We start from the raw sequence: 72,089 nt of genomic DNA on the forward strand, positions 1-72,089 counted from the left end.
TTGAGCTTTCGTTGATAGTTATCCCAATGCAATCTGAATCAATACCACATATCTTTATTTTCATAGGTACATATAAATGTAAAAAACGAAATACAGAAAAAGAGTTGAAATAAATAACATTCCGCTTTACACAAACATTACACTGTTCAATATGTATAATTTTCTAACTTTAAAAAGAGTTTAGATATTTAAAAATGTTATAACAATATTTTTGTATAGGGTACCTGCAGTAACATTGTTACCCCTATATATCTGAATCCGACAAATTTTGGTTCACACATATATATATATATAAAAAAATGGAATCTCTTAATTTGAACACACTCACATGTGTATCTGTTGGATTTCCTCAAACACAAGAATGATTTAGCATTACAATTAGAAAGATCATATCATAGGAAACATGTTTACTAAGTTTCAAGTTGATTGGACTTTAACCTGAAGCGGTACCTACGAACTAACGTACGAACGAACGAACGCACAGACAAGAAAACATAATGCCCATGAATGAGGCATCAAAATGATATGCAGACTGAATCAAAGTATATAGATACTGTTCAAATGGGGTTTTAAAAACTTTCAAGAGAAACGGAAATCTAGGTTAAATTGGGAATGGAAATTCGGAAGGTGTCAAAGAGCCAATAACACGAACAGAGAGCAGACAACAGCCGATTGCAGCCAATGGGTTTTCAATGCAGCGATAAACTCATGCACCCGGAGACGTCATTCAGCTGGTCCCTAAACAAGTATGTATACTGTTAGCTACTGATCGATAAACAAGAATTAAATGAGGTAAAGATAAAACGAAAAGCATTGCATATTGTAAAATACACACTTCAAGCTTTCTTAACAATATGAAGAGGTTCTGACAAAAAAGTCCCACATAAAAATTCGACAAATATTTCGACATTACAAAGTATATGTGAATTTAAGTTCAACAGGCAACACGCTGACATGAAGTCTGTTTCCAGTTTACACAAGCTCTCATTTGAAGTTCACAGGCAGAAAGTCTCGATACACTGACTGACTGACAGATATATGGCAGGACAGAGTTAAACCGTTGCAGTTTTTCGATCAGCTGTACATAAATTATCACTCACATGATCCTGATTACCTCCCGAAGTCTTACTTCTCTAACATCTCCTGAAATTGCATAGGACGGAATATAGATAATTCACCTAAATAATAAGTTAAAATTAATAAAAAAAAACCAATCAGGAACATTCAATCAAATGTTGAATTTCAATTGTATAAAGAAAAGAAAAAACTAGGGGAAAACATGTTAAGTTGTTTTTATCAACAGAATTAATATATTTCTAAATAAACTGAATATATATACATTGGCTAAAAATCTCAAATAATGCTTAATTGTTCTTACCATAAACATAATTGGAAAACGGCAGTTCAAAGTCGAATTTTTCTATAGCACCTTTAATGATAAATTCACATGTATCTACAGAAATATGAAAGTTAAGCGTTAAATTCAGTAAATTCAAGTCCATACAACAGTCAACAGCTGTGCAAGATGCTGATACGGAACACGATAAATACTTCGGTAATTCAACAAGGCCTGAACTTGAAAGATAGGTACAATCTGAAAATACAGTAAACATTTAAAAGAAAAACATAAAGGCATGATTAGTCATTACAAAAATAAATACAATGTTTTTACCATATAACGAATTCTTTTTTACATCTTTACTATGATATCAGTTAATACATTTGTTGTGATTATATAAATTTGTTCTCTAAAGGCATAAAGAAAGACAAGATAGTTTGCAGTAGAAAAATGTATATTCATCGGGAACTTGCCAATACTAATATTTCAGTTCGACCTATAATTGCTGGTCAGGTCAACAAAAAATATTGTCTCTAAGATTACTGTGAATTCGTATAGCTTCACATTTCGGTGATTGAAGAATATTGTAGCCTTACATCATAGATAAGTATGGAAAGTATTGTTAATTCATCCTCTTCCAGACGGCGAAATGGGCGTAACAAATGGAGAACACATTATATTTATAAACTGGATTATGTTGTTGAAAACTACTTTGCAAAATTTACATGTGGGTGGCTCCCATGAGACTGGCATCTTAAAGGTATGAACATTTGCCGCTGGAAGAGAGATGTTGTTTTAATTGATTTAGTACTAATGAAGATGAATATCATGTTCTTTAATTTTGTCCTGTTTATAATGAAGTTCTTTTTATCGAGTCTTTTAAAATTGATGAACATTTTATTAGTTTTACAGATTGTCAGAAAATTGTATTTTTAATTTCGAATTATGATATTATAAGATTATGTGCCCAAACTTGTACTTCTATTCTGAAAAGACGCCGATAAGTTTTATATTGTAAAAATTAATTGGCAATGCATAATTATGTTGTATTACTTTATCATTCATGTTTAATAATTATTATGTACATACCTATTGTTTGAGTGGATTATCGTCTCTGATAGATCTGTACAGATTAACTTGTGTATACAAAATATATCTTTTATAAATGTATTGTGTTATTTTATACATAAGGTGAGACGTAATAAAATTGAATTGAATTATTATATATTACCTGATTTCCATCCTTTGACAGCTGGTAAATATTTTGAATCAGTACGTTTACATCCAGGAGAGCTGATATATTTGTCTAGTCCAAGCTGCTGTAGAAGAAGTCGTACTTGTGATGTACTCAACTTTCCCGACTCGTCACTACTGCCAATCTGATGGATCCAGTTATTCAGAGAAAAATCTTTAAAAAATATAATTAAAGTTAATATATAAATTACGATCTATGCATTAATGGAACAGTTTTCGTTGCAATGAAATTTAAACATATATCCAATTTACAAAAAAATCGTAAGTAACAATTAATAATGCATTGATACTATAAATGTATCAGCATTATTGTCGTAGTTTAGACTAAACCTAATCTACTGATTCATACGAAGGACCTCCAAAGACTAACAACATGCATTTTACCAGATAAACAGATAAACATTAAAATAGATATAAAAAAAACGGCAAATCGTATTATGACGATTTTTCTAGGTCTGCTTGATAAATGTATCATGCTATATCTTCATGTTTTCCTTATGTCTCCATCTTTCAATTTTTAATGTTGACAATATGTTTGTTTCTTAACTGAACAAAATTTTTCACATGATTGCAAGCCAATATTACATCGGCTTGCATTGTTGAAACTGTCAGAACCAAACTAAGAGATAATAGCGTAATAGTATTTCTTTATCAAGCATTTATCAAGATATGAGACAAAACACAATATGTTTTGTCTAGTTGTTAAAGCATGCCCTTTCAAAAACGCATACATTTGTGTAATGACATTTTTCATACAGTTATATTCAAAATGAAATTATTTCAAATGTTTTATCTGAAAAAAAAGTTTCAACTAAAATTGCAATGTATTGCACAAAACGCTCAGTAATCATGTACATGTAAGTTGAATGATTAGTTAGAATTCTAATGAGACAAAACTACAGGTATCTGCTTACTTTTCAAATTAAATGTAACATCAAGATCACAAACAATCTGTCGAAACTGTGTCGAGTCCAATATTTTAATATCGGGTACACATTTTTCACCATCAATTAAACATGCCATGATTGACAGGTCAATTATATACATTTTCTGTCCTGGTGGTTTTCGAATTGAAAATCTGAAATCAAAAAATTTAAATAATATTTTTATTTTTTTCATGTGAACGAAGAAATTTTACATTTAATATTTAATGTAAAAAATTTCTATGGAATAGGTATTGTGATAAATTTCCTAAAATGTAGATTTATAGTTACAAAGTATAAATATATGGTACTTCTTATTTCAAACTGTTTGTAATTTTACATCTTTACCTGAACATCATGTTATAAGTTTTATGCAAAATCTGACAAAAGTCTGTTTTAAGGACTATAACCTTTAATTAACATGGTGGATATAAATTTGAAGTATTCACCTTTTGTTAAAACAAACCTAGTGTCAGGTGAAATGTACATATATCTTCATGTATCGATTTGTTTTAGCTGTACAACAGCTTATGTAAATATATGCAACTAAGCTAACATGTAAAATACATTTCATGTGAAAAACAGGCGGAAACCTGGTTGAAATTGAACAAAAGAAATCTAACTCTTTGTTAGAGAAGTTTAAAAGCAAAATCTGTATATTTGATTGTTTACACTGATTTATATTGACTTAAGTAGACAAGTTCTATAAATTGAATAATTTATGAATTATGCATCTGATATAAGTGTGTTCACCTGAATCATAGTATTGAGCTTCGAGATATGTTTAAAATTTTTAAATTAAAGATAAATTTTCATAAAACAGTAGATTGTTGCATGTTCAAAATAATTTGGATCTCGTTTGAAGATAAGCATACATTTCGTCGAAATAACATTCACAGAGAGAAAAAAGATTGCTCATTCTAATTTATTAATTTGCATCTCTGCCCCCGGCATTAGTTTTAAAAACAAAATCGGCAACATTTGCATCCAAAAGAGAAAGTCGAGTGCACCTTTTCATGTTCGGGCGTGTTTGAGTTGAAGTTTCTGTTTTAAAAATGTATAAAACAAAAACATGTTATGTGTCATCTCACATCAGCTTAAATTAGTTAAGGCTACATGTTGAATTTTCTGTTATAACAAATAAAATATAGGGGTCAAGGGTATTATCTTTCTAATGAGTCATAAAAACAGTGTAGGTGTGTTCAAATTTCATTTTTTTGATAAAAATGACTTGACAACGGACCTTTCAATTATATCTTTGAAATGTATAACTTAAAAAAAAAATAGTTTTTTGTGAGTGTTTTTATGTTTATAAGTCTATAACCACAGAAAAATTTTAGTCTGCCCTTCCACAAAATTCTTTATTCAATTTTTGTTATTAATATTTTTAAGTTTTTCAAAATTCCACCTGATAACTGGTTTGACAACAGGTTTAAAATGATTGGATGCAGAAAAGAACATAAAATTATGCTCAATAGCTAGTAGATAAACATGTCTTTTAGAATACAAATGGCATATAAGGATCGCAATAGTACTATTTGGATAAATTTATCTGTTTAACGAGCTAATTTTCAAGCAGTCCAGCCAAATAATAAGAATGTTAAAATTGTAAAATTTGACTAGCGTCATGGAGAAATAATTTTGACGAAGAATAATCCTGTCTAAAAAGGTAATTGTGCATCAATGAACAGGATTTTTTTATCATTTTTTTTTTAATTTAAAATATTTTTATAATACTCACTCTATCTTTATGACATTATTAGCTAATGATAGTTGAATCTTCTTTCCTGGAAAATGTAACTCAATTTTAGAAAGATTGTCTTTTCCTTTCGTATTAAGATACTGTTAATATACTCAAGTAGAAAACTCACTGACTTTTCATTACATTCAACGGTTTCTTTAACCAATATATGTTTTTAGTAGAATATAAAAGAATGGGAAATAACAAATATATGAAAGTATTCGTCGACAAGCAGTTGAATGTGTTGTGATTTTCTTGTAAATCAAATTATCTCAAAATAGTTGTTTGAGGAATTTGCAAATCGATTTTGATTACAAGTTATTACAGTCACGCTGCCAACGAACTATGAAGTAATTACTATTTATCTAAAGTCATTATGTTGGGAACTTCTAGTGACATATATGACTAACATTAGGTTCATGCAACTCAAAAAGACACATTTAGAGTCCTTATTTCTATAACGTTTGTGTCATCTAACAAATCCAAATAGGGTTTATATGTCACTTCGTCACTTTTTAAGAGAAGCAAAAGATATCAAACTCAAAATGAAGCTCATAACTCAAAATAACCAAACAATAGACACACAACAGTATGCCAAAAAAAAAACATAGAAAACTAAAGACTGTTCAATATGAACCCAACCAAACACCAGGAATGATGTCAGGGGTTGGAGTTATAAAACTTAGCTCAGTGCTCGAAGCACAAAAATCATGCTCGAAACATAAAATTTGTATCAGTACAAAAAACTGTTTCGATAGTTTTATGATCGGAAGGTCAGGTGCTCTACATGTCTCACTTGATATGATGCTTATGTATGTACAAACCAAGTGATAAGCCTAATAAATTAGGTCACATTCGGGGTAAAGAAGACATGATTATGTTTGGATGTATCGGTCATGATCTTCGAATGAGATACTCCATTATGGTCTGTCAACATATGATTGCATTTTCAATTGTTCTAAAGAGGATTTAAATTTAATTTATAACAATGTTTGGTCAAAACATCTTTGTAATATTCAGTATAAGGTAATCCCTGCACAAAGTCAGAGATAAGACAACTGTTATCCATTCGTATGATGTTTTGGAGGATTTTAAGCCACCATTTGACTTCGGACTTTCCGTTTTGAATTTTTCTCTGAGTTCGGTATTTTTTGTTCTATTACTATTTCAACTAGGAGAAATCAATACATCATATGCAAACGCTGCTAAAATGTCACAACATAGAAATGGTAAGTTCTGAATTTTGAAGCTAAAATCATCCACCACATATTGAAGTTTTGTTCTTAACTGATCCTATTTTTAAAATTTTAAGTAATTATAAATGTGAGGTATACTGTTTGTATTTGTTATATTCTTTGTGTCAAATGCAATTTGGTAGATATTTCAACAAAATCATCAAGCGTTTTAAGCTACTGTTCGTATGAAATGATAACGTAAAGTGTGAGTGCTAATTTGTTTAAAATATAGACCGATGAAAGAGCAAACGGACACACAATAAAATTGTAACATTTCAATTAAAAACTTGTTACTTCTTAATAAGGCAGGGGCATTTTATACTATATTTGAATCATTCTGGTATGTATAATAACTTGCTACAATTTAAATGATATGTTCATGCATTTTTACAAATGTGAAGTAAAGATGACAAGAAACCCAAGTTTAGTCCCCTCTTTTCTACAAAGGAAAATGTATATTGTAAGATACATGACAGTTCTCTCCGGTTTTTTCTATGTCAGAGGTTTTGCTTTTATTTTTTTGAAATTTGATATAGGACTCAAAGTTTAGAATTTTCATGAATATTCAGTGGTATATTTTCTTTTTTACTTTCTCAATAATTATAATTAAAAAAGCTAGATCAAGAAATTAATCTGATGATAAAATAACATATTGACCTACAATTGATAAATGTGTTTGTAGGCATTGAAACCGACATACACATTATTTGTTTGGAGGAATGAAATTTTAACATATTATTCATATTACATGATTCAAGTTTGAATATCTATATCTAAAGGTCTATTAGCTTTTGTTTCTTTTTGGTTGGTGTCATATTGATATGAACCCCATATCTTATCTAAATCTCTAGTTAAAAACTATAAGGATTGTTTTATATATGTATTATGTTGTCTGTCGATGTCTCACCGAAATAAAGCCATAAAAGTTTTCTACGAATATGGGTAGTAATGATTTATTAAATTGAACATAAAGAAAACGGAAATTCTTTATTGCTGACTCTTCACGAAAGTGCTTTACAAAAAAATTTGTCATTATAACTAATAGTTAGGTGATGCAATAGCTTGCATTCCAAAACCGAAATCATAGAATAGGATCTAACAAGAAAAATGTACTTACCCCATTCGTAGTCAAATAGAGATAAACTTTTATTAATTGTATTTATGCCATAAAATATGACATATTCACACGGATCAATGATAAGAAATGGTTCTAACGTCAATCCAAAAATTGGTATAACTCCACAGCACTTTATCCCTGTGCAAAACTCTGTTATATGACATGACATCATATTTTCAACGTCGGGTAACCTGAATACCCCGAATTTACATTCTAAAAATAAAATAATATATTTGACAAAACCTTAATGAAGAACAGAGTCTTTTTTTTACATTTTTACAAGCTATTTATAATTCTTAACCTTTATCTTTATCCTTTAAATGAGAGCTTATATTTTCTAACATACCATTTTGACTATATCAAATGTAATATGATTAACTTGAGAACACTACAAATAAACTAAATGACTAATGCTTATTTAATATTACAATTTTGCTATAGGCACTCCTGGTTATGACTTAGATAATCACCAATCATATGTTTTATATAAAGAGGTTTATTTGACAAAATCATTTGATGATGACCTTTAAAGCAAATCATTAAGTTTGTGAGCTGTGATTTACATATTTTTACCATTATGCCATCCTTGGACACTTGGAATATAAGGTTTCCTCTTACGATCACACATTGGACCCTCAAATAAGTGTTGTATGTCAAGCTTTTCTAATACATAATGTACGGCAGCTTCTTTCATCCCATCATGTAAACCTACGGATGTCTCCTTCATCCAATTTGATACTGAAAATTCTATAATAAGAGATTAAGACTTCTTTAAGAAAATGTAAAATCGCTAAATGAAATAGATTAACACTAATACACACGAATATCACATGAAATTATAACTTTATTTGAGCACACGGAAATTGATCAACAAAATATTTTGCTAACCAATAAAAGTAGCTGAGTAAAAAGTGTAATCAATCTTTTTTCACTTTAATCACAGCAAAATTGTCATATGCATACATATGTAAGCAGTCTTTTGCAAAGGTATGGCATAAATTAAAACTGTTGTCATTAAAATATACACCAATATACTTTAGTTTCTGGTCTTCATATGCATGTCCCAAGCTAGAATTCTACAATCTAATGGCTGTTATTCGTTTGTTTCCTGATCTTCTGACATAAATCAGCTTATTGTTTTATTCACCGTTTGTCATTATTGGAAATTTAACTCCTTATCACCTTTGGTTTAAAGTTGTCCCGCTGGCATTCATAAAGAACCTCTATTTGTATGTTTCCACTACACCATTGAGTTGTACTCACTTGTAATGTCTGTAAAATTTCTTGAACAAGACGGAATAATCTGGTTATTCAAAAGATAAAATCCATTTTCTGGAATGCAGAACGTTTCTTCACCAATATTGAAACATATTGTGATCTGAACATTCACAATAATGTCATTGTTGTAATCTTTGTTCACAGAATATCTGGGATTAATAAAAATGTCAATTAAAGTAAGGAAAAAATCATCAGATGTAATTATGGTTATCATTTCACTCTGAATTTATAGATAAAATTAAAAATGGAAATGGGGAATGTGTCAAAGAGACAACAACCCGGCCATAAAAAAAAAACCAGTCGAAGGTAACCAACAGGTCTTCAATGTTGCGAGAAATTCCCGCACCCGGAGGCGTCCTTCAGCTTCAGTGATAATGAACGCCATACTAATTCCAAATAGTACACAAGAAACTAAAATAAAATAACACAAGACTAATAAAGGCCAGAGGCTATATATAGAAATAAACTGTACAGGTCCCAGACCTGGGCGGGGAGGAAGTTACGAATCAAATCTACTCTACAATCTCCGTTTCCTTTTAGTAAAACCATAAAGAAGTCTAGTTTCGAACCATCGCACTTCAGCGACATAAAATCGAAGTAAAGCTTCAACCCATCCCACTTTAGAGTGACCAGCATGATTCGGATTACCATCATTTTCATGCAGGGGAAAAGGTACAACAAATCAGAAAAAAACATTACTTCCTGACCAATCCAGTATTTTGGATAAAAAAAATAGAAACGTTCACTCACCTTCTAAAAAGTAAAAACACAAAAATACTGAACTCCGAAGAAAATTCAAAAGGGAAAGTCCAAAATCAAAAGTCCAAACACATCAAACGAATGGATTACAACTGTCATATTCCTGACTTGGTACAGGCATTTTCTAATGTAGAAAATGGATGATTGAACCTGTTTTTTTAGCTAGCTCACTTGTATGACAGTCGCATCAAATTCCATTACATTGTTAACGATGCGTGAACAAAAAAAACATACTCAAAGAGTAAAAATGTCAAAAATAGGGGTACTGCAGTCAATAGTGTGTTATCATCTAAATCCCTATAAAAACAACAAATGTAACGAAGAAGCACAAAAAGGTATACATCAAATTTAACATACTCATTTTGCCTATCTTATACGACTATATTTATCAATGTAAAGTCTACCCGTAAAGGATGGGAGGTTTAATTTTCAGTACAGGTGTTAAATTGCTCGTTTGAAATTTGCACAAGTAGACATAAAATAATTTTGTCGTCCAAAGTATGACGGCATACATACATGCAGAGTCACGTAAAGTAGATATAACAAAAAAACAGACTAAACAGTTAACGAAATAATAAAAGATAAAATAATTGTGTGGTTCAAAGTATGACGGGATACATAAGTACAGTTGCACGTCAAATGTATATCATAAAAAGCAGACTTAAGGTGTAATACCACCATTGATTTTCCCCTATTAGTCTTTATTAAATTTGCACTTTTCAAAAAAATGTGCAGAACTTATCGTTGTTTCAAATAAAGAAATCATTGGCATGAGTAAAGTTTTATCCTGTCCAGTACTATAGAAAAAAATTCACATAACATTTCATTGCATATAAGAAAATAACCATCATTGGAAGTTAACCAATCAAATGTCTCCCCTTATTTTATCTGTGTACAAGGTTTAGTCACCATATGTAGCCTCAAGATTACAAAATTTTCTATAGAAATCCCAAATAAAAAATAATTGTGTTTTGAAATACCCAAGACATATGTTTATGACACAGAAATGTTTTTACTGCAATTAAATGTAGGAACAATTACCTACAACTTTCAAATTCAAGGGAATATTTTTTTAGACCTACAACCGGATGTGACGTACCATGATTTGGTGGTATTACACCTTAACAGAAAAAGTAGTATTATTGAATAAAATAGTTTTGTCATTCAAAGTATGTCAAGATCCAACAGTAAAAGTAATATTAATAAATGCAAATTTTTGTCGTTCAAAGAAAGATGTTTTACATAAGCACAGAGTCACGTCAAACGAATTTCTAAAAAAATCTGACTTAACAGTAAAAGTAATATTAATAAAGACAAATAAAAGAATACTATAACACGTTATTTAGATGATAACCAACGTCAGTACGCAAAAACTATATTTCAAGACCATCTTGTATTATTTGTGAAGTTGATACGGTATATTTATCAACAAGTTCTTGGTATCTTCCGATGAACTTTTTTAGTACGCATATAGTCAATTTCTGTTGATTAATATGTGTGAAGTTTAGCTGGACTTTAACAAAGCGAGACAATTGGTCCTGTCTCAAATATTTTTAAAATCTGTTATCTGTTGATTAACATGTGTGAAGTTTAGCTGGACCTTAAAACTTCTTTTAACTAGATGTGTCAAAGCGACAGAATTGGTCCCGTCTCAAAAATGATTTAAATCAGCTATTCAATAACACATGTGGACACAAACATTATAGTAGTCTCACATATCAATATTCAGCTCAAAATCTGGAGGCGTATAGAAAAATACTCCGTATACTGTGATTTTTAACAATTTTTTAAATTGTAAACCCTTAATATTGGCAAACATTAGCAGAGCGGAACGAAATTTAAATTTGATCTGTAACTCAGCATGGTCAGCACACATACCAAACATGTGCCCAATATCTCAAAGTTTTAAAAAAGGGTCGTATAACTGTGATTTTCAAATATTTATAAAAGTCCAGAGCCCCAAATTACATCAAAAATCAGCCCAGCGGAACGAAACTAAAGCCTGATCTGTAACTCATCACGGATCACTTACATACCAAATATCAGCCCAATATCTGAAAGTGTTTATAAAAAAAATCCGTAAAACTGTGATTTTCACAATTTGTCAAAGTCCATAATCGTAATTCGACAAAAAAAAAGCCGACCAGAAAAAAACTTTAACTTGCTCTGTAACTTATCTTGGTTAACACATTTGCCAAAAATCATCCCAATATCTGAAAGCGTTAAGAAAAAAACTCCGTATAACTGTGATTTTTAACAATTTATCACAAAAATCCGTAAAACTGTGATTTTCACAATTTGTCAAAGTCCATAATCGTAATTCGACAAAAAAAAAGCCGACCAGAAAAAAACTTTAACTTGCTCTGTAACTTATCTTGGTTAACACATTTGCCAAAAATCATCCCAATATCTGAAAGCGTTTAGAAAAAAACTCCGTATAACTGTGATTTTTAACAATTTATCAAAGTCCAAAGCCGGTAATTTTAGTAAAAGTAAGTGGAGCGCAACGAAACTTAAACTTGATCTGTAACTCATCATAGTTAACTCACATACCAAAAATTAGCCCAATATTTGTAGGCGTTTAGAGAAAAAAAAACGTATAACGGTTTGTTGAGGAATGTCGGATTTGCGGACCAAGGTAAAACAATATGGCACCGACAACTTCGCCATTAAATTTAATCTGCGTTACTTTGAAAGCATTGCATTGGATATAAACTTCCCATCAACGCATAGATGGTCGCAGCCTTTATCTGTACAGTAAGTATATTCCGTGAGGGTATCACCAGGCTAGTAGTCAGCACTTTTGTGTTGACATGAATTATCTCTGATGTGATCATATTTATATATTACATGTTACTGTTTACAAAACTTTTGAATTTTTGAAATTTGTAGGCTTCTCTACCTCACGAATAGATTACCTTATCTGTATTTGGAAAAACTTTTAGGAATAATGTTCCTCAATGCTCTTCAAATTCGTACTTTATTAATTTATTTTTGTTTGAACTTTTTTGGATTCGAACGTCACTGTAGACAAAACACTCGTCTGTTGTAAATTAAAATTAAATCCTTGTATTTATGATGAGTTTTTTTAGCTGTCATTTGGTAAAGATCAATCTGCAAAAATGGTAAGACCACTAAACCGGTCCTTCGAAGATAACTACGTTAAATTAAAAAGCATATTTAATCCTTGGACTGCATTTACGACTTTTGAGAAAAGTTAAAATCAGAAGATTCAGCTACTGCAAGATCAAAATCAGTCCTATAGAATGCTGTATTATGATTATAAACGACATACAAACACTTCACAAGTTTGTCGTCATTAAATCATGTTGCCAACATTTTCTTATTATATTCCAAATAGAAAAAAAAATGTCACAAACATCAATCCTTTTCATATATCAAGTTGACTTATATGATAAAAATATTTGGAAGTAAATTGTTGAAGTCAAACTGTTATTTACGCAAGCGTTTACATACCTTATAATAATTGGAGCTGGTTCCCCACTTCCAATTTTCAAACTTTGTTCATTACCTGAAGTGTAACATTAAAATATGCTATAAAACAAATGAAATAATTGAATAACAAATAGCACGACATATCCAACTAACCTATTATAGAAACTTTGAATAAAGCTGACAATTTTGTTTTTCTAGTATGTTTATGGAAATTAAAATTAAAATGCTTTACAATCTTCATAGTCCATACCATCAATTTTTCTGTATGTATCAATTGAATAAATAGAAGTCAAATACATATATTCGTTATTTTACCTAGTTATCCAAAATGCATTTTTTAACTTGATTTTCATCTACCGGGAATATTTATACGGTATGTACTATGAAATACATAAACTTTTTTTTATCGTCGTCTGCTTTGTAATTTTACTGTCCTGTCAATAATGAGGTTGTTAGTTTGAAGCCAGCACGTGACAGGTGTGTTGAAGTCGATTCTTTATTGACCAGGATTTTCAGCTTTCCTACCGAAGCTCTTTTGCTCTCTCCAGGCTGTTAGGTTTTCTACACCAATAAAAACTGACCGCCTCGAAATAGTGAAATATTTTTTTAATTAACTTGGAGTTCGTAATATTTTTAATTCTTTTTTATTAGATTTAATATACAAAGTGAAATGTAAAAGGAACAGTATAAATGGCTTGAAGTATTTCTTACCCCAGTCATAATTCAAAATGCTAGATTTGTATTTAAAGGTTCCAAATTTAGCTTCTACCTCAAAATTACAGCTGTCCATTTTAAATAACATAGGAACACTCAGTTCAATTATGTCAACACGAACTGTGAATTTCAAATCAAGACAACAGTGTAAGCCGAAGCAGTCGTTCGTCATATTGCACCGAACTATTCCATGCAAATTTGATGGCAGATATTTCTTAGGATCGATGGCTAAAGGACAATCTGAAAAACAAATTTTCAGTGACGGCAAACTCAATAATACTATTTGGGAAGCTACAATATATTTTTATAGACACTTATAAAATGAGGCATCCAAATAACAAAAATATTTAGTTTGCAAAATAAAACCTTTAAACATAATTCTTTAACGATTGAATGTTTTACCTGTGGTAAAATATAATCCAGATAATTGACTATTTGTTAAAATTAGAGTCACAGGTCTAACATCATGATACACATTTGTAATGTGCTTTATTAAAATGAATTTGTGACAGTGTTCAGACAAAACATTGCACTACAACTCGACATAAAATATAATTTGTATGTTTTCTTAGCTTACTGACAAATGTTAAGTCTTTTGTAGAGAACAGGTATACACTACTAGTACAGTTTTGGTTGTAATTGATTAACAATTAAAACAAATAATCTGTGAATTGAGTCCTTTTTCTTTATTAAAACATTTGCAGGGGACATTACTTTAACCCCGAGCAAACTCACTCGACAAGCCTGACTTCCAAGAAAATTTAATAAATCATTTAATATATCTGTTATGCCAACCTTTTACATCAAATTAGTTTAATCATATTTGTACGTGTAACACTGCTGACAATGTTGAACAATATCAGTATTTCAATATAAATGTATTAGTAAAATTTGAAGCACATATAACTGCCTTGAAATTCTTACCTGCTGTGAAATCTGGGACCGTACATGGACTACTCGGAAGTATTTTCTGAAATCAAATTATAAATTTTGTTTAATTTTGCAATTATGAAGTTCTCTTACGTTGTTCAAAAACACATCTATATGTTTAGGGGGGAATATTTCGTTGATATCAAACTTGGGTTAAAGAGAGAAAAAACATGTTATTGCAAGAGTACTTTATTTGTGTTATGATTTTATCGTTTGCAACTATCCAATAAATTGAAAGAGTTTCATTGAATATCACAATACATGGATTTTACCCTTGCACACAAAATCAATAAACACATTGAGTACACTAACACAATGTTGACTGCTGGACCCCATTTTTCACCATTTTACTGTTATGTCTTTTTGATTTGTTCACGCTTTGAAGGCGATAACCCAGCATCCAAATAAGGAAATGCAAGTACCAAGTTGGAAATATGACTGCTGTTTTCCATTCCTTTGATGTAAACGAGCCATTTGACATTTGATAAAAGAGGGACAAAAGATGTCAGAGGGACAGTCATACTCATAATACGAAAATAAACTGACAAGGCCATGGCTAAAAATTAAAAAAAAAACAATAGTACAATTGACACAACATAAAAAACTAAAGAATAAGCAACATGAACCCAACCAAATACTAAGGGTGATCTCAGGTGCTCCGGAAGGGTAAGCAGATCCTGCTCCCCATGTGGCACCCGTCGTGTTGCTTATGTGATACCAAATCCGGTAAATAGTATAATTCGGTAGGTCACACTCATGATAAGTGTCTTTTCGTTGAGAATATTTCTTGGAGTTCGGAATGTTTGTCATATTACTTTTTTTTAACTTTCGTTTATAAGAATTGTTTATGTTCGTGAAAAAGATTGTTTTGAAAATAATTTTATCAAGATGGATATTATTCTTCGGTACTTGAATTTCTTGTGAACATAATATATTTGAATTTATAATGGTGGCGTGTATAACTTAAAGTGTTTTTGTTAGAAATGTTATGGTATAATGTGCATAAAATTATTAAGTTCACTCCAGGAAATTTATTGTTTATTACCTTTGATTAAAAAAACACACTAGAAGGTAAACAAAAAAATCTTAAATCAATGATGTTAGGAAAAATTAGTTCCTCGGATATTATACAAAATGGACTGTAAGAGACTTATATCTTACTTTAAACACTGTTTAACACGTTAATAAAGGTGAAAAAAATGCAAAAAAAATATACACTTTTGTCAAGAATAATTTTCATCAAGTGTAAAAATTGTTTTATTAATAAACTTTCTTTACATGCAAATTTATCCTACATGTTGGACCCTTTAACTAGTAGGCCAACTTAAACAAAAAGTGTGGATTGCAAAGAAGATATAGGTTTATCAGCATATAATGGCAATTTTTATATATTATATTTCAAATTTTAGTCCTCTCCTATTAATTTCTTTTACCTCGGGTTTCATTTCATACTAAGTGAATGAGATAAAAAAAAACACACGTGTAAAGACAAATTCAAGTCGAATCAAATCGAGTGCATCGAGTGCATCATAGTCGATTTTATTTCAATGATATAATTCATGTGAGCAAATGAACTGATAACAACGTGCGTTTGTTGTTGTTCTGAATTTTCAAGAGACAGTTATTGTTCACCAAACAGTACCACTTGATTACCCTCCTTCCCTCTTGTTCTGTTTTATTTCTTTTCTGCGAGTTCGTGTCGCTCTTTTTCGTTTATTGATGTATTGGTGTCTCTTGTCGGTTTTTTTTTAAGTTGTCGAAACATAATTTTGTTTTTCGATTTCCTTTTTCAAAACAACTCTTCCTATTTTTTTCTCATTATATCTGAAAATGATGATAGGAAGAATGAGAGCAACACCAGAGGTCACTCCTTATAACCAAAAGACGGACAAGGAATATTTTTAAAAAGAAATACGTAAAAGCAACAAAAACAAGATTGGTAACAAGCATTATCGACCATTTGTATTAGTGCTAAAGGAGACATTCCCACACATGAGAAAAATGGCTGTGATATAAATATTGGTTGTGTTAAAATCAATCTAGTAGTTATTTTTTTTCTCAAGAAACTGTTTTGATAAGTGACAAAATTTTTGGATTGGAAGGTGACTTTAATTAAATGTGTTTTTTGTAATGGTAATTTATTCTTTTATCACATGATCAAGGATTTGTATAGTGAAAAATCCTTGACATGTTGAAAACAGTTGGCGTATTTTTTAATTTTTTTTCATTGATTGAACTATAATTCAAGAATTAGTTATGCTACCTTGAGCAATCCAACATTTTTAAGGAAGAGGAGGGCTTTTCTTAAAAACATTTGACAGTTATAATAAAACGTATTGAATCGTACAGATGAATGATAATCCAATCACTGAAATGAAGAACGGGTAAAAAATTACGTAACAACAATGTTTTAAGTTTGTTTTATTAATATTGGTAATAATTATTATAAATTCGGGATCAAATATGGAGATATTGTACCTGATTAAATCGGATATTATTACGAAATTAGAATAAAACGAGAATGCATAGTTCAACCTAGTTATGAGGAGAAAATAATAGAACAATACATCAGAAAATAATGTACTTAATAGTTATTTTGAATAAAATTAACAGAATGCCAAGGATATAGATAGATCTAGTTATAAGGAAACAATACAAGAACGTATTGCAAATACATCCTATGTTTATGAGACTATTTTGTCCTTATTTTGAATAGCAAAACTTGATTATTTGATGAGATACAAATTACACTTTAGATAAAAAAAAAATCGAACAGTTCATTCATAACTATTATTTTGATAGAACACTTCGCGTACAGTTTTTACGAGCTTAAAGCTCATGCATATACGTTATGAGAAAACTTTAAATTAGGTTGTTGATACAGATATTTTAACATATGTATCTTGAAAAATATAGGAAAATTAAGATTTCGAGGATGAGTAGAGTTATCTCCATGAGCTAAAACCATAAAAGTGGTATTTACAACATTCGAAAAAAAAAATCGTTCGTGTACTAGTAAAATACTTCGAGAAATACATTCCTTTAAATGAAATAGGCTGTATTTACATTTTGTATTACTTTAACTTGTTTTAGTATTCTGCAATGAAACTCACGCTTAAGGGGAATGAAATGTAATTCAACATTTCTCTGCAAATATCAGGACAGGAAAATCTCTTTAGTATGAACAAGTTTACATCGTGTGGCCATATTCTAGCTTTAGAATATGTTAGCTGGTATTTCTGATGCGACATCTAGTTTGGTGTTTGGAGTGTCGAAAACCTTTCTTGTTTTATGCTTTTGTGACTTAGGTTTAAGTTCACCTATTTTGTTGATTTAATCTTTCGATGCCCTGTTGTCTGGATTTAGATTTTTTATATAGTTATTAAACATAAAGGGTTGTGAATCTTGTATCTGATATTGTTGCGTTTTGTCATTTATTGACGAAGGAAACATAGAAGTGGATATCAAATTATTTTGACATTAACATAGGCCAGCGGTGTTACTCTGGTAAAACAAATATTGAACCAAACGTGAAAGATTTAGTTTTGAAAAAATAACATGCCACCCACTCTAAAAATAAACAACGAAATTTGTAATTTGGTTTAATTTGAATTGATACATTGTACTTACATCTAGTCCAAATTGTTTCAAAACAAGTTTAAATCCTTCAGATGTCATTTTGTTACCCAACGATTCAACCAGTCCTTTTAACGACCCATCTCCTGTCAATAAATCAATATGAATTAGTTTTTTTTAAAGCTAGATTTTTAAACCTATATCTGAGTGAAATCTTATCATAAAATCTTTCATCTCTTTCATGAATTAAGATAGTATATTAAGATATAAAAGGAAGCAAATTAAAACCATAGAAACCAAGGTGCCTGTGTCGCACACCTGATATTTTTATTTAAAATTGATGCTTTAAAAATGCAGCCATTGTACGTGGTAACTTATTATAGATATAAGTAAAAAAAAATGCATTTTTCCGTATGTTCTTTTTTTAGCCATCTCTGCCATGTTAGTTGGCAGTCAAGACTCGGTCATTGGACACATTTTTTAAACTCTATACCCTTATGGTGATTGTGACCAAGTTGGTTAAACTTGTCTCAGTTGTTTAATAAATAGACTTTAGTTAAAGATTACATGTACAAAAAATGCACAAATAATTGTTAAATTGAACTTTAAAGGGCAGTAACTCAAATACTTAAAAACGTATAGGGTCAACTGACCGTCGATGTTGCCTTATTTGAAATTCTTACTTTGCTAAACAGTATTGGTGTTAACAGTTTATCTCTATCTATAATAATATTCAAGATAATAACCAAAAACTGCAAAATTTTCTTAAAATAACCAATTCAGGGGCAGCAATCAAACAATGAGTTGTCCGATTCGTATGAAAATTTCAGGGCGGATATATCTATACAGATAAACAGATTACTTTAATGTTAGATTGCTTCAAATGGTGTCAGAAATATATTCAAAATCTTCATTTCACCCTTTTGTTTCTATTTTTAGCAATGGTGGCCGTTTTGGTTGGTTTACTTGGTCAATGAACACATTTTATAAACAAGATACTCCAATGATTATATTGGCCACGTTTAGTTAAATTTGTCCATTTCAGAAGAGAAGATTTTTGTAAAAGTTAATGACGACGGACAAATGACGACGGACGACAGACGCCAAGGAATGAGAAAAGTAATTTGGCGTTAACTAACTGAACTTCTTCTAATACTTTGATAAATACCAGTGAGGTTTTTTTTGAGGGGGGGGGGGTAAATTTTGTTTTGTTGAAAAAAAACCATTTAGGAATTAAGTAATTTTGTTTTTAATGTTATTCGTTTTTTCAAAACTTGTACTAACCAGGCAACTTGAAACTAGAGTCACAAAATGGAATTGGTACATGCATATCTTGAATAAACATTTCATCAATCAATACTGATCCCTGAATAGACAGCTTCATTCCAAGATTTACGGAAAACTGATTTTTGTCCTCATTTCGACTGATGGAAAACCTATTAAAAAATTGAGAAATTAAATGTAATTAAAAGGTCATTTTCATCACACTAAATCAACAAAAGATGAGGTAAATTGATTTGGTAACAAGAAAATCGCTTTTAAAATGTTGAATTTCATAAAACAGAGTTTCTGAGCAATAATATTTTTTCATATATGATCATTATGTGTAGAAATATATAAATTTTCTTGGAATAAGAAGTTGATGAATGTAGGAAAAAATCACCGGTTAAGCTTGCACATGTACTTTAAGGTAACATACAGTTCTTTAAAAGCATACAAACAACACATAACTTGTTTATCCTATATCATTTGGAGTCGATAGTTGTTGCTGGAGAAGAATATTTCTCATGTATACCAATTAGCTAAAAATTGATTCATTTTAAGCAATGTCGTTGTCAGTTTACTTTCGATTGAAGAGTTTGGCTGTCCCTCTGGTATCTTTCGTCCCTTTTTTGACATATCTGTTGTGTTGGTTTTTTTTTTACATAACAATGTGCAAAAGATCTTCTTTAAGCTTTAACAATATATAACACAGTTCTTTACTTAAGATTCATGACTGTAGCTCTTTGCTGTTTTTTTATTTTTTTTATTTTGTGGTGCTTATATAAATGAAGTGACATATAGCACAATTTGATTGAATTTTTAAATGAGTTAACTTAAAATATTTGTTATACTGTTATTTAACTATTAATAATATGACAGAATCGTCATGGATTGCTAAAATATTTTAAAAAGTTTCAATGATATGTGATCAATTTTTTTTAAGGACTCGGTAACAAAATTTTGGTTCTATACTTTGAGGACATTATTTTCAAGACTATCGGCATTCCAATGGGAACGAATTGTGCCCCTCTTCTTGTCGACTTGTTTTTTTATTATAATGAGGCTGACTTCATACAGGAACTTCTTAGGCAAAAAGATAAGAAGTTAGCAATATCCTTTAACTCTACTTTCAGCTATATAGATGATGTTCTTTCACTACATAATTCAAAATTTGGTGACTATGTCAAACGCATCTATCCCATTGAACTAGAGATAAAGGATACAACAGTTACAGTTAAGTCTTGAAATACATCTAGAAATTGACAATGAGGGTCGATTAAAAAAAAAAACACTTTACGACAAAAGAGAGATGATTTCTTCTTTACAATTGTGAACTTTTCATTTCTAAGTAGCAACATTCCAGCAGCACCCGCATACGGTGTATATATCTCTCAAATGGTTCGTGTTGTTTATTCTTTAGTTTTCTATGTTGTGTCATGTGTACTATTGTTTGTTTTCTTCAGTTTTCGAAACGTACAATATATTCCTCATGTGATGTTTGACATTCACTTAGGTTTAGAATATAGCTTGACAACAGACCATCTGACATTAACATTTATGCAGATCATCTTCTAAATTTTTACTTCCAAATATAATAGTCATGTTACAGTCTAATGACTGATAAGCCTTGCAACATGTCACTTACGGATCCATCAGACAGTTGTTAAGAGTAACGTGCATATACTCCGGTACTATCTCTCTACAAAATCTAAATTCGAGACTTCTTTCAGTCCACATAATAAACAAAAATTGACTAAAAGAACACAAATACTAAAAGCAAAAAGCTAACGTATTAAATGATTTCTTTGCAGGTAAAACTAGAGTGTATGTTGCATCTACTGGCAAAAAGGAATAATATAACTGCAATATTATAGATAAATGCCGATCAGGAGATCTTGCAGATAATTTATGTTTGATTATATCTATTATAATGAACTACATGGAGTAGAGCAATCATAACAATATCAACTCAAAGGGACATATTTGATGAATAAGTCTTTGAAAAAAATGCACATTACATACACCTGAAATATGTGTAATGAAACATGAAATAGGTGCAGATATTAAACAAATTGCCATTTACAAATTGTGATATATATTTAGTAGGAATCGTGTTATTTTTAAGACTTACATTTTTTAGTTGCCTTGGCAAAAAGTAAAAAATAATTTCTGGAAGTTCTTCTTGTTGGAACATCAGAGCATTTGAATGCCTAAAGGTTTACTGCTTCCAATATTCTGACTTTAAATGCTATTTTCTTCGTAATAAAATGATGGAAAGTTCTTTTAGTCAATGCCTTATTATAATTCTATTCGATAAATTACTTACATTACTTTTATTTCATCTGTTATATGTAGTTCTTCTTTCTTTCCTTGATATAAAGATATAGACTATTACATATTAAAATTGACAATAATAAAACTTTTCTATTCTAATACTGCATTTATTTTTTATGTTATTTTTTCAAAATCTCTAGAAACAAGATTATAAAGTGTCTGGACCTGTGACATCATACTGTTTTTAAAATACAGCCTTAAGTGCAATGAAGATTTAAATTTGAAAACTGAAAAGTTATTCTTTAATCTTAAATATTAACCATTCAAAACGCATTGACTATTGTGGTTCACATAGTTGTAAAAATAATTCAAATTCATACAATGATTCAATATTAGTTGCGAAAATTACATATACTAAAAATAGATTATTTTGATAAAGCATTGTCATTTCAAGTATCCTATTCAAACGTCTTTGGGAATTGCAAAAAATGATTGACCGAAAAGCTGAAATGTATAGAAATGTTATTAAAACTAATAACACACTACGTGTTAACTACAATATATTACATGAAAACCTGGGGAAATTTATTCGAACAAACCTCAAATCAAACAAAAAGCAAAGGACAAAATGGAAAAGTGTCGGATAAAAGCAAAACAGACCTAAATAACCAGACAAAAAACAAAAGTGTCGGACTGAGAGCAAAATAATCGAACAAAATGCAAAAAGTGTCATACCACCAAATCATAGTAGGTCCTATCCGGTTGCATACAAAAAAAGTAGAAAAAAATAATCCCCTTGAATTGTACAGTTGTAGGTAATTAATCCTACATTTCATTGCAGTACAAAAATTCAAGATCATAAACATACATCTTGAATATTTCAAAGCACCATTACATTTTTAGTTGGGGTTTCTATAGAATATTTTGGAAACTTGAGGTTACATAGTTTCTCAAGCTTGTACACATGTAGAAAAGAAGTAAATATGAAATTTGTTAAATGTTATGTGAAATTTTGTTTATAGTCCTGTACAGAATTAAACTTTATTCATGCCAAATATTTATTTATTTGGAACAAAGATTAATTCTGCACAAATTTTTGAAAGTGCAAATTTAACAAAGACTAATGGGGAGAATCAATCGGGGTATTACACCAAAAGTCGGAACGAAAACAACGGACAAAAAGCAAAATTGTGTAACAAAAAAATATTAACGGGCATACTGCAAAAGCGAACATAAAGCAAATCCCTGACCAAAAGCACAGTCTTATTCACAAAACATTTAATCCGTAACTGTTTTTGTTTTTATTTTCAAATCAATGTTTTGACTCGTAGTAAAGGTATGCCATTTTTGAAAACCTCAATTCGTAGTAGACTTTGTAGGATGCAAAGGATCTTAAATTGTAACGGTTGTACTGATAAACCATTTTTTACTCTTTTCCTCTTGTCGTTTGATAATTCATGAATTCGTGGGTTTTTGTTGAGTAAGATTTAAAAAAAAATCTATTTGTACTGCCTTTTATGATTAGCACGTTACCTTGTATGTTAATTAAACTACTGTTATATTAACTTTTATTTGACCTACCCCAATCATAACTGATTAAAATTAAACTTTTTCTCCATCCTTCAAATCCTAGTGTCACAATAAAGTGACAGTTATCAACATTTACAAACGCTTTAAATGATTTCTTTATCGTCTTCCTGCCAATTGTAATAGTTGGACTAAAGCAAGCATCCAATCGTAAACAAGTAGGAGACACAGAATAATACAGAAGATCTCTGAGCCTCTTATTTCTGATGTCCGGTAAAGTCAGATATTTGCACTCTGAAAAATGTTGAAAACCATGTTTATTTTGAAATCATGCTGGCAAAAAAAAACCACGACGTTCTAGAAATAACACTGTAGGGGAAAACATGAAATTCAAAAGTATGTTTTTTGTGTTAAAGACACAATCGCTAACACAATCAAATTATCCCATTTCAAACGTCCTTTTGTAAATCTATCTATCTTGAATATTTATGGTCTTTTCTCCGAATAATTTGAGTACAGATGTTGTTTGAATGTGTTTTCTGTCAGTTCATTTAAAAGACTACTTTAGATTCGTGTAACCTCAGAGAATTTCTAAAGCATATGTTACATTAAACACTTCTTTACGCAATAACAAGGTTAACATATTTGACGTTGGTTTATGATTATTTATGACTATTTTCGTTAGATAAACGGAATAAAATATAACAGCTTTTTTCTACATTTTTTTATTCCTACTTTTATCATCTTTTTCTAATGTAGATTGTCGTTGTTCTAAACTGCCATCCAAACTCAAGCCTCGTGATTGCAGCTCGTTATTCAACTGTGTCTTTGTCATTAAATCTGGTCGTTTACAAGGTCCTTTTGTGGTTAAAAGCTTCTACAAAGGATAAAATTGAGATTCAAAAAAGGGAATGTGTCAAAGAAATCTCAACTCGACCAAAAAGTAGAAAACAGCCGAAGATCATATTACTTGCATATTTCATTCATTAGTGGACAACTTACGATGTTTATCTTAATCCTTGTTGCTAGATCCGACATTTTTGTTTACCTTCTGATTTAATAATGAGATTACCTGCGCATACGATCATACACCGGGCGCAAAACTTAAAACAATCGGGAAAATCCGACATTTTCTTTTCTTTCTACAAATTATGGGGCTCTGTTAAATAAAAGATGCAGAATATTGCACATGATGCGCAAAATTGACTTGCGCGAGCTTCAATTTCATTAGATAAAACTGTAACGTGATTAATTTCCAATATTAGTTCAAGGTCTTCAAGCTTTCAAACATTTCATTCATATTACAAATTGTATATACCATGTGTCTTATTCATTAACAGATTTAAACAAAATCATCCTTCGGATTCGTTTGTTTAAATATGTTAACTCGTAAGAACCTTTGTATATATACACTAGTAACCCGAATTTAACTTGATCGGACAAAAACGTGTTAACGCTGTTTAAATGAAATTAATCGTCATTTGATAAAGATTGACAAAAATTAAAAATCATTTTTAATTTATTTCAATGTATATCAAATCATTTTAATGCCAGTCAAATAGCTTCGCTTGCAGTCGTTCAATTTAAATCAAGTTGGTGGTAAGTTACGTCAAACAAATAGGTCACGCCCCCGTTAAACTATTTCAAACTGGTATCAATTCGTTTTAAACCGTGTTTTAACAGGTAAATCACTCAAGCAAAACAACATCGATGTATCTTTCGTTTATTTGTTTCAAACTTTATCGACTTATAATTATATATATAAATGCGTGTATTCTTATTAAAGTAATATACTTCACAATTTAAACAAATGAATGACCAATACACGTAACATATAAGGAATGTAAATAAAAAAAATATAAAATATTGATGCACGGTTTAAAAAAATCAAAACTTATGAATCTGTTAAAAATAAAATAGTTAGATGTTTAACATATTTTTGATTTGCCCAAATGCAGTAGATCTTTATCTCACATATTCGTTTCAAAACTCGCTGAGTGCTATGAAAACTTGTGACATGTAAGTAACGTATGGTCCATTGCAATGTCTTACGAAACTTTAGGTATTCCTGTATATTTCCTTTTCTCATTTTCTGTCTTACTATAGTGTACTCGTTAATTAAATATAGACACGGAAATTAAAGTAACTTACAAAAATTATTTATTTTTCACATAGTTTAAATCGATGTATCTTATAGTTTCGGTCAACAACAAATATTCCCTAGCTGCATATTGATAGATGTAATAAAAACAATGATGTGTTAAATAATAAAATTAATGAACATAATGTTGACATTTGTTGAGTCTTGTTCACAACATTGTAAATGAAGGAACAGCTCAATAAACTTTTAAAACTGTGTCAAATTGTAATATCGGTCGCTGACGCGAAACGGGCGTTAATTGTGGAAAAGTACACACTACGAAAATTGTGAATTGTGGTTCCGATCTGTAAAGGGATTATTGTGCTGTCATGCACCGTGACTTACAACAAGTCTTGCTATAAATGAACATATATTCTGTTTATTTGAGATCAATTTTAGTCTGCGATAACGATGGGTTGGTTGATTTAAGTTTTACGACCTTGACTTGCTCTAAGTCGACATTCTCTTACGTCTAATGCATTTAAAAAAAACCCGTATATTTACGTTCAGGGCATATAATATAAGTCTACCTACAAAATTAAAATCAACATCAGCATTATTAAAATAAACAAGAATGGAAAAGAAACAATCATGCACTGTTGCCTTGATATATTTTTTATTAACTATATTTAAGGGGTAATGTCTAAAAAAAACTAATTGTCGTACAAATAAAATATTTCATTTAGGTGCTTTCGTTGAAGTTCGCGTTACATATCAAAATGAATGTCATTGGTCGGAACTTTTGCAAACTTTCAATCCTAGTGTTCTCATCGAGGTCCGCGTTCATTTTTCAATTCAATACACAATATTTCATCTAGGTGCTTTCGTTGAGGTTCGCGTTACATAGTAAAATGAATTTCATTGGTCGGAACATTTGAACACTTTCAATCCAGGTGTTTTCATCGAGGTCCGCGTTCGTGATTCAATTCAATACACAATATGAAGTCCGATATGGTAAAAAAAATAATTTTAAACTCTACGAAGTCCGAGTGAATAAATAGAATTTAGAAAATAAAACACTTTTACGATTCTTCAAACACAATACAAATACTATCCTTTTCGCTGATGAATAATTATTACTATGATTTGTATACTATTCAATTTGGGAACAGTATACCTTACAATATATATGTTCATGATTTGATTTATTCCTCGAGAAAATAAATTTGATTTATTCACTTAAATCAATAATTGATCAACTTGAACTTTGAAAAAGTTACACTTATATACCTTTTCACATCCTTTAATTTAAAAATTAAAAGATTATCAGAAATTACTAGTGACAATTTCTTATACACACTGCTTTCAAAATCAGACGAGTACATGTCCTGTTTTCTGCTTGGCAATCACGAAGCTCTATTGGACTTTTTATCACCAGAGCATTGTTTAGACGTCCTGAACGAAGGCTTTTCCTTTCTTAAATACTGTAGACTGTAAATACTTTTGATTTCAAAATATTTAGTGACATTAATTCTATTATCTAATTTCAAAACTTTGTAATTGTACATAATTCATATGCATTTTGTCAATCTCCTTTAGGAGGAAATAAAGTATGATTATAAAACCAAGTTAACGGTAAAAAGAAAGATATTTTTACATATAATATTAACATACAGATTTTGCGTATGACAATTTGCACAACTTGAAACGAGCAACAAGAATGAGCGATTGGTGATCAGATTTGAGAACATACTTTTATTTATATATGATTCAAATTAATTTACACAAAATTTTCAAAACACAATATTTTTTAAAATAAATAAAGTGCCCAATTTCGAAACATTTACTCTGCTTACATAGTTAGGTTTAAGAAAAGGTCTTCTACTTTCTGTTAGAGTTGTGCAGTTTAGAATAAAGTGAAATATATCAACCAATCTCTTGAGAGTTACAAAGTATATAGTACCTTTCCTGTCTCATAATTCTACGCCATCTACCGGTTTCTATAGGTAACCGATGATTTTCAGTTCTAAACCTTCATAACGTTATCTTATCTTTATAACGTAATACGTCTAAATATTCTTCAAATTCAAAGTTTTCTTTAAACAGTTTTAAACATAATACTTTTGGAGAATATTCCATTTCTGATTTCCAAGTCTGCTGAAAATGATAAAACAATCTGTTTAATAGTTTGGATTAAAACTATAGTTACTCTGATTTAACCAAATATTTTAAAATCCATATTTTTTTAAGATATTTTTTATACAAATCAACCAATCGAAAGTATATATCTTTATTACCAAAGTCTATATACACTATAGCTATACAATTATATCAACAGCAATAATACATATAATACATACATAAACACAGACTATGTGACAGCAGAAGGTGTTGTAGAATAAACAAACATTATTCTAACATTTCGGATCTAAGCTCAAAAGATCTAAATGTAAATTTACCTAAATTACACAATTCTTTTACATTATTAGTACTCATCAGTTTAATAAATTTGTACATCGACGGTTTTTTTCCAATAAAATGGCTTCATATAAATTGTTCTAAAACCTTGAAAACGTGGACATTTGAGGATGAAATGAAACTCATCCTCTATATCATTTTTACAAAAAGTACATATTCTATTATTTCTTGCTATACCATAAACTCTTCCACTTTCTATAGCTAAGTAAATCCACCATCTACGTTGAGTTTATAAATATATCTATATAGTTTACTATCAGAACTGTTTACAATGTTATACCAAAAAATATACCATACGGTGTTCCACATATACTGACATAGGATAAGCGCCTAGCTCTCAATAAAGCTAGGGTTGATTTTTTTCAAGTTTAGCTTTCTAATGCATCAATAAAACTAAATCTCCAAATTTCACAGCCAAATAGCAATATATAGTCTTACATCTTATCAGAAGATCGTACTGACATTTAATTACTGGTAGATTAACTAAAATATTAGCATCGTTTTTTTTATTAATCAATCGATAAATTGAAGATCTGAATGGAATAAAAACATAAATAAAGAAATTATTTGTTTAACGCCATTATCTTTGACTATCCTACAGGTATACTAGCCAGGAGACTGTACAATGGCGGATCCAGGTTTTGTTCTGTAGATAAGAACTCCCGTTTGTTTGACGAAATTATTTTTCGATTGGGACACATGGTTTGAATCCCCAGTGACCAGTGGTTGTCGTTTTTGTATATATTTTTCTATAAGTGCTGTACATCAATCAGGCCGATAGTTTTCTTGTTTGAATTGTTTGAATTCATATTTGTAATTTTGGGAAATGATATAAACGTTTATGCGGTTAGGTTTTTGCTCGTTGTTGAAGGCTGTACGGTGATCTAATTCATTGGCAAGTACACCACATCTTCTTACATTTATTCGTTAAATCATGTAGATCTTCATCAAGCCTAAATAAATAAATGATTTTGAAAATGTACTTATTGTAACTATACAACTTTTAATTCCAAATAATTATGTTTATCTAACATAGAATTATTATCAGCGGAGACATATATACACCAATTCTAAATTGGTTTAAAAAACAGACACATTATTATTGTCACATGAATATGTAATAGTGTGTTTTTATGTAAAAAAAAATCTGTGAATATCTACCACCACTGTTACGGCCTTAAGAGATCAGCTGTTCTCGCGAGCTTTGAATAAACAAATCCAAACCAAAACAAGTACATAAAATGCATATTTTTAATCACAATCTTAATATAGAAACACTTAAATTGTAATACACATTTTTATGAATAATTCAATTTTATTAAATCTTTGTCAATCAGGCATGTACAGCAGCATCAAGGGATTGTAAATATACAATTCCTAATATACAATTCCTTGGCAGCATGACTTTGTATTCTTCTATATTGTGACCTTATTTGAACTAAAAGAAAAAGAAGAAGAAGAAGTCTGGAATTATCGCTATCTGTTCGACGGTCTAAAGATTACAGTGTGTTATCCATCTAGGTGTTCTCGTTGTGGTCTGCGTTCTAAATCTAAAGCATTTCATTGGTCAGTAGATTTGCAATCTTTCAATCCAAGATGTTCTCAATGTAGTCCGCGTTCATGTTTCAATAGGATAAACTATATTGTAAGTTTTATCCGAGTTAACAAAGTAGATTTTTTTTATCCGAAAAAGACGGGTTTTCTACATGTTCTACAATAAATTTGTACAACGATTGAATATTGCTAAATGCATCAAATTGTCCAGGTCTAGATCGAACTTGCATTGCTTCGTCGAAAGTACGAATATAGTAAAATCACAGATTTATATTAAAACTAGAACGTTCAAGAACAGTTAAAGAAATCATCACAATTTGTTTATTGTTAGTTATTTTGTACAAATATAACTATAATGCGAACCCGAAGTTGTAATAAAATTAACGGTACCAATTTTCTTGCACCAGATGTGCATTTCGACAAAACATGTCTCTTCAAAATAGCACGTGAAATCGCAACTAAGCGTGAATTCTTTGGAAAAGCGACGGAATACCTATTGTCAATTTCAAGTTCTGTTTCGACATCATTGTAATATATGTCACTGGACGTTAAAATTCAATCCTTAATTTCGTCTTCGTCAAATAGTGCTGTTGGTTTCTTTTTATTATCATTACATACTAGTATACATGAATACACCCCAAGTTATTCCCATGTAAAGTCATTTACTAGATATTTAGTTCAAAGTAAATTTTAAAGAGAAATTTAAGTCGTATTAGTTCGATAATGCTTCAAAATAAATATAAACTGAGGATACATGTATAACTGCCATATTCCGAATTCCCGACATTCATTTATGTAAATGAAGAAAAGATAACTATGATCGGTATATGTGTGAATCTACGGCTTAATCAAGCTTCATACAGAATATGAATTTTCTTGAATATGATTGCCAATGGAATAAACCATGCAGGAGATTAAACTAGCCCAATTGATTTGTGTGTGAACTATAACAACTGAAATCGTAATTATGCTGTAGTGTACGCTGGTGGTTTCTGTAATATGAAGGCGTATGGCAACCATTCTACCATACTTAGTTCAAAATTTTAAAGTACACCACAACACTTTTCTTTGTCCATAATACGCTCAGGAGCATACATCTTACTATTGTGCATGGATTGGTAGTAAATGCAACTTTTTAACTGTAGTCCATTTGATATCAAAGTATCATACTACTACTGAGGCTATCGTGCAATACCCCCACTCCGCATTCATAATAGTATAAACATACACAGTTAAAATTTTAGATCCTTCCTTTATGGTTTAGTTCAACCTGCAACACGTTTTATTTGATGTTATCAATGGTAAACATGTAAAATGAAACAATAACTTACTGTAATACTAATATATAAATATGTTGTATGGTCATACAAACCGAAATCACTACTAGACTAAGTGTTGACACGCTCAAATTAACAAAATTGTGTTTCAAAAAACCAATGCACAAAATTGATATCATAGGATTTAGTTAAACATTTAAACCAGTTCAAGGAATGTATTACTTGACAAGAACAATTAAAATGTAGGACAAATTCGGCTTACAACACGACTTTTGTTCAAATAATAGTACCAAACATGTGACAAAATGACGGGTATGTAACAGAAGTATCGCAATCACTGATGGATTGGTGGATAGCTACTGTTTGTTCAACGTTCAGTGACAAGTATCTCATGTGCATATTACAATACCAAATTAAACTAACTTGAGCAGACGACAAAAGCGAAATTGTGACAAATTTTATTTCCTAGTGTTATTTAGGAAGTAAAACATGTGTATGGAAAGTAAATTTTACTATTTTTTATTGAACAAGATAAGAAGATTACTATTATTTATTGAACAAAACAAGAAGTTCAAAACCGGTAAAAGAAATTAAACCCGGTGAATGACACTCCTTATTGCTGAATTTGGGTTTGGCTGACCTTTATTTCTATTACGTTTTAAAACAATTACTCAAATCAAATATACAATTATTTTACTACTTTTTTTTTTGGGGGGGGGGGGGGGGGAGTCATTGACCCTAAAAAAATAACAACAATACAGGCCTATAGTATTTTGAAGCAATTTTTGAAGTATTCAAATAAAATGAAACATCTTATATTTTTTACAAATACAAGGAAAAAGCAAGTCTGTCCAAAAAGGATTGATATTTCAGAAAAATGTATAGTGTGTTCTTTGTAAACGTAAACCAGAATGCATATAGTTGTCTATTATAACAGTCACAAACCATGTCTAGAAATAAAAATCAGCAGTTTACCATCCATGCAATAATATTTTGTCGACAGTGATCGAGATAACTTTATCAGATAATTCAAATTATCGGACACTTAATTTTTTCAGAACATTTTATTGTTAATATCCGAGCCATAAAATACATACATTATATCTGGCATAGTCCCAGATTATATTCTCTGGTAATATGCATCCTTCATTTAAAGTCTTGTTTTTCTTAAACACTTTACATCGTATATCAGGGGCACTGCCGAAAATAATCTTTGAAAAAGCAAATTCAAGTTGTAACCTTTAGAACTTGTATGTCTGATAATTTGCTCACATGACAAGAAATTTTACAATAAACATTGGTCACGCACGATAGATTCTGATGTAAGACATGTGCCGTTACAATAGCCAGTTTGCACGCATCAGCGCACACATGTTTGTCGAATAGGCCAGTTGATTGGAGGAAAGTTACCGAAAACCACGCCTTCCTTTAACTAATATCCAATCAAACGCCTTTAACATATACATAAATAATACATGGGTAAAATTACAGAGATGTTGTTGCGTATTCAATATTTGAAAAAAAATAAACTCTTTATAATTCAAACTTAAAATTATAGAATATGCTCGTAATGCATTTTCGCAATTTACAATACATTTGATGTTATACATAATTTCACCTACCTAGTGAGGAAAAAATACAAATAAAAATTGCAAATTACAACCAGGTTCAATGTTCAGTGTTAAGTATTTCATATATGCGCAGGTCCTGAGGCAGAAAATCGAATTATTCATTCACTTATATGATCTTCAAAAATAACGATTGCGGGATGATGGACAGGAAGACTTCAAACGTAGGAGTGTGAGCTATAGCTGTCAGTAACTTAAGTACTCTTAGCTAGTGTTTTTTTGTTGTTCTGGTAAGGGACGACATCGAAAGTTCAATGAAGAATACAAAACTGAATTCACATAGGTTTTTTACTGACCTCCACACACACCCCTCTTAACTTAATTTGGTAAAAATTGATTGACCAATAGGGATATATGTAAAATCAATTTTAGATTAACAAAACTTGCAGCAAAGTTGATCCCCCCCCCCCCAAACTATTTGATTTAAGTTTTTTTATCCTACATCGATCTTTTGATGTCATCCCTAAAAAAGTGAATCTTTCATTGTTGAAGACCCTTTAAGGAATATAAAGATGAACAGGAATAAAAACGCTGACCATTAATTATTTGTATTTTTGTTAAGCATTGACTTTGTGTGCGATTACTTGTTCCGTATACGTTTACTCCATATTCCTTTATTTTCTATAAAAGCGTCTGTCTTGACAGTAAGTTGACATTACGCCACGAGTTATCGTTCCTGACGTTATCGAATAACGTTCACACATACAAGCCAATGCAGCAGGTTCTGCAATCACAAAGTGATTAAATAATCTGATAAAAAAAATTACTACATGTAACCAAACTTATTTAATGCCAGCTACAAGTAAACAGACGGATTTGAACAGAAATTATTTTTTTGTGCGTATGCTATAATGGTTCATTTTCAAAATTTATTATCATATGAAGAACACGTTTGAGCAATATATTTCTGGACAAATACGACTTCAATACGATAAAAAAAATTTGCAACCAATATAAAAAAAATGATGTCGTAGGATTGGTGGGAGATATCCGTTTGCGCCAAAAATGCGTCCTTTTGCGCCACAATTTTTTTTCTCAAATGTTACGTTTGCGCCACATGTTTTAAAATTAGATGGTATGATTTGCGCCAAAAATAAAACATACGATTGTGCCAGTTAAAAGAAAAATTACTTCCCTACCCCTTTATTCGGACTTGGGTCCGGCATTGTAGCATGTTTTTCTTACTGCTGCTGCTCCATGGGTACTTCCAAATTTAAAGTATGTAGTAGCTTTTAACTTCTATTCATTGTCCGAAAACCGGGTTGGTGATGAGACAACTATTCACAAGAGACAAAATGACACAGAAATTAATAACTTTAAGTTACCCATACGGCCTTCAATAGTGAGTAATTTTTACAAAGCACTCTCTTTTTCTGTCAAAATTATATCTTTAACTTTAAATTGACAAATGCAGGAAATTATTCGTAAATAATGTACTAAACACTGTGGAACATTCATAATAGAAAGTGGACAAATAAAAATCATGATTTATAGGGTGTTTTTTTTTCGGAATTTACTCATGTTTTAGTGAAGCCATTTGTAACGCATCTTTGTCGGAATTAAAATAAAAACAAAAAAGTTATAAATATATGTATTCATTTTGTCGTCATGTCTCTCACATAAACATTTTACCAAGCTGACCACACTCTTACTTATTAGTTAGGCGCACATCAACATTAAAACCTATGGCAAATAACTATGTCGGGAAATAAATGAAACAAAAGCAAAATTATTTGTCCTTTTAATCATTTCAACTTTTAAATAAGAACAACACATTTTATTAAAATAATCAAGTATTAATCTTTTCGATACAATTGTTATTTGCTTAGATTAAAGAATACTACTACTACTAAATAGAGTTTAATGGCGACTACCCTTGCGGGTATTGCGCCAGATTACCTTATATAAAAAAACATTTCGAGTAAATGTTTTAGAATTTTCATTGTTTAGGTGTTAGCCTATATTATATATTCATATTATAGAAATTTGTGAGTTTTTTTTTTTGTTTCCCTTAAGTTTAATCTTATTTGAATCTGAACTATAGTGTTTGTTTTAGTTATCTTGATTATCTTTTGGATAATTTAAAGTACGAAAAAGAAATATATGTGAACTTATTATTCCATCATTTGTAACTTAGCTTTCTTTGTTTATAAATATTTTAATTTAAGTTGGTAAATACCTGTGTTTGTTGTTTATACATGAAAAATGTAAGTATCTAATACTCTTTGATAGACATATCTGATTTTTACAAATATGCAAATCCTAGAAGGGGTCCGACATATTCCCGTACATGGTGTATACATTAATGCAATTATACCGCGGCTCGTACGTCCTTGGTAAACTGTGATTCTCTGTATATTGAATTTGACTAAAGATAGCACCCTCACTTATAAAAGATTAGTGAACTTACGTTGTAGAATAAAAAAATATATAATATGTATTACTGTGTATGTATAATTATAATCTATAATGTATTGTTGTAAAATATTTGTGTGTACTAAATTGCAAGTGTTGATATTTTGCAGTTATGTTCTGTATAGATACCAGAGAGTGCTATCTTGGTAGTACCTGATTTAGTGTACTACTTTAAAAATGAAAAACTTTCGTAAAAGTTTGATTTTATATTGTCAAATTCAACGGGGGTATGTTTCTTTTATTAAGAAATCATAAACTGATAAATGATACCCTCCAGCTCTGTTACAACTTTTAAAAAGGCCAATATATTTAGAAATGAAAAAACTAAAAAGAAAAGGTAAATAATATATATCTACCAAATTATTTGTTTTTTGTGTCACCCGTTTAGACTGGAGTTGTTTCCCTTGCACTGTAAAGAAATAAATTGTAAATACCTGCAGCCGTTAAGCCACCACGTGGTAACCATGTGCTGCAAGCAGACACGACGAGAGGGCTGTAAACAAACAATTTCCAGTCCAAACGGATGAATTTGCTGCCGTGACTAAAAATGATAGACAATAATACCAATACAAGGTTAGTATTTACACGGAGCATTGTTTTTGGTCGTTGTAAAATGTGCTGGTTGGTTCTTAAAATCATCATATCACAAGGACCTGGGTTCTGGCAAGCCAGTGCCCTTAAAGAAAAAATATCCCACAATAAGATAACTCATCTCGTCCGTCGACCCCATGTATAACCCTATCAATATTTTAGCTGCGGTGTCAATAGTTTATCCATTGACAGCAGCTGACCTGTACGAACTGTGACGCCCGTATATGACACGGAAACCAGGCGTAAAAATCATACTTTATCCTGGCGGCATTGCAGTGTTTACATATGCATGTCCAGGCGGAAACCAGGCGGAAACCAGGCGGAAATTAGGCGTAACTGAGGCGTAAACCAGGCGTAAAATTAGGCGTAATATTTAAATGAGTACGCCTGGTTCACAAAAAAATAGGCGTAATATGCAAATGAGTACGCCTGGTCCATAAATAAACCAGGCGTAATATCTTTACATAATACTACACTTATTTTAGTTCAGTGTATTAACCTTGCTGTGTACTTCTGTGTATTTAATACATACTTCTATGCTGTTGCTTTTATTTCTTATTGTTTGACAAAAAACTTGAAATATTAACCATTGAAGAAGCTTATATAGAAATAAATACTTTTTATGCAGACAATGGCTCAAATAAGTTTAAGTTTAAATAAGAATTATGACAATTAATTTTTCTTGAAATAAAATTATCATTTTAACTAAGCTGTTTTTGAAAATTATTGTCTTTTGAACTAAAATATAAATGACAATAGTGAATACTGCAATTTAACTTAAAGTAAAAGATTTTAGTGTTATTATCCAAGGATAAAGGTTTTGGAATTTCAAAAATTCTGATAGAACATATAATACTAAATAACTAATAGATATACTCACATTATTATTATTTACCATGTATTACTACTTTCCTTTTATTTCACAATTTTCATTTATTTATTTGATTCAGTATTTCCAATTTCAGAATCTTTCAAAAAGCACAAAACAAGCAAATTATCACTGAATATATGAAGCTGCCATGTGACCAAATCTTGCAAACTAAAGAGCCTAATTTTGAAAAAAAATCCCATGATCCTTTAAACAAAGCATTATGGGTATTTTTATTTACGCCTGTAAGAAAATTTACGCCCGTAAGAAAACTTACGCCTTGCTTATTTCAATTTACGCCAGGTGTACTGCTTTTTTCTACGCCCGTAAGGACTACAAATTTACGTTTCCTGCTCCCTTACGCTTGGATCTAAACACGTAACTACCACTTACGCCTGGTTTACGCCTTATTTCCAGGCGTAATACGCCTTATAATTTCGTACGGGGAATCACATTCCTCATAGTGTTAGTTAGGTACTTATATATACAATGTACATGCAGTTAATTCTTGTTGTGAGGTTTGTGTCCCCAATTTGATTTGGGATGGACCGACGAGAGAGTGCTTGTGATTGATGATTTCTGGGAGATATGTCAGACTCCTGTGGCTTGATATTTTACATATGATCTCATGTATTTATAAGCAAAATGAAATTTATAAAATTAAAAATCATCTTAATACTAATTATTTTAATCTGATTTATTTTTACTTTTTAACTTAGATTTTCTCTTATCAAGACTTAGTTTAATCAGTTATTACAAATGTAATTTGTATTTTGAATATTTGAGATGCTTTAATCATGTTAATTGTCATACTTGTTAAAATCCATGGATTGGTGTCCAGTGGCTAATATTTCAATATTTTATTTATAAGTAATTTTACTAGGCTTATAGTTTTTGTCATTTTTCTTTTCCTATACTAATAATACCTGTAGGTTTTCTAACCCTGACCAAAAATATCCTATTAAAATAATCATAAGCATGTTTTTACATAATTTACACTAGAAACTAGAAATATATAGCCAGGTTTTTAGAATAGTCTGAATAATTTTACTTTTATCGCATACCAGTGTTTATTAAATAGTCCCATATTGGGAGAAGGGTCTGAGAATATCCTGAAAATAAATTTTTATAAGAGAGATCTTTTACACCTGTTGATTCAAACTTTTCCATCATTTTATGTCTTTGTGGTATGTACTTACTACAGTTAAACAGGTAGTGTTGCAAGTCATCCACTACTAAACATGTGTCACACAGTTCACTATTACATTTACCCATTGTGTATTTGAATTTATTAGTGAATATATAACTTGATCTAAGTTTAAAAAGAGTTCTTTCTCTTTCTCTTGTACTCTTTGGTATAGTAATACAAAAGTTAACATCTTTTTGAATAGCGTGTAGTTGTTTACTCTTAGTGTTGTTTTCCCAGTATTGTTGCCACATTTTTTTTAATAAATTTTTACATAAACATTTGATATCTTCTTTGTAAAGTGGTATACTAGTTATACATGTCTCTATTGATAGAGCCTTTTTAGCTGCTGTGTCTGCCATTTCATTACCACATAAACCCACATGACTGGGTATCCATTCTAATATTATATTCAAACCTAGTTTGGACAGTTTACTGTATATATATTGGATATCATATATTATTTGTGTTTTAACTTTAAATATACTTCCTGTAATAGCTTTTAGTGCTGACAGTGAATCTACAAATATTACAGTATTTTCTGGTTGAAATTCTTCTAACCAATATAAAGATAAGAGTATGGCTGTCAATTCACACATAAATATTGAAACATGATTTTGTAATTTAAAACCTTTTTTTACTTTAAGTTCTGGAACGACAAAAGCACATGCATTTGTGTTGTTTTCTGGATTCTTAGATCCATCTGTATATATTTTTAAAAAATTACTATACTTGTCATCTATGAGGATATTTCCTTCACTTTTAATTAGGTAGGACTATCCTTTTTAGTAATAATATTTGTAAGTTCAGTTCTGACCTGTGGTTTTAGAACATGCCATGGTGGGGTAGGGAACTCTTTACATTTGTATACAGTATTAATATCTACATTATATTTATTCATTGTATCATGTGCAGTGACACAATATGGTTTTTGATTTTCCTTAATTTTTTCCTTATTAAATTCATATATAGCATTTTCTTGTAAACTTTTTATAGTTGGGTTTGTGTCATTTAGACTAAATATATTCATAAAAGACTTAGTAATAAGACTTTTTCTTCTCAACTCATATGGGGGGTCACCAATTTCAGTCTGTAATCCACTTATACTGGCAGTTTTATGAGCACCTGCACATATTCTTAATGCTTGGGCTTGAATACTATCTAGTTTTTTCTTGACAGAGTAGGAGGCTGAGTTATAAACTTCACAGCCATAATCTATCTTTGACCTTATCATTGATATATATATTGTTCTCAGAGTAGAACAATTTGCACCCCATTTGGTACCAGTTAATAATTTCATGCAGTTCAATACCCTGGAACATCTACTTTCTATATATTGTACATGTTTTCATATATCATACCTAGAAACTTGGCTTCTTTAACAAATGACAATATTGTTTCACCAAGTTTAAGTTTAATACAAGGAGAACTACTCTTGCTAAATAGCATAGCTACCGTTTTTGTTTGTGATATTAGGAATCCCCATTTATCACACCAAATATTAATTGTGTCTATATCCTCTTGTATTCTTTTTTGCAGATATTTAGAACTTTTTCCAGATAACCATATGGCACTGTCATCAGCAAATTGTGACATAGCACAGTACTTTAAATTATTGGATATATCATTCACCATGATGTTAAATAGTGTAGGACTTATACAACTACCCTGTGGTGTACCATTCTGAATTATAAATATTTCAGAGTAAGTATTATTAACTTTAACTTGTATAGTTCTGTCACTAAGAAAATCCTTTACCCATCCCAACATATTACCCCTTATACCTATTGAAGCCATTTTTATTAATAACCCATTTTTCCATAGCATATCAAATGCCTTTTGGAAATCTATAAATACACCAACTGTGAAATGTTTTTTGAGAAATGCTTTATGAATATCATTATCTATTCTAATTATTTGTTCCATAGTATTTCTATTTTTCCTAAATCCACTTTGATTTGGTGTGTAGAAATTATTTTTTTCTAGATACCACCGTAATCTTTTATTTACCATTTTCTCCATAATTTTTACAAAATTAGAAGTAAGGGCTATTGGTCTATATGACTGTGGGTCTGTGGGTTTTTTTCCAGGTTTAAGTACTGGTGATATAATGGAATGTTTCCATTTACTTGGAAGTTTTTGTAAAAACCAAACTCTATTGATAAAAAGTAATAAAACAGACAGTGATTTGTCTGTAAATTTTTGAACATAGAATACGTTATTTTATCTTTTCCAGGGGAGGTATTAGATGTATCACTGATAGCATCTTTTAATTCTTGCATTGAATATGGTTCATTATAACTATCAGAGTTATCCTTATAATAATGTAACAATTTACTGTACTCCTTTTGTTCTATATCTTGTTTCTGATTTTTTAATTTTTCAGAGTAATTATGATCACTACTGACTTGAGCATAATTTGTAGCAAGTATATCTGCTTTGTCTTGAGTATATTCATATCTGGTATTTTTATATAACAGGGTTGGTAAATTTAATTTTTTAAAAGTTTTACCCAACATTGATTTAACTTTTTTCCATACATCTGATAATTTAGTATCATTATTGAGAGAGTTACAGTAGCTCTCCCAATACATAGCTTGTGCAGTTTTGATAGTTTTTCTGCACATTCTTTCTTTTTCTCTATATATAGTGAAATCAGTACCAAGACCTGAATGTTGGGCACGATTTTTACAGGTGTTCCTTTGTTTAACACATTTAGTGCATTCGGGTGTCCACCATGGTACCTGTGGTTTTTTAGGTTTATTATTTTTTAATTTGACTGGGATGCACTCCCCAGCTATTTTGAGTATTTTGTTTGTTAGTCTTGAACATGTTTCTTCTATATTGTCAGAAATCATGTCAGGACTCAAATGTTCATTACACTTGCTGGAGAATGCCTCCCAGTCTGCTTTCTTATAATTATATACAGATTCAGTTTCATCAGTTTGCATTTGTTTATGACTAAAACTAATAATTACAACATGATGGTCACTGCCATATGAACTAGTGAGGTCAACTGACCATGTTAATTTACTAGCTAGACTAGAATTACAAAAAGACAAATCAATAGGGGACAGTTCTAATGTACTGGGGTTACATCTTGTACCTGTACCATCATTAAGAAGTACTATATCTTTATACTCAAGGAAAGAGAACAGCTCTCTTCCCTTAGTATCTATATTTTTACCGCCCCACATAGTGTGGTGGGCATTAAAATCTCCACATAATATAAATTTTCCCTCTATTTGATCAAATATATTGTTATAATGGGGTAGTTTTGTATCTGATGCTGTGTCATAAACATTGACCAGTGTGATATTATTATTATCAAAACTAAATTCAATACATGATATTTCTAAAACACTGTTAATATTCTTTTTCAGATATGGAAGATTTTCTCTGACATATATGGCTGTACCTCCATGTGATTTAGTATTACGTACAGAAAAATCAGCTATTTTATAACCTATTACATGTGGATGATCTTGTTCGGTTTTACACCATGTTTCCTGGAAGCAAATTATATCAGGCTTCATTTGTGACATAGCTATATACTCCGCAGCATTGTTGTTAATGCCACGACAGTTCCAATGAACAACACTGAACATTATGTTATATAATAATAAACATGATAAATAAATAGTATAATTGATAGCCATTATTAGTTGTATATTGTTAATACTTTATATTGGGCGATAAATAAATTATATCATTTCAGTTGTAACTCTACTAGCCATTTCCAAACCTAATGAGAGATCAAAATTTGACCCAAACATTTGTTTTACAACTATTCCTACAAAACCCATAATTGACTTTAAAGTAAAGTCTATGGGTTTAGTAGGTGTGCTCATAGTCTGGTGCATGACAACACTAATTACAGTTACCAAGTCTTGTATGGTACATTTATCTTTTTGGGGTGGTACTGAGCTCTGATCTTTTGGGGTTTTGCTAGTTGATTTAGAGATTTCTTTATGATGTTCATTGATTTTAAGCTGGTTGGTTGCTTGTTGTAGTGAAATATTTTTAGATTTCACCAGCTTTAGGGCCATTTTTTGTTGGGTCCTTTGTGGACACTCTTTGTCATTAGACATATGTTTACCTTTACAGTTTACACATTTTAAGTCTGTTGAGGTACATTGCTCGATCTCATGTTCCTCTCCACATTTAATACATCTCTTTTTATTTCTACATTGGTTTGCCATATGCCCAAACCCCTGACATTTATAACATTGAATAGGTTTAGGTACAAATAATTTGGTATTATATGTTTTGTACCCAATATTGATTGTTGCTGGTAGCTGGGGTGTCTGAAAGAATAACTTTAGGGATCTAGAAGGTTTTCTTTCACCAACTTGTTTATCAAAGTAGGACATCCCTTGAATTTTACTAACTTTCTGGGCTTTTAGCATCGATACTATATCTTCGTCTTCAACGTTTATGTCTAGCGGCACGTTATAAATGACTCCTATTGATGAAGTTACAGATTTGGGCACACTTGTCCTAATCTGTAATTCACCAATGAGTGTGACGCGTTTTAGCTGTTTCCACTGCGTTTTGTCAATGCACTCTACTAGTATTTTCCCACTGTTAAGTGGTTTAATTCTTTTTGGGGTACCAACAGTCTCAAGGAGAATCTTTTGGATTTTTATCTGATTTTGGGTGCTAAGTTTTGTATTTGGATCAACACTTTGCAGGACTAATAAATAGTCATTACCTTTTACTTGGGGTGTATGGGGGAGAGGGGAAGGTGTATTAAGGAGGGTATTATCATATAGGGGAGATGTACTTGCCATTCGTTTTCGTCTTTTCCTCTGAGTGGACCACACATGTTTATCATAGTCAGAGGATTCCATGTCTGTATTATCAGTTTCATTGAGGGACTTATAAAACTCTTCCTCATCAAACTGACCGGAGCTTGTTTTGTCCATAATGTCGGACAACAAAAAATATGGGTGAGCACTTTTCAGTAAACAAGAAAAGTTAAATATCTAACTATAATAATACTAAATAAATTATTTAGATAGCAGACTATATTATTAATATAATATTCTAAAATAAATATCTGAAATATAATACTAAATAAACACAAAATACAGTGATATATTCTAATTCAGTGCAGTGCTACAAAAACACGACCGTGATGATCCGGGACTCACAACCCGAATGAATATATGATTGTTTAATCAGTTGTAATATTATTTGGCACGTGTCAATCGGTTCATTGATTTTCGGTATATCAAAGAAAAATGGGCACGTGCCTAGAAAATGTTGAATATCTTTATTATTTATGATTATTTTTCTATAAAATTTGAAATGTATGCATTAAATATCAATCTTTAACATAATATGTAAAAATAACACGTATAACAGTACTCTTTCTAGTCCTTAGTGGCATTGTATAGTCCTTAGTGCACCGTTAAGGAGTCCTTAGCAGTGTTTAGACGTACCGCCGTAAAACAACCATCAAAAACCGAGCAATTATAAAACTTTTTACTGAATCATATTTTTAAAGTACTCTATTTCTGCATGGATGAAGCAACGACACCACCATTGCCTTAAATAATGGAGTAAAAAACTCAGTAATTCAAATGAATCACACGTGAAATTTTTCATGTTCTTTTCACTTGAACTTTGCAAAAATATGAAGGTATTTTTAATGATTTCAATTAAATTTTAGAAAAAAAGATATTATTTTAACAATGTAATTTTTAAAAATTACGTGCATTTTACGTGTACCAAATTCCGGTGATTTATGCATGAACTATTATCATAAGATTCACGTGGAACCAACCAGTATAAGCAAGTTTAAAGTATTTCAAATGACAATTAACACTTAGACTATAGCCATACAGTAGGACAGTAAATGAACAAAAGACAAGTAAATCAGAAACATGCATGGATCACGCAAAAACATGCAGGGGCGACAGTGAAGTAATGGGAGTTTGCTTCTTGCAAGAAATTGGCCGTGAAAACAATTTGATATGAAGACAAGCCTTTGTTTCAACTTTGTTTTAAAATTTCCAACATAAGGCTGTTCTTAAGCATCACATATTTTTTTTCATCTTATTGTTAGCTTTCTTAAATAAATATTTACATATTTATATAAACTATATTTTTTATTATTTATTATTTGTTCAATTTCAGTTTAAAATTCTTTTTTTTTACCATATTGGACTTCTTATTGTGTATTGAATTGAAACACGAACGCGGACCTCGATGAGAACACCTGGATTGAAAGTTTGCAAATGTTCCGACCAATGAAATTCGTTTTACTATGTAACGCGAACTTCAACGAAAGCACCTAGATGAAATATTGTGTATTGAATTGAAAAATGAACGCGGACCTCGATGAGAACACCTGGATTGAAAGTTTGCAAACGTTCCGACCAATGACATTCATTTTGATATGTAACGCGAACTTCAACGAAAGCACCTCGATAAATTATTTTTTTGTACGACAATTAGTTTTTAATTTGGACATTACCGCTAAAATATAGTTAATAAAAATTATATCAGAGCAACAGTGCATAATTGTTTCTTTTCCATTCTTGTTTATTTTAATAATGTTTATGTTGATTTCAATTTGGTAGGTAGACTTATATAATATGCCCTAAACGAAAATAAAATGCATTAGACGTAAGAGAATGTCGACTTAGAGCAAGTCAAGGTCGTAAAACTTAAATCAACCAACCCATCGTTATCGCAGACTAAAATATATCTCATATATACCGAATATATTTTTATTTAAAGCAAGACTTTTTGTACGTCACGGTGAATGACAGCACAATAATCCCTTTACAGAATCGGAACCACAATTCACAATTACCGTAATGTGCTGCTTGTCCGCAATTAACGGTTGTTTCGCGTCAGTGACCGATATTACAATTTGACACAGTTTTAAAAGTTTTTTGAGCTGTTCCTTTATTTGCAATGTTGTACAAGACTTAACTGTTTATTACATTCAACAAATGTTAACATTATGTTCATTCATTTTATTATTTAACACAACATTGTTTTTATTACAAGCTATTTCATATATCAATATACAGCTAGGGAATATTTGTTGTTGACCGAAACTATAAGATACATCGATTTAAACTATGTGAAAAATAAATAATTTTTGTAAGATACTTTTATTTTCGTGTCTATATTTAATTAACGAGTACACTATAGTAAGACAGAAAAAGAGAAACGGAAATATACAGGAATACCTAAAGTTTGTAAGTCATTGCAATGGACCATACGTTACTTACATTCACAAGTTTTCATAGCACTCAGCAAGTTTTGAAACGAATATGTGAGATAAAGATCTACTGCATTCGGGCAAATTAAAAATATGTTAAACATCTAACTATTTTATTTTTAACAGATTCACAAGTTTTGAATTTTTTAAACCGTGCACCAATATTTTATTGTTTTTATTTAAATTCCTTATATGTTACGTGTATTGATCATTCATTTGTTTAAATTGTGAAGTATATTACTTTAATAAGAATACACGCATTTATATATATAAGTCGATAAAGTTTGAAACAAATAAACGAAAGATACATCGATGTTGTTTTGCTTGAGTGATTTACCTGTTAAAAGCTCGGGTCGCAACACGGTTTAAAACGAATTGATACCAGTTTGAAATAGTTTAACGGGGGCGTGGCCTATTTGTTTGACGTAACTTACCACCAACTTGAATTACATTGAACGACCGCAAGCGAAGCTATTTGACTGGCATTAAAATGATTTGATATGCATTGAAATAAATTAAAAATGGTTTTTAATTTTTGTCAATCTTTATCAAATGACGATTAATTTCATTTAAACACCGTTAACACGTTTTTGTCCGATCAAGTTAAATTGGGGTTACTAGTGATAGTACTTGTGTCTATGTGGTTGATGTACAGATGTACAGTACAAGCAAGTAAAGTTGCCTAGGTCGTGTTAAAAAGCCGTTACTTGTACAGTTTAATGCATCTGAATTTGAAAAAAAAATGCGTGTGTTGATGAACCATCTTTCGTAAAAATAAGCACCATATATAAAATGTACTTTCAATGAAAGGTGTTGCATTATTCAGCATGCATTGTTAACTAAAGCTACGGTGTGAAAAGAAAAGATACTTTGCTTCGGATACTTCAATTCAGTCAGTGCACAAACTAATAGGAAGTCTACATAATGATCTGTTTTTTTAAAGAATACAATTTTCGTTGTCGTTCAGTTTGCTAGGTAAAATTGTTCCTTTCATCCAGATCCTTCATGGTGCGGACAAAACAATCGTTTAAAATTTCAAGTTATTTTCATCTGCTTTCGTCAAAATTTACAATTTTTCCGAGCTCTTTCATGTCTTTGATAAACACTTTGACTGGTAACTAGATGACAATTATTTTCATATGGATAATTATAAAAATGCACTCTCATGTGATACTGTACGGAAATATAATCTGTACTTAAGTGTGTGATATCCATGTATGAATTAACCAGTACGCCCTGATCAGACATCGTATTGTCTAAACTCTTCATGTAAAAAGGTACAACAGTTATTGAAATCTGGTCGAAGACGCCTATAAAGTTATAATATATAAAAAAAAGATGCAATATGATTGCTCATAAGACAAATCTCCATAAGAGACCGAAAATGACACAGTAATTTACAACTAACTATAGGTCACTGTACAGCCCTCAACGATGAGCAAAGCCCATTTAGCATAGTCAGCTATAAAAGGCCCCTAATTGACAAATATAAAACTAATATTACGAGAAAAGCTACGGCCTATTTTATGTACAAAATGTGATGTACTTAAAAAGAAGATGTGGCATGATTGCAAATGGGACAACTTTTCACAAGAGACCAAATGACAGAAATAAGCAACTAAATTAGGTCACCGTATGGCCTTTACAAATGCGCAAATCCAATACCCAAAGCCATCTATAAAAGGCCCTACAAAAATAGATGTAAAAAAATTAATACGAGAAAACTAACATAGCTTGTTTTGAAAACTTCGGAGGTGTCGTGGATTAGTATGGTTGATATGATATTGAACATTCTACAAAATCAGCCCCCAAAAAATAAAGAGATATATTCATATTGAAATGTGAAACGGTGAATGCTTGATAGAGAAAATGCATATTTCAAATGGTGGTAGGTCTGAGGTTTCTCGAGTGATTGAATGCAGAACAATACGAGATTGTAAGACATTTCTGTGTGCTCCTGAAAATAAAAATGGGTTGATAAGATTTGTAGTTGAATATGCTCTATCGCACCACAATGATTCGATTTGCAAACACACGAAGAAACATTTTTAGCGGAATCTTTTCAATATATATAGACTGTGAAGAAATTGTGTGCAGGATTTGTAAGCGACTGAAGAGACAGATATAAAATGTTAACAGTTTTTCGGGGGTTGCATCATAGTCAAATCAAGACAGTTATGTTTTATTGCTATAACGGTCTTTAGCTTATATGTGATACATGATGAATTGTAGTTTCAGACTTGAAGCGTTTCTTCAACTAAAGCTGCAAAACATACAATGACATCCACATCTTTTTTCTTGTATTCCGTTCCCTTTTCAAATTGATGTGCATATTGATGTCTAGTGTAAGTGTATTATATACACAGACAGCTTCATTTGTATCGTAATATCTCTGTCACGCCTGGTAAACCATCTTATCTCGACCAAAATGTTGAGACGGAAAAAGTATTCTGGCACATTCTGTTGAGACTTTCTGGTTCAAAATATTCAAAATAAACACAGGGTAGGTCGACTTTTCGTCAATATACTGAAAATCGATGAGTTTTTTTGTAAAATAGGGGAATGTCATGCCATATATAATTGAATTAGGATTTGTTTCGTGTATAACACGGACCAATATGATTTAAAATGACATCGGAATGACTTTTTTCCTGCAGGTAAATGTGACCAGTGCAGTCAGCTATTGACAAAATGACAGTGAAATCATTGATAAACTACGTAAATATCAGTAAATTAGTATTTTTCTTAAACCTAATCAATATAAAATTACAGTTTGCCCCTTTTCTTTACTAATATAATTTCATTAAGGTGGCAGAAACCAGTTATTTTACAATAAATCTTTAGAATTTCATGGATTTATGATTTTATTTTCTTGAAAATTCCTTCAAGCTTATATACAAATAAAATGTATAGTTTCAAGGAACCAAGATGTGTGCGTGCTTATGTAAATATATAGAAAACCTTTAAATGTGGGTGTCTGTCCTGCATGGAGATTTAAAAATTTATAAATGCATTGTAAATAAGGCAAAAAATGTGATGCTCTGATACCAATCTATTGCCCACCTGCAGAATCCTGCTAAAAGCCGACAAGAATTTTAGGCAAAATTCAAGAGATAAAGGATATTTAGTGAATTAGAGCATTGTCCGAACCTATCCTTACCATCAAAATCTCAAGATATTTTTGTTTACAAAAAAATGAATATTTTCACTACTTTGATTGGATGCCGTCAAGTGAGGAGACCACAATTTTGACATCTGATTGGACCCATGTGTGAAGGAAATCCCCAACCTGTGTATGCAACTACTTACTTGTGTAGTATACTAGCCTAGAATTTACATTCAATTATTTTTTTAGTCCACATGATGCAATTATATACCTCAATGCTTTACTATAACAAAATTTCTCTGCGTGGGACACATGTTCTGGTACACCAAAACTGGTACCTGCTACCTAAGGTAAATATTCTATGAAGTAGATCAGGTTGAGATTTTCTGGTATCGGTTGAGATATTCTGGAACAATGATGAGATCTTCTGGTGATTGGAATTTTCAACTAGCTTAGTATCAATTATACATACAAATGTACAACCGCCATAGTTCATAAACTTGCCGTGTATTGTTTGACATTTCAACTGTCATTTTAATCTTATCTTTTTCAACTGTCATTTTATTCGTGTCTGTATAGTTATGACAGGCAGCTGCTAAAGAGACCTTTGGTTGTAATAAAGTGAATAGTGAATAGTGAATAGCTGTGTTTTTTCTGTATTAAAGTTCTAGCTGGAAATTAATAGTCTAGCGTTAGAGAAGCAGTTTTGCACAGAAGCTATAAAGTGAATAATTTTGTAATTCATATCTCCAGCGCTGGAATTTATTCCTACATCGCTTAACCTGACATCGCAGTAGCTAGCATTTCAATATCTACATCGCTATACTTTACATTTACAGTGCTGGGGGGGAACATCAGCACTAAACTTAATATATATACAGAACTGAGTTTTAAAAATAGTTAACACTGGACAATTTGCATCCCCTGCGCTATATTTACATGCATAATCAGTGCTTAACTTTGATTCTTCAACACTAGACCTTTATTCTGCCTCATACAGTGGAAAGGGATTCCTTCTTTATAAAGCATACATAGACGTGCCGCAGGAATTTGTCTCTTTATTCATAGTCAAATTATATATCAACGGGTAGCAATTTCACAAAGTAAAATGTCAGTGGGTCAGTTATTTTTCTATTACGTTTTTTTCTATGTTTATAATCAACATGAACAGAAGTAAAACTGCACAGATTGTAGTATTGATGTTTTAATGAGTCATTGAAATACTCATTTTCTAACTAAATGCATATTCAGGACGAGTACATGAAATGTAAACATGAATGCTATATGAACATAAACCCTCCTTTGTCCTAGATTGATACGCCGTGTTTGATTTTGAAAATGAAATTGATATATACGTCCACTTGTATTTTTGTCCATCTGATGAATTAAGCATTTTCCAACTGATTTTTATAGTTCGTTTCTATGTTGTACTGCTATTCTACTGTCAAATGTTAGGGGAGGGTTGGGATCACGCTAAAATGTTTAACCCCGCAATATTATGTATGTTTGTGTCTGTACCAAGTTAAGAGCTTGTAAATCAGTGGTTGTCGTTTGTTCATGTGTTACATATTTGTTTTTCGTTCTTTTTTTTTTTTATATAAATAAGGTCGTTAGTTTTCTCGTTACTATTGTCATTTCGGGGCCTTTTATAGCTGACTATGCAGTAAAGGCTTTGCTCATTCTTGAGCCCCGTACGTTGACATATAGTTGTTAATCTCTGTGTCATTTTGGTCTCTTGTGAGGAGTTGTCTCATTGGCAATCATACTTCATTTATATATATATTTATAGTATACAAGGTATTATCCTTCAGTTAAGATTTGTCACTCTTTAAGAACGCATGTACATCCGTAACAAAACCGGAGGACAACCGGATGTACAACCGACACTTCATCCGTTGAATGTCCAATAATTTAAAGTTTTGAACATGCTCGAAATTCTCCACCGGACAGAAGGGACATTGATGGATATCACGGATGTTGAACGGACATGATACGAAAATTAACGGACGTCTTACGGACATGAACGGATTGTAAAAAGTAATCCGTTTGCGCTATCCGTTAAGGTGTAACATGCAATAAAATATTTGTTATCGTTAAAAAAAAATGTAACATGGGCTCAAATCTCAGGTCATACCTTACCAGATAACGCGAACGGACGCCGAACGGCTAACTTTTTTTCAATCCGTTCGTTCCGTGAAAAGTATGTTGTTATCCGTTAGACGTCCGTCCATATCTTTTTCATTCCGTTCAGTATCAACTTTAACAGTCGACGTCCGGTTGATCCAGTAGGAAAATTTTAGCATGTTAAAAACCTTTGAACGGACTTTAGAGCTCGAAATCGTCGTAGTAATATGATCGTAGTCAGGTCTTAAGAAGAGCGTGATGAGGACACCGGGCTTGATCGTACTAGAATCGAGTTTTGTAAAGGATACGGTCTTGAACTGCTAAGCATAACAGTAGACTAGTCGTAGTGGTTGTGTCGCATTAATAAGGTATAGTCTAGTGGTTGTATTAAGGTAGTAGTAACATCGACGTTAGATCGTAGCGCAGTAAATGTATCTGCGACTTAAATCGCGCTCAAGATACGATGGCACAGCGATCTTTGAGGACTACGACCTTAACGCTCTCCTACTTAGACATGATTTCGCAACCACATATCACGATTGTTTTGAACATTTTGGCTACTCTCAATACGATCTTCAAGACCTCAAGACCGTACCACTACAATACTGCGATATGCACAATCGCAGTACAATCGCCAAAAGCGTTATTTTTTTTTATAGAGATCGTGGTGCGATCATGGCCTAGTGTGACGGGGCCTGGGGTATACTATAAATGTTGTTAAATATTACCAAATATTAATGATGTGCCCTGAATGCAGTTGTACACAAACAGTATAAGTTATAATCATTTCAATACAACACGTGTTATTACGCTAAGTTGGACTGCATAAAGCAGTTTCAAAATCGATATTTTTTTGTAATAAGTAATATAATGACATATTTTACTAACAAATAGATTATCACCACCATTAAGAAGTCATCTTGTATGAAACATTACACCTAGAAAAGGGTTTCGATTGAAAAGTGTTTAAGGTTTATGTACCCTTCTAAAACCATTTTTGTACGAATTTTTCAAACTTCAATTGTATCAAAACTACAGATATAATGAATAATAGAGATAGGCCATTTAGTACATATTCCAAAGGGAAACTTGATGCAAAGCATTATTTTTTACTGTTTCATTACATTTGATAGAAAAAGAGGACTTTGTGGCAAATAAATCAAGATTTTTATAGAAAATCCACAGCCTTTAATACAGAGATTTTTGTTATAAAATTTGAAACATAAGTTACTCACTTGGCTTTTTGTGATGTGTTAGTGTTTATTTTTTACAAAAAGTTCTTAGCAACCTGTAAATTCCAAAACACCTCGTGCTGAGTCACTAAAGTCGAGCGCACCCTAAAAATTGTACTTGATTTTGGCCATATTTATGTTTGTTTTAACCAATAACTACATTTATAAAGTTGTTTTAAGGAAATCAATGCTAGCACTGCATGCAATAATCCTATTTCTTCTAGTCATCAAATTGCCAAATATGAAAATACAAGGATAAGGCTGTGGATTTTCTATTAAAAATCTTGATTTGTTTGCCACAAAGTCCTCTTTTTCTATTAAATGCAATAAAACAGTAAAAAATAATGCTTGCATCAAGTTTCCCCTTGGAACATGTGCAAAATGACCTATCTCTATTATTCATTATATCTGTAGTTTTGATACAATTGAAGTTTGAAAAGTTCGTTCAAAAACGAACTTGTAAAATTAGAAACATAAATCACTCACTTGGTTTTCTATGATGTGCTAGTGTTGTTGTTTTTTTTAAAGTTCTAAGCAACCTGTAAATTCCAAAACACCTCGTGCTGAGTCACAAAAGTCGAGCGCACCCTAAAAGGTGTACTTGATTTTGGCCATATTTATATTTGTTTTAACCAATAACTACCACTGCATGCAATAATCCTATATCTATTAGTCATCAAATTGCCAAATATGAGAGTACAAGGATAAAGGCTGTGGATTTTCTATAAAAATCGTGATTTATTTGCCACAAAGTCCTCTTTTTCTATTAAATGCAATGGAACCAGTTAAAAAATAATGCTTTGCATCAAGTTTCCCCTTGGAATATGTACAAAATGGCCTATCTATTATTCATTTTATCTGTAGTTTTTATACAATTGAAGATTGAAAAGTTCGTACCAAAATGGCTACAGAAGGGTACATAAACCTTAACTATTTCATTTCTTTACAAAGGTAAGCATTTTCGACATTAAATAAAGTCTTTTAGGAATCGAAGTAATCTAAATCATAATAATAAATAAATAATATAAAATAATCTTATTTGTAAAGCATGCATTTCTCTATCGACAATTCTTGAAATTGTATCAGTATTTAGGTTTTAACTTACCACAGACAGAAAACATTTATCAGGTTAACCGCAAAAAGGTAAACTCGAATAGTACCGCTCACTGATAAAGTTTCGTTGTTCATTTTAGGAAATATATTTAACTTTATTTTTACAATAGAAATTACATTTTATTATTTAAATTAAACTTAAGCATAGCTATTTTAGCAGTTTTTGTATTTATATAGTAATATTGCACGCGTTTAGGATTGCTAGTCGTAGTTAATTTGAATTTTGAAACCTCAGCGCGAATATGTTAACAATAATATACTTTATGACACAAAGTTACCAGAAAGTCTCAACATTGTGACAGAAAGACTTAACCAATACCTTTATTTCCAACCATTTAGATTTTTTTCATTTTTCTGCTTAAAATGGGCTTGACAAAAAATATTTTTGCAATTTACAGACGTTGTTATCGTAAAGCATAACAAAAATCCACAAATAATTGACATATTTTCTTGCTATGTCATTAATATCATAGCAGTTTTATCGGATTCAAAGAAAGTAAACATGATAATCCGTAGGAGAAAAGTGATTGTGACTTCAATTTCAGATATTTTGAACCAAACAGAGACATATTAGCTACAATTATCATTTATCTACGGCATGACATTCTCCTATTTTACAAAAAAAGTCATTGATTTTCAGTAAATTGACGAAAAGACGACCTACCCTTTGTTTATTTTGAATATTTTGAACCAGAAAACTTCAACAGGAAGTGCCAGAATACTTTTTTCCGTCTCAACATTTGGTTGAGATTAGATGGTTTACCAGGCGTGTCTGTGTATCGTGTTTGTATGTAGTTATATCGGGCTTTCAGATTGTTTTTAGTCAAGTCTGCTATATTTTTAATTTTTGTCCTGAGGGAGATTCATATTCTCCATTTGCTATTGTTATTGAACTGATTTATATATTAACATAAAAACAAACTTCATATACTATAGTGTCCATGTTGACATGTATATAATAAGTCAGGAATATCAACGTTTTTTCTTAAATCATGAACCGGGTGCTAACTTTACAGTACTTATTGCTCCATAGTTCCTTAATGCATTTAATACATAATACAAACTTTATATGTTGCATAGCTAACTCTCAAGTATGAATACTTTTGTCGATAATTTCCGTAGATGAAGACATTGTGTTCCTTTTCTTACATGTTGCAAGTGAGGGTATCATCTCTAGTAATAACATAAAAATGACTAGCTGAATTCGTGGAGCTTAAGGTGTAATACCACCATTGATTTTCCCCTATTAGTCTTTGTTAAATTTGCACTATTCAAAAAATTGTGCAGAATTTATCTTTGTTTCAAATAAAGAAATACTTGGCATGAGTAAAGTTTTATCCTGTCCAGTTCTATAGAAAAAGTTTCACATAACATTTATTTGCATATAAGAAAATAACCATCATTGGAAGTTAACCAATCAAATTTCTCCCCTTATTCTATCTGTGTACAAGGTATAGGCACCATGTAACCTCAAGATTACAAAATTTTCTATAGAAATCACAAATAAAAAATAATGGTGTTTTGAAATACCCAAGACATATGTTTATGACACAGAAATAGTTTTACTGCAATAAAATGAAGGATTAATTACCTACAACGGTCAAATTCAAGGGAATATTTTTTAGACCTACTTTCGTATGCAACCGGATGTTACGTACCATGATTTGGTGGTATTACACCTTAAACAGAGCATGCTTCCATAGAAAAGAGATTCTGAGTTATCATTAGAAACTACCGAGAAATTGTCCAAAGTTTAACAAATTGCAATTTTTAAAAATCCCCCCTTTTTTACCTTTGTCCACAGTTTTCAAATATTTGCACCTCATTGGCATTGAATGCATAGCCTCATGATTATACAAACTTGACAAAAATATATTTGAGCGATATGCACACAAACATCTCATGTTCTTATTATCTCTAAATTCCAGCAGTAGTATGTAGGCCAAACCTATTCTCAAAGGGGATAATTTCTTTTAAAAAAATGAATCCTTATTTCTTGAATATGAACATTAACAAACTTCAAGTATGTCCTAATCATCTAAAATGTACAACGTTTAATGAAATTCTGTTGTATAGATGAAGAGAAGTCGCGACGACAGACTGTTGCAGTCTTAAAGTTTAGCCAAAATTCGATGTTCAACGGGTCATAACTTCTTGAAAAAAAAAAATTCCCTATAATTTCTTAACGATATGCACATCTACATAGTATGTCCTTAATAAACACAAAGGTTCTAAAAATTGTGTCCTGTGGTTTAAGAGGGGTTACGATGACAAACTGTTACAGTAGTTTTAATTAAAATTCTAAATTATTATATTAAATCATTTGATAAACAAATATTTACTCACCATATCTTTGAAATAAAACCTTTTTGGAAATCAAAAAACAATTAAATAATCATTTTTTTTATGAATGAACTACTGTAACACATCCCTTTAATAATTCGCACGTGGTAAATGATCACTCGAACAGAATTTAAATGTAATTGAAATTAACATAACACAAGACTTGATGTACGGTAACATTGAAACTGTTAGTAAATACAGGTAGCCTTTGTGAGAAATAAATAAAGATACAAAACATACTTTATTTCAAAAATTATATATGGTGAGAGGTAAATATATATCGATCGATAATGATTGCAGGTACATGCACATTTGTACAAGGATAGATAATATTTTTAAAGGTTGATGTTGATAATTTATAGTGGGAGTATTTTCTTATTTGCTTTTCCCCCGACAAATGAGACTGTAAAAATTGGGGCAATCTTAGTTGCTCCCCTTGGGGTTGATGTAACAGGCGATTGTTAATAAAATATGTTTTATATTTAAAAAAAAAAAATCTAATTAAAATGGCAATAACCCCAAGAAAAAACATAGTATGCCCTTGCTATCTAGAAAGTTGCAGGAATGTGACCATAGTACACGGATGCCCCAATCGCACTAATATTGTCTGTTTTTATGTGGACCGTGAAATTTTAAGTTGATTGCATAACAAATTATCTCGAAGTACCTTGAAGTGGGACAGACGGACGGACAGACACATACATGTATATACATAGACCGGAAAACATAATGACCCTATGGTAGAACAAAAAAAATGGTGCTTAAATCAGGCACTTCATTATCTCTTATTTATAATGTACCTTTAGGTCTGTTTATAAAGATTAATCTTATATGTGTTGTTATAAGCAAATAAATCTGCCTGGTGAATATATATAATCCCATCACGTTCTGGTTTTAAAGATAAGTATGAATTATGTATATGAGAGTTTTTTAACTGCATACGGATAAATGTATTATAAATAGCATATTGATATATTATTTGGAGAAGTAATTATTGTTGTATAACAATAAGCAGAAACTCATAGTATTTAAGAGAAAGATTCATTCAAAGCAAAATGGTTTATGTTTTAAAAGATAGTAACTTCAGTTCAAATATATCCATGATCGTGGATTAAAATAAAGTATGGCGTCTTGTGGAACCCTTTTTGGAGAAATTCAAAACTTCAGGCACATTCTTCGAATATGAAATAGAGTGATATAGGTTAGAGGAATTACAATAAATGTCTCTGGATAATATGGTTCAAATATGATTTATGGTACTGGTACTTTACCTCAGGCAAGCCTAAAAGACTACACATTTTCTCTATTATTTCTTCCCTCTCTTTTTTCGTAACTTCCTTCCCTACTGACTTTTGTTTTTCTTCCAGTAAATATTCATCGAGGAACTTTTTCTTGTTTGCTAGACATTAAAAGTGAAGAAAAAAATCGTATCAGTGTTTGCAGAAAAGAATAAGCCGTTGCTTGTGAATATACCATGGGCTCTTAAACAGCAAGGGAAATTTACAGCTAATGCAATCTTGACGTTGACATATATTTTAAAAGGTTATATTTCACGTTCTGTCAGTCCGCAACAAAGAAATCCACTATTTTGGATTCCGATTTTTTTAGGTACATAATTTCACATCTTGTGCCTCAAAATCGGGTTTGTGTCACTTTACAATTTGTAAACATTGTACTAGATAAATACCCTTCAAATTAATATCATTTATGTATAGAAATAAAATTCATCTTTTCCATCTTATATTTTCAATCAAATTTATTAAACATACTTCGAAGCGTACGAAAAGTATAAAAACTTCTACTGTTACTGTTTGACATAAGGAGTATATCTATGCCGCCACATTGTTAAGATGCTAAAGACGATGCAACAGCTTCGTGGATTTTTTTCGTTTATAGATTATTTAGCCAAATATTAATTAAATAGAATTTTTTTATAAAACAATCACAATGGAGATTACTGCAGACATGTTATCGTCCGTGCAATTTAGGAGATAATTGTACTCCAGTTAAAGCGTGTCCTTTGTAAAACTTGATTGTACGCATCGCTAGGTAAACTTAATTTGCGACAGTAAAACCTACGTTACAAGAAGAAAAGTTAAAAATACAATACAGTTATCTTATAAATTAAAGGGACGATAACATTTCTGCATTTTTTTTTCTCCATCAACACTAATTGTTATTTGCATTTCATGACACTATGATATTTTAAGTACAGATATTTCACGCCAATATGAATGTTTTACTACCAGTGTCTATTAAAATAATTGTTATTGATAACCCTTACTGATAAACTTTGACACCTGAATGGTGGCCATTTTAGAGCCTTTAAGCAAAACACTAAATTAAGAGATCACTGATGTTAAAGATAAAAAAAAAAGTGGTATATTTAAATGCAGATGTTTTAAAAAAAAAAGAACAGGCTCATTCATATGAATGATTAATGCATATGATTTTGTTATAGTGTTCTTTTTCTTTGTCTTTGTACATTTTCAAACTACATTGGTAGTTCATTTTTGGTGATATTCTTTCCGCGGCTCTGTATTTATATATCCCGCCATTGTATTATTGTGATGTTGAGTACTTTGTTTTCGAGTCTTTCTTTTTTTTCTCTATATGTTCTTTCTCACTCTGTAGAGTTTCTACATGCAATTTTGATTTTCTTTGTTGAAAAAGTTTTAGTGATTATTAAAATAACAAAGTTTTGTCTGCTCTATCGCATTTTTTTATTTGTTTACCCATTTTATCTGTTAGTTTTGGTCACACATAGTTGTAATACCGTTAAACTTTTAGTACGGGACTATATTAAATACTTTTGATGTGTTCGAGCTTTTGATTTTGCCATTACATAATGGACTTTTCGTTTTGAATTTTGCTATCGCATAATATACAAAATTTTGTGTTTTTTTTTTTTTTCATGCTGGTTTTATATTTTGTTTTGTATTTGACATCACACGAATATTTCTTTTATTATTTCCAGTCCTATATGTAATGATGATACAAAACAAATTATGAATACGTACTGTTCGGCCATTCTACTCTATATCCTGTTCGAATTTTTGGAATGGCCAACATAGCATTTTCTAATACGTTGATAAATATCAAACAAGATTTATAGTCCCCTTGGTAACAAAATCCTGCACCCAGTGTAACATATAGTTCAGAACTAGTTTTTTCAAGTTTGTACCTACAAAATTATAGTAATGTTAGTTATCTTGTTTACTTATTTTATATTATATATGGAAATAATTTACCTATATTTGCAAGTCTAGATTGTTCTTATAAAAACACTTTAATGAGGATGGACTAAGAAGCAATCAAGGCCAGAATGTTTCTAATAACACGTGTTCCTTATTTACCATGTGAAGTAATAGGTACAATACCCTCCGGAGGCTAAACGTGTCGAGTCGAGTTAAGAAATGATTCATTCTCAAATCACACTTACAATTTCTCAACCTGATATTTCTGTAGTTTTTGGTATGGTAAGCACCTATCAATAATCATCATTTATTGATATTGAACTGCAATATCTGTTGTTTGTGGTATCTTATTAAACTAATCGACAAATAAAGTGTTAATTTTGATTTTATAGAAAACCTATAAATGCTATTTGATTTCAGATTGTAGAGGAGTCAAGAAATTTTTGATTCATGGAATTTATTTATCCTATTTTTATGTTAGTATAACGTTTTAATTTTTATTTCAGTCTAATGGGCTATCAATCTTATTCCAAAAATCAATATGGAATAGGATCCCAGTTAGGGCAACCAGTCCGGTACCCACGAATGTAGTTCTTAAAATTTTTGTTATAAATTGTGTAGTGTTATTATTTCACTAGTTCTGTAACTGAATGTAGATTTATTTGAAAAGGTAGGCTTTCTAGTTTGAATTTCTGTAAAAATTTTGATTGATTTAAATGTAATCTGGCGTCAGTACACAGTAAATTGCCTAAATTCTAGCCTTTATTCTTTCCCGGAAGTAGACAGACTGACCCTGTTGTCAATAAAAACAAAATTTTGCAACGGAATGCCGGTCATGAGGCACTGAGATTGCACTTAGACACTTCTAAATGAATGCCTAACATGAACCAGAAGTCCCAAGGTGGCTATCAAAATTATTTAATGAACAGGACCCTATGTATTTACAATGATTTTCAATGCGTTCCAATGGGGCAATTAATTGGGTCCCCGTTCCTGTCAATGCCCTTCCCACAACACACACAGCAAATCAACAAGTTTCACTTTTAAAGGGTTTTTTTAACGTAAAAGATTGATCCTGGTGCAGTCAGTTTACCCCTAGTAACAAACTAGTTGACTTAATAAGTATCAAGTCATATTCAATACAAAAAAATCATGAATTAAATAACACTGTATTCCACTAAGTGTTCAAAAACGACAAATGAACTTAGCATTTCAACAAACATCAGGGACCGTGTCAATGAAAGTATCCTCAGATATGTCATAACCTTATTTTGGATGGTTTTTGGACGAGTTTGAGACTCGTCTAATGGTGTACAACAAATCTATCTTAGAACAGTCGTAACCACCGTTGTACTAGGACCATCCCGTGAGAAAAGAGGGAGGTTAAATACATCTTTAATGAGAGGGAAAAAATATCGCGCAAAATATACTTTTAACGTATTACTTATAGGTACGTTATTATAGACTTTAAAAAAATATAAATGCATTTCTTACAAAAACAAAATTAAACAGTAACACTTGATTTCATTACTGGTATTGAATAAGCCTTAGTTTAAAATAAAGTTTTAATTTTTTCTGCAAACTGAAATTTAAATATTTTCCATATTTTAGTTATTATTGCACAATTTGATTATGTGCAAACAATGTTGCTAATGCAAGAAACATTTTAAAGCTCCCAAAAAAGGAAGCACGAATTATTTCAAATGAGCGTGTTGATATGTTGTCGGCAGACATACTTTTAGGAGAGGTACGAAAAATGCCCATGTCAAATGATTTTGTTTAAAGAAAATCAATATTTTAGTTCTTTCAGCACTTCACCAAATTAATCCGGCTTATCTCAATGTATGTATAAATTTGCACCATGCAAGTTCTGGAACACCCAGATAAAGTTCTTGTAATATACTTATTATTCCAAAAACCCAAATTGAATACTAGAAATGCTCTGAAAGTATTTGATTGAACAACTTTGTCTTCAAATTTAAAATATCGAAACACAATTGTATCTTTAACACATATATTGAAGAATATTTTGTATAATTAGTTTCATTCAAATAACAGTATACTATTATAGTTTCATATAGTATTAATATTTTATTATTGACTTTATGTTATATAAGTTGTTTTAATTCCGAATAAGGGTATCGTAACTTTCACGACTTTCTTAAGACCATCCTAAGACACCTATTTACATATTTTAACTTTTGGACCAACTTTAGGACATATCTTAGTTAAGGAGACTTTCTTTTACCTGACTAAGGACGAAAACGTGTCCTAAGATCATTCTAAGACATATCCAGTCCTTAAACAGCTTCGTTGACAACGGCCCCAGATATTTAGAATTCCAATTTTTCTGAATATATTTTCAAATTTAATTTGAATATCAACACTGCTGTTATAACAAAATCAAAAATTACTTTTCTTTCGTCCCATCAAACCTATATCCTCACAAATAACTTTTAGTTAATGTTCTTTTAAGTTATAGAAAACGAGATTCTAGATGTTATAATGTTTTAGACATACATATGCATATATTCTAAACTAATTCTTTTTTATACTTATTCTCTTATTTATTACAAATCCATAATATGTAACCGACAAAACAATATTCATTCTGTGATTGTTGATCGAAACACTTGAGCTGTTCAATAGTATTTAAACTATCTTTACTTAAGACAATCTAGCTGTTCAATAGTATTTTACCGATCTTTACATAAGACAATCTAGCTGTTCAATAGTATTTTACCGATCTTTACTCAAGACAATCTAGCAGAATCATGGAGAACTTGGAAAATAATTAAGACGAAATTACAGTGTATGTTTTTTTTTTTTTTTTTTTTTTAATTTAAATTTTCTATACGTTTCCATGAGTGATTTTGACCTTGGCATACCAGTTATTAATCGATTTGGTGTATCAATTGTTATCTTTTAGAATCAGTTCAAACTGTGATTTAAACAAATTAGAAAAGTTTCTTTTAGATTTTTTAAAGTCATTTAGCCATTAAAGTATATGAAACATATTTAGCCTTTTTGATTACTTTGAAATATCAGGTGCCTTTATTTGAAATTATAAATCATTCTTTACCTGACAATGACTTCAACACCACCAAACACTGGCAACTGTATTCCTGTAGGGTTTTCTCCTTCAACACCTTCAAAACAAACCACTGTTTTAAACAAAAAATCTAACAGTGACATATTTGGTAATACGAATTTGACGTGGATCGGTACTTTTACACTCCGTCATTGTGTTATTGTAATACAGTAATTTTTTGTACTCTTGTATTTCGTTATTACTAATATTAATTGATCTCATGCCTTTTTATTTTCTGTGGTGACATATTTGGTCGATTTCAATGCACTACAGTATACATACATTACTTTAATACATAGTCATTATATGCTGATACTTTAGCAGTATCGTGGTATAATCACATAATCTGAACAGTACAATCATCTCCTCTGGTAGTATGGTAAAATTTAAAACACTTTATAATCCCTCAATCAACAGATTTGCAAAATCATGGTGAAGGATATGTTTACAGACCAATATTCAATTGAGAACTACATATGTATACAGACAGACATTATTGATGAATTACTTAGAATTTAGAACCAACGCTTATTTTGGAATTAATAATTATCAAAGGTGTTTAGAGATTATAAATTGAAACCATGGTTTCCTTTTATAATTAATTACAGTTGCTTTTGTATTAAAAATTTTCAAATTGCAGTTTTGATTTTAGCTGCCACTTACAGGCAAATCTTTCTAAAATTTGTATAGGGTTTTCCGTCACTGAGTGGTCTAAGTAGCTGAAATACCCTATCTCTAGCCAATAAACACCGAAGATGTTGTTTTGAATATCGCCCTGCCCAAGTTCATTATACCATAATCTTAATTGATTAGGATCGTTAGTGTTCCTATCCAAGGTCGGTTGTTCACTCCAGCTTTATTTATCAAAATAAACTAGACAACTCGAAATAATATGACAAACCCCTACTGCATACAAAGATTCCAAAGTTTTAAAGTGCAAAACATGTCGGCTGGACACAAATTTGATAAAGTTTTACTATAGTTGGCAAAGGTCTTCATTTAATCAGAATGAATGAATCTTAGTGTGTGACACATTTCTAGCTTGAAACCAAAGTAGTACATGACCAACACCTAATGGACTTTATTTAAGATTCAACGCAAATCAAAACTAGTGATTGGGTGGTTTGAAAACATCTGCTTGCCCTCACATGACATGTAAGAGTCACTCATAGTGAAGGCCAAAATGACAAACTTGATTGGTCCAAAAACAAAACTGTCCTATACGGTTATACCCTTTAACTTTATTGGGTAGGTTATAACATAATTTCTAAAAGACTCTTTTTTTAGTGACATTTTGCCCAAACTTTAATACACAAATTTCCGTTTGATTGATTAATTTCTTGATGTTTTGATGCCACTTTCAACACTAGTCCATTGCACCTTCCGGAGTGAGGATTTCAAACTGACAACTGCCGTGTTAACGGGATAGTGAAACAGTAGTTTAACTACTTCAACCATTCAGTCGATGTTGTTAAAGGGTCGAATCACATTAAGTGACTGACAAACCAGTGGGAAGTTAAGCTAGCTACAAAACCAGGTTTAATCCACCATGTTCTATTTAACAAAATGTCTGTATCAATTCATAAATATGACAGTTGTTTCCCATTAGTTTGATATGTTTGAGCTCTTGATTTTGCCATTTGCCTGGGGACTTCCTTTCAAAATTTCTTTTCACTGGTGAAGAAATTTATTCTTACTTTTTATAATAAGAATTCTTATATCTAATTTTGAACATAAATGTAAGCAGGACTTTTTTTTTATTTTTAATTTTCATATATACACTGCTAACACCAAAAGTAAATCTCATTTATATACGCAACAAATTAAATTCTCCAAATAAACAAGAAAGAAAAGAATACATATTGATGTTTTAAAAATCAAGACTGATTTTTTTTGTAACCAAAAGCAAAATGGTTTACAGATATATGAAACATATTTACTCTTTTGTATATGCATATCTGCAAGTTTATTGTTTTCTGTTTGGTATTAAAATTTAAAAAAAAACATAGATCCATTTTGTAACATCTGGTGATCAATTTTTTTGACAATCGCCAATGGCAGTCATCACTGTTTAAGAACATCCGTTTTTTTACCTATAAGTCAAATGCATTTTGATAAAATATACTTTTTCACTGTTTGGTCTTTTGGAAATTGTTTTGTGTGCTGAATTTTTAACTTCATTTTACCCCTATGTTTCATTTATAGCCATGACACACATGCTTTTAGACGAAACAGAAAAAAAACATACACTTTATTCAAGATACCCTAAGAAATATTCCGCTAAAGTTTGGTAGGAATTGGTTCAGTAGTTTCATAGTAGAAGATGTTTGAAATAGTAAACACCAGACGGACGACGACGATGGACGACGACGACCGCCAAGTGATTGCGAAATCTCACAGTTCCGTTGGAATGGTAAGCTAAAAACCAAAGATTGAACAACATATACCCCGGAAAACTACAGATGATCCGGAAAGATCTTTATCAGTTCGCCATTAACTAACGTTATAACAAATTTTTACAATTATTGCCTCGACCGAAACAACACGTCAACATCTCAACTCTACTACTGCATTAGGACGAAACAAAATATTAATGACACTATTTATAGTATGTGGTTTTACTAATTGTCAACTTACTAGAATAATCTACAGACAAATATCCATTATTTTTACATTGTCTGCAACAATATGTTCTCTTAAAGTCCTAAGAAACCTCAAATCAAAAAAAATAATGCATATGTTTTTTATAACTCAATGGATAGTTTTCATTATAAAACTTATGTACAAATACTTTTCTGAAGAAAATTCTTTAATTTATTCATATTTAGAAGAAGTTTACTTTATTTTAATTGCTTGCTTCCAGCAACCGATTCCCCCGACATATTTTCCGTATGCAAAGTGACCTCAGTGTGACCCATCTCGTAAAAATCCGGTGATCACAATACGCATGGATGTCCTTAAAATAAACTATTATCTGAATTCACATGTTAAACACGTGCTCTCTTTCCATGCTTTTTGTTTATTTTTTGTCGATTGTTGACAAACAGGTGACCATCGTTGAACTTCGGCTTCAAAAAACGAACTTTAATTACCTGCCATATTTACACAACAACACTGACCCATTGAAAAAAGAAATTGAAGATTATACGAAATTTACACGAAAAAAATGATAAATCCGTGCACAGAAGACTAAGTTTATGATGTGTGTATGCATTGGTTTAAGAATTGGAAGAACATAATTTTTCACCGGTCACTCGTTTCTTATGACTTTAAGTAAACACGAACAAAACAAATCAATTGTGGAAATGCTAGTAGATCTAAGTACTTAAGATGGCTCGAGCTCGGGCCTATTCAAAATTTCTATCAGAAGTGTCGTATGTTTTGTTATTTTATTCTTTACAGAAAGTGAATCAAATTGGTAAAAAAACAGGTGTCACGGACCATTTAAGCTCAAATTTTAATTTCAAAAAGGTATGTAAAAGAGACCATTTTTTAATGAAATGATAGGGAAAATAGAGGTGTTGGCATATTTTTATATAAATATAAAAAAAAACGTTATATGACACTTACATGTAGTCAAAAACTGTAATATGAAAAGCTAAAATATAGCTTCAAAGAATGAGCAAATAAAAAACATAGGTCACCAATAAGGATAAACCCAAATTTTGGCGGGAAAATTGTGAAAATGGATGAAATGTTCACAAATACGGATAATTCTATTAATTACACATGTTACATAACTACAATGATTTATCATGTCTAATCAATCAAAATATTAAAAACAAATATGTCGAATTTACCACAAATACTTTTGTAATTTATGCGTGAAATTATGCGCAGCTGAATAGTCCCGAGCCACCTAAAGAAAATAACTTTACTTATAAGAATGAATTTTTCAAAAATATCAACTCATAATCAAAGAGTATTTTCAAAATCAGATGTGGTATAGGCTCGTTTTTTTCAAAGTTGTTTCATCTTACCATCGAAGCTAGATCCTGATGCTAACTTGATTGTCCACTTATTGCCATTGATTCCATAGACAAATTTCATTTCTTTAGGATCTAATCGAGCAAATACACTGATAGATGATCGGAATATTGCTAGTTTAATATGCATACAACACTCCACCCCCAAGCACATTTGATCAAATGTACATACAACATTGTCTGGCATTGTAATTGACATGAATGGACAATCTGAAAAACATAAACATGTACATATATCATAGAGCATATAAATTTATTAATTAAATGATAAGAATCCTCATTTGCACAGGCACAAGTTCAGAAATTGCATTTTTAAACCAAAAAATTGGAGGCAAGATAATAATGAACATGTTTTCGACACATACGTAGGAACTTGTGTATATCAGTTCAATGATGTGTTTCACAAAGCGGCAAGTAATAAAGGTTAATTTTCAGATTTTTCAGAACAACATAGTTGTTTACACATATGATAAAAGAGGGACGAAAGATACAAAAGGGACAGTCAATAACATGAATTCTAAATAGGTTTATCATATTAATTCTTTGTAAAATCCAACAGTGTGTCATATCATCATACATTGGGTACCTAATTGTTTTCCCCTTCATTTTTGTCATCTCAAAAAGTTATAACACTCAGTAACCTCTAAAGCTGTAGTCACAAATTTTGCTACCCTCCCTACCAGGACCATTCCCGATTAAATTTGTCAAAACTCTGAATATTTTTGTTTTCAAACTTTAGTCAAACTTTTTTTAACATTTATTGACTCACAACAACAATCAGAGATTGTCAAACTTAACCTGTTACCAACCGCATCGCACATAACTTGTAATTGTCGGGATTTTGGTATCAAACTTTGGAATTTAGAAAGACATTTACATATTCAAACAAAGTAACTGTGTCAGCTTGCTGTAAAATAAGAATGTCTTTCAAAAGGTTTAATCATGGATTAAAATTCAAACATTAAAATCATGTTTTTTTAAATTTATGTTGTTGATTTCAAGAGGCAATCAATCGTTCGAGCTTCTATTGAATACGAATGGATCTTTCAAACAAAAAATATGATGTGCTTGGTCATAATGACACAGCTTGTTCCTTACGTCTGAACGATAAGCAAAACTTACGCTAAAATAACTTCTTTCACTTATGATTATCTTTGAAGGAGGAAGTAACTGGTCCATGGATAAAAAATATATGTCACATTTATCATAAAATTGAGAAAGGAAATTAAGAATGTGTCAAAGCGATAACAACCCGACCATTGAGCAGACAACAGCTAAAGGCCCCCAATTGGTCTTCAATGTAGCGAGAATTCCCGCACCCGTAGGTGTCCTGATGTTTTTCATTCATAAGCATCGGAAGACAACAGCTACGGTATCACACCATAGCATTGATATACTTAAACATTGTTACATGAAAATATGGTAATGCTGCAAATATTTTTTTCCGAAATAACATGTAAGAAAAGCTCTGAATTTCTAAAGTTTACTTGATTTCAGTGGTTGTCGTTTGTTTATGTGTTACATCTTTGTTTTTCGTTCATTTTTTTAACATACATAAGGCCGTTTCGTCTCGTTTGAATTGATTTACATTGTCTTATCGGGTCCTTTTATAGCTGACTTTGCGGTATGGGCTTTGCTCATTGTTGAAGGCCGTACGGTGACCTCTAGTTGTTAATGTTTGTGTCATTTTGGTCTTTTGTGGATAGTTGTCTCATTGACAATCATACCACATCTTCTTTTTTTATATTGATCACAATATTAAACAGACTTTTTTATTAATGTTATAAACTTGACGTAAAAAGATTAGTTTTAAATCAAGTCACTCAAGTTTCATTTATTATATTTCGAATATAAGAATGAAGATGTGGTATGGTTGCCAATGAGACAACTCTCATGAAGCGACTAAATGACACAAAAATGAAGTATAGGTCAATGTACGGCCTTCACCAACGAGAAAACCGCATAGTCAGCTATAAAATGCCCAGAATTGACAAATGTAAAACAATTCAAACGAGAAAACTAACGGCCTAAACAATGTCTCAAAAATGACGCGAAAAACGAATATGTTATACATCAACAAACGACAACCACTGAATAACAGGCTGCTGACTTGGGACAAGCACATACCAACAGCATATGGAGGGGTTAAATATGTCAGGGAGATCAAAACCTTACCCCTATCCTGAGACAGTGGTGAAACAGCACAACATAAGAACAGTCAGATCATGACCTTATGTTATGACAAGATACATGTATCGACAGGTTGTAGATCCATGTATGTGTATATAGATATAGGAAGATGTGGTGTGAGTGCCAATGAGACAACTCTGTATCCAAATAACAATTTATAATAGTAAACCATTACAGGTCAATGTACTGCCTTCAACACGGAGCCTCGGCTCACACCGAACAACAAGCTATAAAGGGCCCCAAAATTACTTGTGCAAAACCATTCAAACGTGAAACCAACCGTCTAATCTATATATATATATATAAAACGAGAAACGAGAAACGCGTATAAATTACATAAACAAACGACAACTACTGTACATCAGATTTCTGACTTAAGACAGATTCAAACATTTGCAGCGGGATTAAAGGTTTTAATGGTACCAAACGTTCTCCCTTTTTCTGAAAAATAGCATAACATCACAACCTAGAAAAACACACGATAAAATATCAATTGGCCGGCTTAACTCAATCAAGAAACGTAAATTAACACACTATGAACGAATAAATTTGATCTGCGTTATCTGAATGCAAATGCACAGTTGATAAAATATAAGGGACAGACATTTAAGACAAAAAAGCAAACAAACAAGTCCAAACAAAGCCATGGCAAGACACCACTGCGAAATATTTAACCCTTCGAAAACAATCACTGTTGAAAAAAAACGGTTTTAATAATACAGGCAAATATTGAAGTTTATACAAATGTAGTACGAATAAGTAAAAATTAGAAGATATTCTAAATAATCAAAGCTGGTATATAGACAAGATCCATATCAATATAAAATAACGCCAAAACAATTAAAAATAAAAAACCATGCATCAGACTAAAATTAACTGTATATGTATATAACAATAACATTTAATTTGTTTTTCATTCACTGATAATAAAATCAATGTTAATACCAATAAAAACCATATTCCAAAATCTAATTACAGTGATTTGTTGACAACCTTTTAGAATAAGTTTATCTAAATTATAAATAAGTTTACAAGGATCGTTTCGAAATTTCCAGGCACAGTAAACAACATGTACGTAAAACTTAGGATGTGCTATCCTTTTGAAATGAGTTGTATATTTTGTGTATTTAAGTGAATTTTTGTACTATTTTGTACAAATTGTAATTTGTACAAGCACTTTTTGTACAAATTACAATTCGTACAAAGTCAAAATACAAATTATAATTTGTACAATATTTTTGTACTAATTATAATTTGTACAAAATGATAACTTGTACACAACACATATATAATATAACAACTGTCAAACACATTGTATATGCATTGGACATCTATGTATCTACAGGTGCAACCTAAATTCAAAACCAAATCTATATTTGTATGGAATAATCTAATAAAGGTTTTAAGTAATTTGCATTCACGAAATCCGTGGCTTAAACATTTACTTGTAATTCATAGATTACATTCGTTCAAAATTAAAATCGTCATAACAGACACGGCTATAGCGAACAAGTTGTCAAACATAAATATTGTAAGATGGTGTCAATAGAACATTACCATCCAAAAAGGGTGAATGATTAAAAATAAGGAGCGAAAATTCGTCCCTTTTGTTGTAAATTTACTGTGGAGTTTCCTGTGTAAAATAGAAATATCTAAATCTAGGAAAGGACAATTATAATCGTTTAAATTTTATTTAGTTATAGTAAATTTCGGCAGTTTACTTAAAACATTCTTGATTATTTAACGAAATATATCATCAAGAAAGCCGTACCTGTTGTTGAATTAATAAAGTAAATCCAATTATGACGGGTCTTTACTGTGTTTTATCATAAATTGTGATTCATAACAGTACAAAAACAAGTCTGATATTAGTGTCCATTTGCATACCTACAACCTGCCGATAACATTTGTTGCCGAAAAGTACATAAATATTATCAAGGAGAAAATAAACAACTTCGATCATCTCATATCACTTCCAGTGTGTATATCTATCATATTTCCCTTTCTCATTAGGGAAGAAGGTTTTAAATGAGATGCTATGGAACGCCACAGCTGTCTTATGTAGAACTCTGATATTACTTTATGTTGTTCAATTATAGGTTCATGATATTTTGTTTTTTCTAAATATGGTTTTAAGATTACATTATGATGTTTTAATATAACTCAATATGGAAAAGTCATTACTTAATGATATTTCGATATTATACTATATGGTTTCGTATTGACTTGCTATAGTTTTGTCATTACTCAATATGCTTTGTCATTACTCAATGTCGTTTCACCATTATTAAATGTGGTTGTGCCTTTGGTCAATGTAGTTTTAACATTACTGGATGTGTATGTAACTTAACGTAATGTAGTTATTTCATTACATGATGTGGTTTTGTATTTAGTAATGATGATTTGTCTATTCTTTATATGTTTTAAACATTACCTAATGATGTTTCAAAATTTGACGCCTTTACACTACTTGATGTGTTTGTTTCATTATTTGGTTTGATCTTGCCATTCTTTGATGTGGTCCTGTCATTCATTGCATGGTTATCCCATTACTTGATGAGATAAAACCCCGTGACCAATTCGGAAAAACCTGTTCGTTTTTTAGATAGATTTCCATGTTGTATGTGCCTTGAATGCGTGTGGCCTTCCACCAAATTAGAGTTCAAATTAAAGTTCGGTTTACTGTTTCAGTTAAACTTTGAGTTAGTTTTCGAATTCAAGTCATCCTTAGAATTAAAGTTCTAGTAAGCATGTAATTTCGAGTTGGACTTTGAGTTTGAGTCACATTTAAAAGCAGAGTTCTAGTTACAGCTTTGAATTTGAGTCACTTCTTGAGGTAGAGTTTGAGTAAGATTCGAATTTTAAGTCTCATTTGAATAAGTTATTTCGAGTTTAAATTCGAGCTATTTTATATGTCTTTTTGAGTTCGTAATTGAATTTTCTATCGAGAAACAATGGCTTTTGAACGGGCTTCCGCAAAAAGAGCTCCGGGATATGTGTACTAAATAAACAATTTTACAGTATACAAAACGCAATATAGGAGTTAAAATAAAGTAAGATGTGGTGTGATTGCCAATTAGACAACTATCCGACCGAGTTTAAATGCAGTGGATGTACAAATCATATATAGGCAACCGCACAGCCGAATACACTCCGAAGTCAGCTACAAAAGGCCACCATGCACTATGTGAAAAAAAACAAAAAACCAAACGGTCTATTTTACAAAAAAACAAATATGACACATATGGATACAACTACAACAATTAAACTAAGTGCTCCTGACTTGGGTAGGTACATACAGAAAGTGTAGGTGGCGGAGTTTAACATGTATTTGAGCGAACATCGGACTGTAACAGTAGTGTAACAGCACAACACGAGAAACAAATGTAAACTAGACAATGTGATACCCCCTGCACTCATTTCATTTAACAGCTTATACCCCAAAAAGTACAATGTTCAATTTTTCTACCAAAAGAGGGAAAATAATAAAAAGAAAAAACCCTGACCACATGCACACCTTCGATACATGTACAAACAGCTAGCAGACTGATAAATTCCTAGAATTCAAATTGTAGGAGGAAATATTTGGAAACGCCCTACTTATGCAAGTAAATTTCCCAAAAATAACAAAGTTTAACTTTCTCCCAAAAGAACACATATTAATAAGAATTAAACCCTGACCACATGAAGCACACCTTCAGCATATGTACAAACAGATACTATAGAGAACACTTCCTGGGATTTCAACTGTTGGATGAGTTATGCGAAATATATATACCCATCATGGGAAGGAAAGACAGACGGACTGACAGAGGTCGAACACTATGCCCCAAAGTTTCAGTTGCGGTAAAGTTTCCGTGGCTTTAAAAATAACAGTTGGCTGATCAATAGATCGGTATGACTGGGTAATTTAAATCCTTTGGGGTGATCTCGGGTTCCCCAGAAAGGTAACGAGAATCTGCTCAACGTGTGGCACACATCATGTTATTCGCGAAATAAAAAACGGAGTGATTTGTTTTTATTTGGAAGTTCATATTCGAGTAAAAGATGTAGGTATTATGGTTACGATAACTGGAACATGTTCGTCGTCACATGTGAAACAGATATTCCAGAAAGTTTATTTTTCAATAAGTGCGAGGTAGATCAGAGAATTCAATTGATCAAAAGTAAAAGATTGATATTCGTATATATGTTCAAATGATCATTAACGCTAAAAAAAAAAAAATCGGAGAATTCTTATTTCATAGTATTGAGCGTCACCATGGTCACTGATGAGTCTTATGTAAACGAAACGCGCGTCTGGCGAACTAAATTATAATCCTGGTACCTTTGATAACTATTGATGCTTTTTCGCTTAGTCCGAGCCCCCTCCTCCTATTTTCCTGTGACTTACGTGTGAATTGATTTGAAGTGTCTCATTTTTAACAAAAAAAGTATTAGTCTTTTGATTTGTGTCGAGTCTACGACATCAATGTAGTGGCAGTGATCCACAACAACGCCGTCGAAAGTGGCGTCATTTCGAGACCTTTTGTACATCTTACTATGGGGTATGCGATTTGCTCATTGTTGAAAACCATAGTATTTTTTTTTTTTTAGTTTAATAAATCCGAGTTTAACTGTTTTACAGGATAAATGCATTACCTTCATGAAGTGTTTTAAAACTTGTATAGGAGTTTTTCCTCAATATCAAGAAAAAGCCTCTCACTATGCGGTATGGGATTTGCTCATTGTTAAAGGCCGTACGGTGACCTATAGTTGTTAATATCTGTGTCATTTTGGTCTTTTGTGGATAGTTGTCTCACTGGCAATCATACCACATCTTCTTTTTTATAATAACTACAGAAAAACATTTATTTTTACATTTTTTGACCGATGAATGTACAGCCGATCAACTAACGCTTTTACACTTGAAGCAGCAATATTAGGCGAGACACAGCGTTCCTTGGACTATTTAAAAAAAATTATTACAATACTGCTTCTATTAGAGAACTTTGATTCAAA

General features: G+C 31.1%; 2 protein-coding genes and 1 long non-coding RNA gene across 3 annotated transcripts in view; 1 reads left to right on the forward strand and 2 right to left on the reverse strand.

The window, feature by feature from the left end:
• Positions 1 to 870: 870 nt before the first annotated feature.
• LOC134684586 (uncharacterized) lies at positions 871 to 58,125 on the reverse strand. The gene is made up of 19 exons (XM_063543882.1): positions 58,067 to 58,125; positions 57,645 to 57,808; positions 55,896 to 56,023; positions 24,122 to 24,263; positions 23,441 to 23,680; positions 21,912 to 21,954; positions 19,607 to 19,758; positions 18,377 to 18,468; positions 14,741 to 14,786; positions 13,814 to 14,056; positions 13,124 to 13,178; positions 8,873 to 9,036; positions 8,183 to 8,356; positions 7,610 to 7,822; positions 5,258 to 5,303; positions 3,508 to 3,671; positions 2,571 to 2,747; positions 1,379 to 1,594; positions 871 to 1,143 (listed from the first exon to the last, which is right to left on the reverse strand). The coding sequence occupies exons 1-19, from the start codon at positions 58,123 to 58,125 to the stop codon at positions 1,097 to 1,099; spliced, it is 2,565 nt and encodes an 854-aa protein (XP_063399952.1). The 3' UTR covers positions 871 to 1,096.
• Positions 35,228 to 41,180, forward strand: LOC134683856 (uncharacterized). The gene is made up of 3 exons (XR_010101097.1): positions 35,228 to 35,391; positions 39,003 to 39,167; positions 40,847 to 41,180. It is a non-coding gene; the product is annotated as an uncharacterized LOC134683856 (long non-coding RNA).
• A 2,774-nt stretch (positions 58,126 to 60,899) lies between the features above and the next one.
• LOC134684587 (uncharacterized) overlaps positions 60,900 to 72,089 on the reverse strand; it is a 14,138-nt gene continuing 2,948 nt past the window's right edge. The window contains exons 4-5 of the mRNA XM_063543883.1: positions 64,893 to 65,108; positions 60,900 to 60,985 (exon numbers count right to left, since the gene is read on the reverse strand). Coding sequence (XP_063399953.1) covers positions 60,900 to 60,985; positions 64,893 to 65,108 — 302 coding nt within the window. The remainder of the gene's footprint in view (positions 60,986 to 64,892; positions 65,109 to 72,089) is intronic.

This window comes from Mytilus trossulus, chromosome 9, assembly GCF_036588685.1.
Source record: "Mytilus trossulus isolate FHL-02 chromosome 9, PNRI_Mtr1.1.1.hap1, whole genome shotgun sequence".
NCBI lineage: Eukaryota > Metazoa > Mollusca > Bivalvia > Mytilida > Mytilidae > Mytilus > Mytilus trossulus.

Bases quoted from the DNA above. Each gene is read 5' to 3' on its own strand.
- LOC134684586 (XM_063543882.1), bottom strand. From the start codon at position 58,125: ATGATTATTGATAGGTGCTTACCATACCAAAAACTACAGAAATATCAG. The intron at 56,024-57,644 runs GTACGTATTCAT...TTTAATGTCTAG, and splicing joins TAGAGTAGAATGGCCGAACA to CAAACAAGAAAAAGTTCCTC. The intron at 19,759-21,911 runs GTAAGTAATTTA...ATTTTTTAATAG, and splicing joins ACAGATGAAATAAAAGTAAT to GTTTTCCATCAGTCGAAATG.